Source organism: Schistocerca piceifrons, chromosome 1 (assembly GCF_021461385.2).
Source record: "Schistocerca piceifrons isolate TAMUIC-IGC-003096 chromosome 1, iqSchPice1.1, whole genome shotgun sequence".
NCBI lineage: Eukaryota > Metazoa > Arthropoda > Insecta > Orthoptera > Acrididae > Schistocerca > Schistocerca piceifrons.
In genome coordinates, this window is record NC_060138.1 from 346,188,875 (window position 1) to 346,260,963 (window position 72,089).

Below are 72,089 nucleotides of genomic sequence, written 5' to 3' on the forward strand. Positions count from 1 at the left end.
TATGTTCAAATGTTCAAATGTGTGTGAATTTGTAAGGGACCAAACTACTGAGGTCATCGGTTCCTAGACTTACACACTACTTAAACTAACTTATGCTAAGAACAACACACACACCCATGCCCGAGGGAGGACTCGAACCTCCGGTGGGAGGAGCCGCGCAGTCCGTGACATGGCGCCTCAGACCGCACGGCCACTCCGCACGGCCCGTTGATTATGAGCGGAATGATGTACACTGAGGTGCCAAGAGTCATGGGATACCTCCTAATATCGGACCTCCTTTTGCCCGGCATTGTGCAGTTCGCCACATTACACTTGTAAACGACCTGACAGGCAGTTTTTACCTCTCTGGGACTATTCGAAATCGAGCAGTCCTTCGTCACGGTATTTTTTTTGTTAACGCTAGAGCGTGACAATAATATTCAGCAAGACGTTGGAAGTCGCTGGAGAAATATTGAGCCATGCTACTGATGCGGCCGTCCATAATTGCGAAAGTGTTTCCAGCGCATGATTTTGTGCAGAAACTGGCCTCTCGATTATGTCCCGTAAATGTTCGAGCGAGTGACCAAATCACTCGCTCGAATCGTCCACAATGTTCTTCAAACCGCTCGTGAACAATTGTGACTCGGAGACATGGCGCATTAGCATTCATAAAAATTCCAACGTTGTTTGGGAACATGAAGTCCATGAGTGGCTGCAAGTGGTATCCCAAATAGCTGAATATAACCATTTCCAGTCGGCGTGAAACGTCCCCTTTGAACAATTATACGTGACTGTGCTTAAACTGACACACAATATATTTTTTTTTTAGCGCAACGCAATCTGACTTTCAAAAATCCCTACAAAACAATGGCCCTGACTAACATTAACCTATACCTTTCACAAATCACTTACCTCACAAAAATCTTCGTTACTCGAACTACTGCAATACAGCGAGCGCCACTACTGCCAGCTAAATAAAAGATTCGAACTACTGAAGGCACTAACTACTGATAGGCATAGTTAGCAAATCAAAGATTTTGATAGAGAACAAACAATGTATTTACCTTAATAGTCATAATATATATAGCAGTTCATGATATCCAGTATTACAAATTTCAAAACTCCCCACATCCACCACTGCTGGCGGCTCACCTCCAACTGCGCAACGCTACGCGCTGTTCACATCCAGCTGCCGCTGCCCAACACTACAATGACAGACAACAATGCAAACTAGCCACAGACTGCACACAGCACAGCCAGTGATTTTTCTTACTGAGCGCTACGTGGCGTTACCAATAAGAAAACCTAAACAGCCTACTTACAGACGATCGGTTCAATTAGACTAGAGGGTCCATACCATTCCCTGTAAACACAGCCAATATCATTATGAAGCCACCACCAGCTTGCACAGTGAGTTTTTGACAAGTTGGGTCCACGGCTTGGTGGGCTCTGCACCACACTCAAACCATACCATGAACTCTTACCAACTGAAATCGTGACTCATCTGACCAGGCCAATGTTTTCCTGTCGGCTAGGGTCCATCCAATATGGTCACGAGCCCAGAAAGGCGTTACAGGCGATGTCGTCGTGCGGTTTGCAAAGGTGAGAGGTTGCAGAGCACTCTCACTTCTGATTCGGTGTAGGGAATACGATCTACAGCGATTTGACTTCATACATTGTGATGAAATGGCGGGCAGCCGTTTATAGTCTTGTTTGCGTGCTCTTGGGAAAGAAATACGGTAAGCTTTACCTCCGTTCAAAGTAACAGGGTGCTGACTTAAACGACTGCAGTAAAAGCATGGCGTTGGTGGGGCGACAAAGCGCGTTTTTTCTGGAGAACGGTTGAGACATTTCCAGACGGTCCGTGCAGAAACACATTAAACTTGGCGCCACGGAGAGGGGCAGACGTCCAGGTATACGGCCTAACGCCGAAAAGCCGCCGAAAGCGCATTGTAAGCCTTTTTAGCGAGCAAGCCGCCAAAAGAAATGTACACGTTCTGCAAATGCCCGTGGGACAGGAAAACTGGCGCCCAGACGTGCAGACTCTGTTTCAAAACATGTTTTGTCAATGCTAGTTTATGGCCATTCTTTGCAAACTTTGAAATGGACACAACAGGGGAGATAACAAGCTGTTTACGGAGTACTGTGCTTCCACCCTGTATTGTGTTAGCAAAAGACACGGCGAACGTGTGGGAAAGAGGCCGCGAAGCTGAATTTTTTCTGCCAATTAAAAGTCTCTGATTGGTCAAATCGGTTTGCAGTGCAAAGACCATTCACTGAGCTTAGAATGCCGGGATCCAGCTCGTGATTGGCTTGTGCGAAATTGGGGGAAGTCAAAAAAGAGAAATGCTTCGCTAGTAAAGAACTGCAGGTCTCTACCTAAACGGTGAGACTTGTGTCTTTTGCTAGGGCGCGACTTAGAACCTGTGCCAGTCACCTTCTGAACCGTCAGAGGTACTGCTTATATCATCACGGTCACAACGAGTGACGTGTGGGTGTACTTATTTGTCTTGAGTCGACCGTCTAAACATTTGACGTATTCCGACACGCACAGTTGTGGCACGGAGTCAAATTGGTTTGGCAGACCAGCAAACGGTACCACCTGCACACTGGAATCCTGCGAGGTTTCAGAGGCTCTTAGGGAAGTACCTGCGTTCTGAATTAACCGAGCGCGAGACCGCATACTTGCATTTTTCGGGAACGCGCATCTAATAACAGATTTCCGCCGTCAATGGCTTCAGTCGCCGAACGCATCGTAGTGTGCCGCCTTGACCAGTAGGATGGTAAAGTATTCGCTGCTGCGACGTAGGGCTGTAATATCGATTTCTCAGCACCCTGTTCTTTCGTACCATATTTTTCCTTTTTTTTGTATGGTAGAATATAGATGCTTGGTGGTGGCGTAGTTTGATGCCATAACCTGGATTCACGGAAGTGAGATAAAGCGAGTAGTGTCTTGGTTAGTGTCGTGTGTCGATCCCCAGCACTTTGTCCACCATAGATTCCATCTTAGTAAGGCTTTTGTTAAATAAATATTTTTTTGTATGATGATTCTTTAATAATTTTGTTGTCTTGCCTTGTTTAAAATGAATAAATCGATTGTGAATTAGACTACAACTTCTCCCTGAGTTCTGATTAACAGTTCCTTCGCATTTTTATGGCAGTCTAGATCAGAAACATAAGGAGTAGCTTTTTCATTTGGTGTCCACTGCGTGGATCTTTTACTTCATTAACAGTAATTTTCTTTCAAAGGCACTCACGTCGGTCGTCTGCTGCCATTGCCCATTAACGCCAAATTACCCACACTTTCCTAACAGATACGTTCGTTGTACGTCCCACATTGATTCCTGCGGCTATTCCAAGTAGTGTTGCTTGTCTGTTAGCACTGGCAACCCTATGCAAACGCCGCTGCTCTCGGTCGTTAAGTGAAGGCTGTCAGCCACTGCGTTATCCACGGCGAGTGGCAATGCCTGAAACTTTGTATTCTCAGCACACTCTTGACACTGTGGATTTCGGAATATTGAATTCTCTAGGCCGTAATCACCTCGGAAACCTTCTCCCATGAATCACCAGATCACCTGAGTACAAATGACAGCTCCGCCAATGCACTGCCCTTTTATACCTTGTGTACGCGACACTACCACCGTCTTATATGTTCATTTCGTTATCCCATGAATTTTGTCACCTCACTGTACTGTAACTGACAGTAACTGTAGGCTAATAAAGGTATTGCTTTACCCCGCAATACTTATGGTTCCGTTGAACATGGGAAGCGTCTGTGGAAGTGGATATGGTGATACAGCTGCACGCTACGAAGTAATCCGGTGCCTAGTCGGGCACGTGTTCGTCTGGAGGGGAGGCTGGGCCCTGTCCTGTCCCCAGTCGGGGGGTATCGTGTTGCAGGCACGCCGCTCCATTGGCCACGTAAATGAGATTACTTGGGTTACGGCGCACAGCGGTTACGACTCGCGCGGAGACGTCTCTGGGGCCGCCGTCGAGGCCAGAGGTTGACCCCTTCCGTCATCACTCTTCCCGCAGCCTCATTTCAATTTCCTCTATTTAGCGCCATCGTATTCCGGACACTGACTCGGTCACTTACACACCGCCCTCTAGCAGGAATACCATTAGCATTGGGCGTTAGCCAAGTAGAGACGAGATACCGTGCCGCTGTAGTAATGGCAAAACACAGTTTGGAGTTGTGTTCTCCTTCCTCAGACAATGCGACGCTTGTTGCGTAGGGCCGATGAATGGAGCTCCCGCTCCCATACACATTACTACAAGCATGTGTAGATATTTTGCCGCCGCGCGGGGTAGCCGCGCGGTTTCGGGCGTCTTGTCACGGTCCGCGCGGCTCCCCACGTCGGAGGTTCGAGTTCTCCCTTGGGCATGGGTGTGTGTGTGTGTGTCGTCATTAGCGTAAGTTAGTTTAAGTTAGATTAAATAGTGTGTAAGCTTAGGGACCGATGACCTCAGCAGTTTGGTCCCATAAGACCTTACCACAAATTTCCAGAATACTATGCCCAAGTATAGTTGAGCGTATTTGGGGAAAGTCTGCGCAAGTATTACATCCACTCCAGCAGCTTGAAGCTTTAACATTTTTCAAGCACTTAAATATGATTTGCCAAGTATCCATGTAGATGTAGAACTCAAACCCTTGAGCGTGTATGTCATATTTTTCCGTGTTTGTACAAGTAAAGATCAGTTTGTAACGAATATTAGGGTCACTGGTAAAATTTAATTTCATAATAAACCCGGATTTGACCCCCATAAGCTAAACAGTGGGTTACAGTAAACGAAATTCCCACTTTAGAGATGTGCTATAATCACCTCGGAAACCTTCTCACATGAGTACAAATGACAGTTCCGCCAATGCACTGCCCTTTTATACCTTGTATACGCGTTACTACCGCCATCTTATATGATCATTTCGTTATCCCATGTATTTTGTCACCTCATTGTACTGTAACTGACAGTAACTGGAGGCTAATAAAGGTATTGCTTTACCCCGCAGTACTTTGGATCCGTTGAACATGGGAAGCCTCTGTGGAAGTGGATTAACAAAAAAATGGTTCAAATGGATCTGAGCACTATGGGACTTAACTTCTAAGGTCATGAGTCCCCTAGAACTACTTAAACCTAACTAACCTAAGGACAGCACACAACACCCAGCCATCACGAGGCAGAGAAAATCCCTGACCCCGCCGGGAATCGAACCCGGGCGTGGGAAGCGAGAACGCTACCGCACGACCACGAGATGCGGGCAATAATGTAACAGATGGGTAGGTTTCATTAATCAGTAAAACGATTCTATTCGTAACAAGATTGCCGGCCATTATTCATTAGTTCCCGAGCATTAAAAAAGTCATAAAAATGCTTCATACTAATTTAGAATCAACAACAGATCGCACAAATACGTTTTCTGAGGCAATTTTAGCAATTAATTCAGTCTTTATGAGGAGTCGCCATTCACACTCTAGTTCACGGGTTGCCATCTACAAAACTGATCGCAGACTGTCTTGAATTGACACAACATCGCACAAGTACGTCATCCGAAGCAATTTCTCAACAACAACAAAAATCATCTTTACACGAGATCAGGTTTCACAAACGGATTGCTTTCAGCAATTTGGCGCCTGCCTTATTAAGGCGCATTTCTGACTGATCCATCCTTTCCATCAATGACAACTGACAGTAACTAAAATTTGTAATTATAATTTCCTGATAAACTGAGTACTATTGGAATTATTTTCAGGAAGTCCTCGGGCTAAATAAAGTCAGCAGGAAGGTTTGAGCTGTTTATTAATATTTAAAGAGTAAACATAAATAGTAAAAGATTCCCTACTTGGCACCCAGCGTAGTAGATGAATCCCAACTATCTCTCTTCCAGCACGACACGGCTCTTGCTCGCCCGGCCGTTCTCACGCAATGTGACCGGCTGGCGCCTCGTTCGATGAGTCTGCCTTGTGATCCTACCTACTCGCCAATCTCCCGTAACGCCTTTCCATACTGCGTATTAAAACGTGGCAACAGAAATGTAAAAAAACGTGGGCAGTCATGTGGCATAAATGCTTCTTGTGATCGAGATTTTTCGTTCGGGTAGCATTTAAAGCGACCTCAAACAAATTAATGGTGTCCGATCCAGGATTTTATTCAGCCACATGCGAACCTGCCGTATCTGAGGCGAATAGGATCGCAAGAGTGGCGTGATGAGAGTAGAGTCGTTGCTAACGCCAGTTGTATTCTGTTGTGCAATTCGAAGTAGTCGATCCCACCCCCGGCAAAGGTGTCGTCAACAACAAAATCATCTTCGCAACAAATTTTAGGAGAGTAAAGGAAAAAAAGAAGAGATGTGTTGTGAAGTTCGTGAATGGCATAGATCTAGTGTATATACTCACAATCTGGTATTATTTTTTAAAACCTCTTACACCGCCGGCCGAAGTGGCCGAGCGGTTCTAAGCGCTTCAGTTTGGAACACCGCGACCGCTACGGTCGCACGTTCGAATCCTGCCTCGGGCATGATTGTGTGTGATGTCCTTAGCGCCTAGAACCGCTCGGCCACTCCGGCCGGCTGTTCACATACATCTACTTACGCTTTGACAGGAAGCCAATGTAGTGTTTGAATTTTCAGTTCACTGAATAAGTTAATACAGAAATACATTTTTCTTTCCAATAATTACTCTTTAGACTGCATATCATGTTTTCTCTACCGATTTTTTATTTCAAATGTAAATGTGGAATTTCTTGTGTAATTCAAATCAATGATATTAGACTATCGATTTCGGTCAATAATGAGTAGCTCTGTCAGCAAAAAGAAAAACAAGTAGTGCTGCTGGACGACATGAGCCTTGTAAACAATATGATATAAAACAATGAAAAGTTACTAACTTAATACAACCAGAAAACGTGTTAGGATATTATATGGCTACTTCGATTTTATTTCAGGTATGTTTCATAACATTCATAAGCTAATGTTTTCTATATGTATGAAATCAGTACCTTTTTCATTACTTTATAATCTTTGCTGTTTGCAAGGTGTGCATTGTTCAGCAATTTGGTTCCCATTTCCTGTGGCCCGCATCTCGTGGTCGTGCGGTAGCGTTCTCGCTTCCCACGCCCGGGTTCCCGGGTTCGATTCCCGGCGGGGTCAGGGATTTTCTCTGCCTCGTGATGGCTGGGTGTTGTGTGATGTCCTTAGGTTAGTTAGGTTTAGGTAGTTCTAAGTTCTAGGGGACTGATGACCATAGATGTTAAGTCCCATAGTGCTCAGAGCCATTTGAACCAACCCATTTCCTGTCAAATCTGAATATGCATGTTACGGCACGAATCGATAGTATGACGAGAATTTATTTGTAATTACTGACTAGAATTAAAGCTAGCGCTTCTGTACTTTCCTTGCCACTATCTTCAGCTACGGGTAAGTCGCGCCTTGTAAAAATATTTAATTTTCGCCGAAAAGATCGCGTCGTTGCCATAGGTCAATGCACTGACTATACAAAATGTATAAGCACGCTCGAGCTGTGTGAGATCGAGGATGATTTGGTCAGGCTTGCGCAAAATGCTTTTCAAGGCTGTAGTAAAAAGTGCGGATACGTCAAGGCAGCCCTGACGACTTTTACGAATCTCCTCTTCGCTGCACTGCCCGTATTGCAGCGTCCTCGCCTGGTACTGATGCTATTAAAAGGCGTTCGAGAAAAGGTGACAGATTCGTCAGGTCAGGTCAGGGTAAAGGGGCCCCCGGTACTGACCGATCACGATCGACTTTGCCCGCTGCCCCCCGCGTGCAGTGTACACCGAGTGCGAAATTGTGCTGGCGCAATACCCGCTCCAACTGCACCTCCGCACGCGAAGGCCGCGATATTACTGGCGAGCGAAGTGGGCGCTGCCTGGCCAGCCAATCTACGCAGCACACGCAACGAAATCGCTGCTGGCTGCCCATTGCCGAGTTGCACTAGTTACCTCCAAAACATCGTAGCACTGCACATACTGACTACTGAATAAATGAGGGTGCACTCATTCCAGTTGCTCTTCTCCAAATGCAATCGTTTCAAAAATGCCTCCAGCAATGCTAGTCACAGAGCAACGCACATTCGCAACGTGTGAAGGACAATAAATAACTTAGTCCTGCACATTGTAATTTATTGTGATTTTATTGTAGGAGTGTCAGACGTTTTTATTAAATGCAATGTCAAACCCCTAAACAACAAGAACGTCCGTAACATAAAGTGGCTGATCCGTGAAGCGTGTTACTGCACACGGAAGCAGATTAGGGCTGTAAAAGCAAGGACTCTATTTTATATCGCGTGTATTCGGATTTTCGAGACACATATCCGTTGAAATATATTCGTTACTCGCTACTTTCATTACTGAATGATTTTATTTTTCGGCTCATGTCTGTATAAAAAAGCACGTACTATTACCGTCTTTCCGCTACATGAAGACTGCTCTACACAAAAGGACAAATATACAACACTATCGTTAATTTAAGCTAACAGAATTAACCTGTCGATTCAGCACAAGTCACTCGCGTCATTTACTGCTCGAGGACGCCGTTTGATTTCGCAGCAGTCGTGAAACGAACCTGGGAGCAGGCACGGGAAAAAGGAAATGGAAGCTTACGAATACTGCCTATTCGGCCAGGTCCGGTCACGAATTGCATGTCGTAAAGAAAACAAGGCAAGTGACAAAATGTATTGAGTTCTCTGTGTCACAACAGACTTGGCCCGCTGAGAATGAGGGATTGGTGCAATGCGAAAACTGCAATCGTCACGAACTACAATCGGCACGAACTGGCTCTGAGCACTATGGGACTTAACATCTATGGTCATTAGTCATCGGCACGAACTGCATTCGAGGAAAAGATAAGCGGCCGTCAAAACAATTCTGTCACATCGAGTCCGCTGAGCAAACGATTTAGAGGCGTACGAAGAATACAGACTCGAACCGGATCGGCACGAACTGCTTGCGGCGAAGAGTTAATTCAAATAACGAAACATTTCAAGCAGTAACGAATAGGTATTTGCGAGTCTTACGACACACTGATTAATCGTTAATAAATACATATTATATCCAACAACTCTGATGTAGACCGGCTGTCTGTATCCGGCGCTGCTGCCTGTTGCATGGGCTGAGGGTGTTTTTCGTGATTAGTGTGTGGTTCCCTTAATGTGCTTAAGAAAACGCTAAATACTGAAGGATATGTATGCATTTTACAACACTGTGTGCTGCGTATCGTAGAGGAACAGTGCGGAGACGATGACCGTATCAGCATGAGAATGCGCCCTTCATAAATCAGCACCAAAGCAGGAATGATTTGTAGACAATAACGCTACTGAAGTGGACCAGTCTGTCCTGAGTCCCGACCTGAACATAATGGAACAGCTTTGGGATGAGTTGCAAAGTTGACCGCTCCAGACTCAGCGTCGCAGATCCCTACCCTCCCTGGCGTCGGCTCCAGAGGGAGAATGGTCAGCCACTCCCCCGCAAACATTCAGACACCAGAATGAAATGTTTGCTCTGCAGCGGAGTGTGAGCTGATATGAAACTTCCTGGCAGATTAAAGCTGTGTGCCGGACCGAGACTCGGAGACCTTTGCCTTTCGCGGGAAAGTGCTCTACCAACTGAGCTACCCAAGCATGACTCACGACCCATCCCCAGTACCTCGTCTCCTACCTCCCAAACTTCACAGAAGCTCTCCTGCGAAACTTGCAGGAAGGATATTGCCTTTCTTCCAGAAGTGCTAGTTCTGAAAGTTTCGGGGGACAATTTCTGTGAAATTCGGAAGGTAGGAGACGAGGTAATGGCAGAATTAGAGCTGTGGGAATGGATCGTGTGTCGTGCTTGGGTAGCTCAGCTGGCAGAACACTTCCCCGCGAAAGGCTTAAGTCCCGAGTTCGAGTCTCGGTCCGGCACACATTTTTAATGTGCCAGGAAGTTTCATTCAGACACCACGTAAAAAGTGTTCCCAGTAGAGTTCAAGCTGTCACACAGGCGAAGGGTGAACGCACCCTAACTAATGCCCTCTAATAGGTGTCTGGATGGCTTTGATGAGCTAATGTACCTTGCGATCAAATTATGCTCTTACTTCAAGCCAGCAAACGTTATTCGCCAATGACTTCACTGCAGTTACTGCAGATAAACAAAGTATTCAGTCATACGTGGCAAGGCAGGAGAAATTCCCCTCGACGGTGCTGGAGGGGCTCCATTCTTCCGGAATGTGGTGGGCCCTGTAGTCTCATAAATATTGGGCCAGCGCTCCGGCCCTTTTCTGCGGCGGCGTGACAGCGTCCAGAGCGCCGCTCGTGTGCGGAACAGAACAGCCGTGGCCAGGCCGGAGCCATTTGGTAGTCAAATGAGGCAGCCGTGCGAGACACGCCGTAACTCTGCCCGGCGCGCGACAACGGCAATCACCGGCCAACCACTGCTCAGCTCTATGGTCCTTGTCACATCCCATCCACTGTCGTGGACAGGATGATTGGGCGAGGTTGTTAAGATTCGGTTGATTATTTATTGTTTTTTCTTTCTTTCAGCCCGACGGAAAAAAATTGCAACACCAAGAAGTTGTGCGACATAAACGAAAGTTCGTAGGCGTGTTTCTACGTATGTAAGGTGGCTATAATTTCGCACCTTATAAGCACTCATCCACATACTTTGCCGTGATCTACAACCACATTAGGTATTATTTGATAGGTAGTACATCGTATATATGACTATTAAAAGGAGACTGAAATTGTCACGTACGCCTTGTAAATAATTGTTAACGCTTACTGCATGAAAGGTGACGGAGTGTCTTTATTGTCATACTAGTAGAGGTTGGACGGACAGTGGAAATGAAACGGCAGACGGAACTCAAGCCTTGGGTGGAAGTCCCACACAGGTGTGTTGGTCCTGATTAAATACAGGAAGTAGCACCACAACAGAGTCGCGACCGGCCGTTTCGTAGCCTAACCGGAAGGATTATACTTCGGAAACCACGGAAATCTTGGACGCAGGTGAGAGAAACGACGAAGCTGCACCTCGAAAACCACGCAGGCTGGGTTATTTCCAAGGATTTTTACTCTGAAGCGTACCATTGTATAAGTTTTTCCTCTTAAAATTTCCGCGCTGGACGACAAAACACTAAAATATGGTTGGTCGATGTCCGAAAGAATCTGTAGTGAGGGAAAATATTTCGTGGTACCGGGAAGATGGTTCATTTTCGGAATTACGATGGTGAGGAGGTGAGCGTTGCTGGGAGGCCAGCGCTGGAGAGAAGAGGTCTTCTGTTGTGAGCGTCCGTGTGTGACGGTCGCCCGATATCAGCTTTTGTTGGTAGAGACGGACTTGCTGTCTTTGCTCTCAGTAGAGTTTATGGTTAGAACAGTCAGGAACTGTACTGTTGCGAACCTATTCAATTCTGGACTTCACCTCCGGGTTGGAAGTCGTCGTTGAGTACGCAGCGTTCAGTAATTGAGAGAACTTCTGCTTATACTTACGTTGAGACGTTATGTGAACTCCGTCCTTGTGGTTGGGAGTTCGCGTTTCTCGTCTGTAGAACATAGAGAGGAGAAGGCAGTATTGGAGTATATTAGTCAGCCGTCCTACAGTTTGAAAGAGTTTATTTGTGGCTGGAGTTCTTCCAGAGGAGTACGAGAACCATCACTTCGATGCACAGGACGCAGTACATACGTTGATATCGCAAACTGCTTATTACGGTTATAAAAGCTAAACAGCTGTGGTCACGTTAGTTCATTTCCACTGAGGTTCCACACCACCGTAGATCATCTTTGAAAGTATTGTCTTCTAGTGTTTGGTACGTAGATGATGTCAGTCATTTCGCGTTATTGATATTAAAACGCGCAGTTATAGTAAGGGGCAGAGTTAGGCAATTGATCAGTAATTTAGTTAGGAAATGTTAACTTTGTAATAGAAAGTTTTTTTTTACTCTACAATAAATATATAAACAGGAATAACGTTTATCATTTAGAAGGTTTAGTGCCTTCATCATTCATTTATGTTTAGATTGTAATTTATAGAATTAACAGATGCTAAGATCTGCTTCAGGGGGTAGTCAGACAGGGCCAGATCTTCATTTTAGCGTTTATTATATTCCGTTGCGCACATTCATTTTACACCCGCCTGGAGTAGCATTTTGGACATATGAAAGATGACGTCTATTCAACTTTCACGCAACTCGGATGAGAATGGCGCTGGTAGGGCCACTACGAGGATACAAATCAGGTTAGATAGTGTGTCACGGTCGTGAGCTGCGGTTACCTTTGGCACTGGACGTGGTGAGCTGGTGCTAGTCAAGAATGCCTCTACTGACCACGAACCACCACGATATGCGACTTCAGTGGTGTCAAGCGAGAGCTCACTATAGGGCAACGTGGCTGTCTGTTATGTTTTCTGATGAAAGCTGGTTCTGCGTCTGTGCCAGTGATGGCCATATTTTGGGTAGAGGGCGGCAAGGTAATTGCCTGCAAACAACCTGTCCTCGAACTAGACACACTGGGCTTACACCTGGAGGTACGGTCGGTACGATTGGGCATGACAGCAGCAGCAACATTCTTCTGGTCATCCCAGACACTCTCGTTGCGAATTTGTGCGTCAATCTCGTGATTCGACCTGTTGTGTTACGATTCATCAACAGCGTTTAAGGGGGGGGGGGGAGGCTTGGGAATTGGAAATTTGTGGTAAGATCTTATTGGACCAAACTGCTGAGGCCATCGGTCCCTAAGCTTACGCACTACTTAACCTAACTTACGCTAAGGACAACACACACACACCCATGCCCAATGGAGGACTCGAACCTCCGACGACAGGGGGAGCCGCGCGGATCAACGGGGGGGGGGGGGGGGGGGAGGGGGGGTTGCGGGGGGGGAGGGGGTGAGTTTACAACAGAACAACACTCGCTCACATACCGCAGTTGTAAACTGACATCCTGTAGAGGGCGTCAACATGTTGCCTTAGCCTGCTCTATCGCCAGATCTGCCTCCAGACGAGCACAAAAGGCACATCATCGGACTTCAACTCCAGCGTTATCCCAAAACTGCATAATGGAACTGCTTACGTTGAGGTGTTTCAATTCTGGAGGGTACATAAAGCGTTTCGGGGGAAGCGGAAAACAGCGCACTCGATGTCGTAATGCGGGAACGGAGCGATTTATCTGACGCCGGAAAGGGCATGATCAATGGCTTTCGGGCCCGGGGTGGAAGCATTTCCGTAAAGGCTAAGTTTGAAACTTCGTGGCAGATTAAAACTGTGTGCCGTACCCAGACTCTAACTCGGGACCTTTGCCTTTAGCGGGCAAGTGCTCTATCAACTGAGCAACCCAAGCAGGACTCACGCCCCGTCCTCACAGCTTTACTTCCGCCAGTACCTCGTCTCCTACTTTCCAGATTTCACAGAAGCTCTCCTGCGAACCTTGCAAAGGTAGCACTCCTGGAAGAAATGATATTGCGGAGACATGGCTTAGCCACAGCCTGCGTATGTTTCCAGAGTAAGTAAAGCTGTGAGGACGGCACGTGATTCGTGCTTGGTAGAGCTGGTAGAGCACTTGCCCGCGGAAGGTAAAGGTCCCGAGTTCGAGTCTCGGTCCGGCACACACACGGCAGGCAGTTTCATATCAGCGCATACTCCGCTGCAGAGTGAAAATCTCATGCTGAAGGCTAAGTTTGTAAACTGTTCGCATGCCGCTATGGCTAAAGTACACCGTGCGTGACAAAGCCGCGCTACCGAAAACCGGTATCGAGGCAACTGTGGTGGGCCACCCACCATAGATGACACTGTTGGACGACAGCTGCAGCGTGCGAATATACGTGCAACTGTTGAGCATCTGACCACCCAGATGAACCAATGGGGCTACCAACAGCATCCTCTCAACGGCCGCTCAGTGAATGATGCTGCGTATGGACCTCAGCAGCAGGCGCGTGGTTCATGCAACCATTTTGATTGCTGTTCATCGGCGATGAAGGCTGGACATTCACTTCAATACCGCAACTGGATGTCTACTACGTGACGACAGGGTGCATTTCCCGACGAACTACATTTTATGCTCCATCGGACAGATAGCGTATACGGCGGGAAACATGTGAAAGCAACCTGCAACAATCGTCGGAACGATTTAGGTCGAATGAGGGAACGTTATGGCCTGGGCAGTGTTTACGTGGACTTGTCTGCGTCATATCGTCATTCTGCAAGGCGTAGTCGATCAAAACAAATATGTATGTATCACGCGGACCGCAGTTCGTGGTCTTGCGGTAGCGTGCTCACTTCCCGCGTACGGGGTCCCGGGTTAGATTCCCAGCGGGGTCAGAGATTTTTCATGCCTCGAGATGGGTGTTGTTGTGTCGTCTTCATCATCATCATTCATCACCATTACGGTTGGAGGAAGGCAATGGCAACCCACCTCCATTAGGACCTTGCCTAGTATAGCGGTGCGGGTCTCCCGCATCGTCCTCTACGCTCTTCGGAGTATGGGACCTCATCATCATGGGGACCATGTCCACCCCTACATAAAATTTGTGTACTTTCTCGGCAGAATGGCATCTACCAGCTCGCAGTGCACGTACGTGGTTCGAAGAGCGTCACAATGGGTTTACCCTAATCCTCCCACCCTGTCCGCCAAATCCCCCGGATTTAAACCCAGTCGAGAATCTTGTGGGACCATCTCGATTGGGATGTCGCGTCATGGACCCTCATTTGTGAAACCTAGCGCAGTTAGCAATGGCACTAGAATCAGCGTGGTTCCACTTTCCCGTCGGTATCTTCCGCAACGTCACTGACTCTCTTTCTGCACGTCCGCGCTGCAAAAGGTGATTCTTCAGGCTTTTGGCAGGTGGTCACATTAATGTCTCTGCTGGACCATATAAGGGGTGTCTATCCAAAGAGTAGTCGGGCGCATTTTGCCTGGTTTTACGACAGATAATTGCAATTTCGTTTTTGCAACGTGCCAGCCCAAACAAATACTGCTCATAAAGTCTTTCGTGCGACGCCCAGCGTCGATGGAAAGCGTCCGTTTGTTTCCTGTCAAGGAGAATGATTTTTGAAGTGGAATTTTACGTGTCAATTCAACAGAGCGGCCCTAGATTATTTTAGTGCGACATTCGTTTTACCGATCTGTATTAACAGGGGCAGTGAAAGACGAGGAATAGTCAATACTCCAGCAGCCACATTACCGCTCTGGCCCGCGCTGACTGCTACCGCCAAGCAAAAGAGCGTTGCTCAGAGTACTTGTTCTTTGTGTTTCACTGTTCCTGTTAATACGAGAGCGTACCGGTAAAACGAATACCGCACTAGACTAATCTGGTGGCGCTCTATCGAATAGGCTCGTAAAATTCCGGTTTAAAAATCACTTTGTTTGAAACGGGGTACAAACCGACGCATTCCGTCGACTCTTGGCGTCGCATGAAAGATGTGATGAGCAGTGTCTGGCATCAGCTATACGTTGCGAAAACGAAATTGGAACTGTCTGTCGAAACACCAGAGAAAATGCATCAGACGACTTTTAGGACAGATATCCTCCACTCACACACACATACACACACACACACACACACACACACACACAGACACGACTGGTTTGATGTGGCGATTTTCTCTCCCGCAGTAACCTCTTTGTCTTAGAATCCTCAGTTATTTGTTAGATGTATTTCAATCTCTGTCTTCGCCTACGGTTTTTATACTTCTCAGCTCCCTCTAGTACCGTGGGTATTCTCTCCTGACATCTTAACACATATCCTACTATCTTATCCCTTCTTCTTGTCAGTGTTTTCCATATGTTCCTCTCTTCGACAGTTCAGTACATTTCTTCCTTCCAGCAATGCCCTCTCTGCTTTTGCTAGTCTGCTTTTATGTCCTGCTCGCTTAGTCCGTTGTGGACGTTTCTGCTTCAAGATAGTATATTTCCTTCGTCTACTTCGTGATCAGTTTTGATGTTCAGTTTCTCGCCATTCTCATTTCTTCTACTTCGCATTGCCTCGTTTCTTCCCTAATTATTCTCAATCCCTTGTATGTACTCATTAGACTGTTTATATCATTCAACATATCCTGTAATTTTTCTTCACTTTCGTCGAGAATAGCGATGTCATCAGCAATTTTTTTACTGACATCACAATGACTCTTAGTACCATTCTTGAACCTCCCTTGTATTTTCGTCATTGCTTCTTCGATGTATACATTGAACAGTAGATGCGAAAAACTGCATCACTGCCTTAGACCACTCTTAATCCGAGCACATCGCTCTTGGTCTTCCAATTTATTGTTGCCTCTTGGTTTTTTTTTACAAACTGTGTGTGACTCGCCTTTCGCTATATCTTATTCTTATTTTTCTCAGAATTTCGAAAATATTGCCCCTTTAACAATTCTAGCTTTTTTCTAGGTCGACGAATTCTATGAGCCTGTCTTGATTTTCCTTCAGTCTTGCTTCCATTGTCAAGTGCAACGTCAGAACCGCCTCTGTGGTGCCTCTACATTGCCAAAACCAAGCTGATCGTCATCTAACAAATCCTCAATTTTCTCTTCTTTTTTGTTATGTAGTATATGTGCACTTATATATAAAATCCTAAACATGTGTACATACAACCCAAAAAAACAAAGATATGGCTTGTCCCTTTCGATTTTCAACTGTACGTTACAGAAGGTAATCAGAGAATGGAGAAATTCAATCCATGCTAAGTGTGTTCAACAACGACGAAATCCAAATAAAATAATCATACATTGTCAAAATTTTACAGACAACTTAGTGTTAATTACTGACTCACTGGCAAATGCCAAAGAGCCACACATCAAGCAGCTAAAGTAGGACTAAAAATATCAGCTGAAAAAACCCAGTCCGTGACAAATATCAGTGGCGCCCCTCCAAAATCTTAAAATTCATAAGAACACAAACTGTTTTAAATACCTAGCAGAACGATGAGCAATACGAAACAAAAGATAACCATACAACTTAGTGAATATAAAAATAAATACATAAAGAAGAACGTCCTGGAAGAAGAGACTAAGAAATTATCGAAGAATGGTAAGGTCGGAAACACTGTATGGGGCAAAAAAAAAACGTTTCCTAAGAAAAACTGGGAGCGTGAGAAACTGAAGAAAGTGAAAGAAGAATTTTACGGAAAAGCTGGGAACTTGTGGTTGTAGTAGTCTGAAGACAAATTAAGATCAACTGTGAGTTCTACTTGGAAAATGGAAAAATTCAATGAGGAAAAGAGACTACAGTTGCATTGGCACATTCGCCAAATGGATAGCAACAGATCAACCAGGCAGATCAAATTACTAAACAGCTACAATTCCAAACCCACATCCTTTTCTGAAATCAGTAAAGATTTGAGAACTAGAATTAGAACGAACACAATGCAGAACAAAATACGTTTTAGCGAAACAATACAAAAGGCAAGATTTTTCTAAAGAAAAGAAGTCAACAGATGGAAGGTAATGGACCCAGCAGGCAAAGGAGCGACACTCCCGAATGACGAAGGAAATTATGTGTGAGAATGGTGTGTGTGTGTGAGAGAGAGAGAGTTGTGTGTGTGTGTGTGTGTGTGTGTGTGTGTGTGTGTGTGTATGTGTGTAAGTTCTATCTCCCACGAAGGCCTTCTTGACCGAAAGCTGATTCTGACAGTCTTTTTGTTGTGCCTATCTGCGACTCAGCATCCCCGCTTCATGGTGAGTAGCAACTATTCTTTCCATGATACAGTTACATTCCATCCTGGATTTCCCATTGTTGACACACGAAGAAGGATAGCCGAAGTTGATTTCGAATAAATGAATAAAATAGTGTACACGTATATTTTCTGTTTTGTAAATAATATGCCCAAAGATATGCCCTGTGTGAAACAGGGAAAACGGACAGATGATGGAGAGAAACATAAAATGGCTTTTTTTGTATTACTTGGTAGTAGTACGCGCGAGAAACACAAAAAGTGATACTAAAGGACACTAAGAATTGATTAATGGTGAGTAAAATGGTTAAAGTGAGAGCAGAGTGTCGGAGGTCGAGTTATGATGTATAGAACTAAATGCTAAAGAGAATGTGTCTTGATGTATGCAACACCTTTAAGGTCACTGCTCAATCTGTGCGCTCAAACTGCAGTTCCTCATCATTCTGCCGAAAATCCGAAATGCGAACGACTGGCATACTTGATTTGTCATCTTGTGTAAAAATACCACGATTCACAGTCGACTAGGCGACACAAGGAAAGACTTCACTTGTATGCACAGTTTGGTACCGAACGTCCAGGTGCGCGACAGTATCAGTATTCCTTCTTATACTTCACTCGCATTACTAGCTCGTACAGAAGCTGTTGTAAAGTCGTCGAGGCCAATTTCGCAGAAGAGCTGCTTGTCAGAGTACGAACTGGCTCGCAAGTTACAGAATCCTTTGTTACAAGAGATGAAATTGTGGCGCAGCATCGGCGTTGCCTTCGGCGTGGCAGATGCTAAAAAGCGGTATTCATTTGGCAATGGAATTTAGCTCAGAGTGCAAATTAAAACTGTATGCTGAATCGAAAATCGAAGCGTATATCCCCCATCCTCCCCACCACAAAAAGCATCAGACGCCCAGCACAATAATGCTCGTTACCCGTTCGTCCATCAGAGCCTCATACATAACAACTAACTGCCATATACTTCTAGCTTCCAATTAATCTCTTCTTGAATATGCAAACAAAACGGCACACAGCGTGAGTAGGGGTGTAGGGCAGTTACGGCGTGTGTTCTGGGCGGCGGGGAAATGGAAAGAAATGAGCAGAAGCTCTTTGGCAGGAAGAGAGGACACGACAGATGGCGGGAGTGATACGAAACGTCTGCAGAAGTTCAGAACTGAGTTTTGGGTACCACTTTGTCTGGTAGTGAAGTGGTGTCACGACAAAAGGTGTACAACCTTTAGCTAAATAAATATATACAAATCCACTTCACTTTTTTTTCTTATTTTGGGTCAAAAGCATAATACACAATAATATGCCAGATAATGACACGATTATTAGGAAGACTCGCCTGGACAGCTGATTATAATACTTAAACTTAATTAACGACAGACTCTTTCGGCATTGATTGTGAATGTCAAGTACGACTAGAATAATGTCACGTCCATATTGCGTCGTTAGTGAACTGCCTTATAACTGTCAAGTTTTGATTACATGGTAAATGACGTAAATATATTGAAAATAATACATTTACGACGTAAGGATGCTTCACTTTCACCCTGCTATTTCGGTGAAAGCCCATAGTTTCAGGACCAGTAGGAAGTGTCGGCGAACATTTTGTTCCCCATGACGTGATCTATCATGCCTAGACGTTCGATACGAATAATTTGAAACAACATATACGAGGTGCGAAATAACGTATTGAGACTGATGTGAATAAAATGTTGCTTGCCGTTTTAGTCAAGTTTAGTGTTGTCTCCTAACAAGTAGTTCCCTTCTGAAACTTCCTGGTTAGATTAAAACTGTGTGCCGAACCGAGACTCGAACTCGGGACCTTTGCCTTTCGCGGGAAAAGGGCGAGAGTCGTTTTTGGGTAGCTCAGTTGGTAGAGCACTTGCCCGCGAAAGGCAAAGGTCCTGAGTTTGAGTCTCAGTCCGGCACACAGTTTTAATCTGCCAGGAAGTTTCATATCAGCGCACACTCTGCTGCAGAGTGAAAATCTCATTCTAGTTCCCTTCTGATTGCACACAGTTTTTCCAGAGCTTCTGCCATTGATGGTAACATTTCTGAAACTCATCTTCTGTAATATCCTCCAAGACCCTCGTCACAGGTTTTTGGACATCTTGTGTTGTTTGAAAATGGTGTCCCTTGACAGCTGTTTTGACTCCTCGAAATAGAAAAAAGTCGCACGGAGCGATATCAGGTGAATAAGGTGGCTGTGGTAGTACTGAAATTTGTTTTGGGGTTAAAAATTGCTGTATTGACAGAGCAGTATGGGATGACGCTTTATCGTGATGCAGAATCCAATTATCAGCAATGTTGGCACGGACACGAAGAACTCTTTTACAAAGTCTTTCTAAAATTTCTTTGTAGTAATATTGATTAACTGTTTGTCCAGGAGGCACCCACCCTTTCTGAACAATTCCCTTGGAATCAAAGAAGCACACAATGTCGCCCACTGCAGTCTTCATCATCAACATTCGTTCTGCCTTCATTAAACATTTTATGCCAATGACAAACTCAGCTCTTGACACAACCTCCTCTCCAAAAGCCTTCTGAAGCTTACTGTAAGTTGTCGTCGCGGTTTCACCCAATTTAACGCAAAAAGAAATGGCATAACGTTGCGCAATATTATCCGGTTCCATTTCCGTGACGAGAGACACAAACACGATCTAACTTATTACAGCACAACTCACGACTGAGCAGTTGCATCGATGTGCCTCTTGGACTAGAAGCAGCTTACAGACCAAGGTCAAAGATATTGTGCCTATGCAAGCCTGCAGGATTGACACATCTTGCAAAGAAAATCAGTCTCATTACTTTATATTGTCGCACCTCGTATAAACTTCACTTGCAGACTAACTGTTATAGCTGTTAGGAGTAGTATGTTTTAAGGTTGGTTAGTACCTCCAAGCGTGGACATACGTATGTAAACGGTTTGTCTATACTGACAGGCGTAGTCAACTTAGTGGCGCAGTTACTGCCGTGCAGAAAACATCAGGAGCTAAATTATATGACTTGATTGTGGGGAGACTTAGAGAAAAAACCGTTAACACACTGAAGTGGGTACATATTAAGGTACCAATGATCACAATCTCTGCACTCATTCCCCTAACTCATATACACTGATCAGCCAGAAAATTATGTCCACCTACGTAATAGTTGGTATGTGCACCTTTGGCACTGCTAACAGTGGCGACGCATCGTCGCATGGAAGCAATGAGGCCTTGATAGGTCGCTGGAAGGAGTTGGCACCACCTCTGGACACATAAGTCACCTAATTCCCGTAAATTCCGCGGAGGGGGCAATGGGCAGTCACATCCAAGATGTGTTCGATCGTGTTCAGATCTGACGAAGTGGAGGGCCAGCTCATCAACTGGAAGTCGCCACTGAGTTCCTTGAACGACTCCATCACACTCTTGGCCTTGTGATATGACGCATTATCTTGCTGAAAAAAGCCACTGCTGTTGGAAAACATGATCGTCAACATGATCAACAACCAGTGTACGTTACTTCTTGGCTGCCATGGTGACTTGCACGAACTCCATTGGTCCCAAGCATGCCTACGTGAATGTTCTCCAGAGCATAACAGAGCCGCCGCCAACTTGTCTTCGTCCCGCAGTACAGGTGTCATGGAGCTGTACCCGTGGAAGACGACGGATTCGCGCCCTTCCATCGGCATGATTAAAAAGGTATCACGGTTCATCAAACCATTCATCGCTCTGCCACTGCGCCAACGTTCAGCGCCGATGGTCACATGCCCATTTCAATCGTAGTTGCTGATGTCGCAGTACTATCATTGGTACATGCGTAGGTCGTCGGCCCCATTGTTAGGGTTGTTCTGTGTAGTGTTTGTTCAGACACACTTGCACTCTGCCTGGCATTAAAGTCTGATATTAGTTCCGCCACAGTTCGCCGCCTATCCTGTTTTACCAGTCTGCTCAGCCCAGGGCGTCCGACATGTGTAATGAAGTGTGGCCGCCCAACACCAGGACGTCTGGATTGGTTTCACCTTGGTTTCGCTACGTGTTGAAGACACTCATCACAGCATTCCTCGAACACCCGACAAGTTGTGCAGTTTCCGAAATGCTCGTACTGAGCCTCCGGGCCATCGCAATCTTCCCTCGGTTAACCTTTCAGATAGCGCGCCTTTCCCATTCTACACATGGACAGCAGGCTCACTGATACTACATGCACCTTGCGTGTATATGACTAGCAGTCATCCTCGCCAGGTGACGCTGCTAACACCTCGACGGGTTTATATCGATGCAGGTCGTTAGTCGTAATGCTCTGGCTGACCAGTGCGTATATTGCGTGTTGCAATTTTGCTTTGGAACATCTGAAGGATGTCTACATGTGACAGTTGGCGTTGAGTATCTGTAGAGTTGAACGTGGCAAAGTGGTTACATGTAAGCATAACTCTCTAGAGCCCAAAGAAATTTTAACCAAACTTGACACGTGTATAACGTATTACTTGGAGAAGTACGCTTTTCGGATCAGACACTCTAACTTACTGAGAGTTGGGCGGGGGAATGACATGTAAATATTAGTAGATACAGAACCATACTGGCGTATAATCTGTAGTTTTCGACATTTCTGTGATGATTCGTGACAGTCTCGATGTTATTTAACCCGTAGACTCGAGGTGCTGGTTGGCAGGGTTGACATGTAAGGTTTGGAGCATTTAACCGAAATTGGTACAGATATGGTTTCCTGTAGTACAATAACATCTGTAGCACTCATAGTTATGAAGTAAATGGGAGATGTGTGTGTGTGTGTGTGTTGGGGGAGGGGGGGGGGGGGAAGGGAGTGGGTGACATGAAAGCACAAATCTGGAAAACCAGAAGAAATTTCTCCCAAACTTTGCACACACATGGCTTACTAAGTAATACTAACAAGGGAACCTCCCCATCGCACCCCTCTCAGATTTAGTTATAAGTTGGCACATTGGATAGGCCTTGAAAAACTGAACACAAATCAATTGAGAAAACTGGAAGAAGTTGTGTGGAACTGTGAAAAAATAAGTAAAATATACAAACTGAATAGTCCATGGGCGACATAGGCAACATCAAGGAGCGCGTGAGCTGAGGAACGCCGTGGTCTCGTGGTAGCGTGAGCAGCTGCAGAAGGAGAGGTTCTTCGTTCAAGTCTTCGCACAAGTGAAAATCTTACTTTCTTTATTTTTGCATAGTTATTATCTGTCCGTTCGTTCATTGACGTCTCTGTTCACTGTAATAAGTTTAGTGTCTGTGTTTTGCGACCGCATCGCATACCCGTGCGATTAGTAGACGAAAGGACGTGCCTCTCCAATCGGAACCGAAAACATTTGATCGCAAGGTTATAGGTCAACCGATTCCTCCACAGGAAAACACATCTGATATATTCTATACGACACTGGTGACGGAATGTGCGCCACATGACAGGAATATGTTGTCGACCCACCTAACTCGTACACTTGGCGAATGGGTAAAAAGATTCTTCTACCTTGCCCGATTTAGGTTTTCTTGTGGATGTGATAAACACTCCCAAAAAGTGATGAAAACATAAGAGTTTGTCACATAAACTGAAAATAAAAAATTAATTAAAAATTGTTTTGACTCGATGGAAGATTTGAACCAAGGACCTTTCGTTCCGCAGCTGCTAACGTTACCACGAGACCACGGCGCTCCTACAATCCCAGTGTCCTTGATGTTGCATATCTTCCCATGGACTACTCAGTTTGTATATTTTGCTTATTTTTTCACAGTTCCACACAACTTCTTCCTGTTTTCTCAATTGATTTGTGTTCAGTTTTTCAAGGCCTATCCAATGTGCCAACTTATAACTAAATCTGAGGGGGGTGCGATGGGGAGGTTCCCTTGTCAATAATGTTGAGGTATGGCAGCCCCCTTTATCACAACTAATTGCATGCAAGGAACGTAAAGTACAAATATCGAATACAAGCTAGTTCTGTATTTAGCTAACATTAAATGAATTTGGGAAATATTTTACTTTTTAATTCGTCTTCTATATTTAATATTATAAGATGAAAATCAACAAAAGTAAAAAGAAGGATATGGAATGTGGTCAGGCGGTGCTGTGGGAATTAAAGTAGGAAACGAGACACTAAAAGTCCTAGAGTAGTTCTTGTTATTAGTGCTGCATGAGAACTGATGCTGATCGAAGTAGAGAGGACGTCAAATGCACACTGACAACAGAAACAAAAGTATTTCTGAAAAAGAAAAATTTATTAACGGCAAATAAAATTTAACGAGTAGGAAACATTTTATGACGGTATCTATCTGGAATGCAGCCTTGTACGGAAGTGAAACATGGACGACAAGCAATTCAGACAAGTAGAGAGTAGAAGGTTTTGAAATGTGGTGCTACAAAAGAATGCTGGAGATTAGATGGGTAGATCGAGCAGCTAATGAGGAGGTATTGAATGGAACGGAGGAGAAAAGAAATTTGCGGATTTGAGCCACAACTTGACTAAAAGAAGGGACTGGTTGATAGGACACATCCTGAGGCGTCACGGAATGCTAAAAATTGTAATGGAAAGAAGTGTGGGCAGTAAGAAAAGTTGAGGGAGACCAAAGGATGAATATACTAGGCATATGCAGAGGATAGACTAATGCGGAGAAATCAATAAAAATTGTCTTCGGACTGGAGACCTCTACAACTTACTGTAGTTATTCTTTCAAATACAAAAAAGAAAATAAATTTCTTTTGCTATCGGAGTGACAAAAGTCTCGTCACAGCTTTGTCGATAGTGTAATGTCTTCCTTTGCACGCCGGGAGGAAAAGATGCCGTTCATGAACAGAGAATTAAGATATTAATTTATTCTAGACGTGATATCAAGTAGCAAAAATAATACAGAACTTTGTTTCTGAAACTGCAGCGTTACTTGCTAACAGTAGATTTGAATGTAGAAATAAGTACAGATTCAAAACATTTAAAAATATGTCACTCGTTACTAAAATGTCGAACCCTGGCCACTGTGAAAGCTTGTAAATGTTATTCAGATGGCAAACACACAAACCAGTGTTCGAACTTAAGTAGATCCGCCGCTGGAGCTGCGGAGAGAAGGTACTTTCGTCTCGTCGGCAGCGACGGCTGTAGGAAATGCGGCGGCGTAGCTGGCAGCGAGCTTATATAAAAACCGCAGATACGAACTGAATGTTCACACGAAACAGCAGCTTTACTTAACCTGGGCACAGCAATTTGCAATTGCTATTGTCGTCCTAATTACTATAAAATTACGTAAGCGACTCTGAAGTCTATTAACGTAGACAAAATACTCGGACCGTTATATCTTCCCACTATATAAAAAGCGAGCTTTGGGAAGTTAGAACTTGTTGAGCAGTCTGTGTAGATGTACGTGGAACGTTCCTACGCACGCTGCTAGAATGTTCTCCTTTTCTGTTCCTGTCTGTCCAGTGTGCGTCAACAGAGCAGAAGCGGCTAAGTTTGGAATGCTTTGCTGACGATGCTGATAAATATGCATGAAGTTCTCTTCGTGTCGCGACGACAGAGCTGCCGCTCCTATTTCATCTATATCTCTGAGAGCTATCGTCGACCAAACAACCAGCAGGGAATTGCATGCCCTTAAGCGACGAGAGTCACAAGTATCGGTGTTTCCAAGCCGACAGCCTTCTCGCCCACAAACAACGAAAAAAAGGAAAAGAACGGAGGGGAAGGCAAAAAACAGATCTGTCGATAACTGTTCTTTTGTTACTCTTCTCCCCTTGATTCCCCACAGGAAAACGACGGTTATTGTACGCTTGAAGAGAGAACGATAAACGTAACAGACGTTTTATCTTCCGTCAAAAGTTTCTCCCTGCTAATGATTGAAGGGACACATGCTCAAAACACCACAGAAATAACTATACGCATCATATATACTGGCAATACAAAGCGGCGTAACACTGAAATAGGCACTGTTAATGCAATGTTGATTTCAGTGTGCTGTTTGTCCTGCGAAAATGAGGTTGTTGCTCGTGCTCCTCTCTCCCCTCCCCCCCCCCCCCTCTCTCTCTATACAAAAGCTACAAATGAGCTAGTTAGGCGGCAATCGTATATTTACGCTGCCAGCATCCTCCCTAATCGGGCCAAATTATATCGTGCATACAGTATCTCTCCGACAGAAAGGTCCAATGTCTATCCAAAAACGAAATCAGGTACGCTGTACAGTGACGTGAGTGTTAGGAAGTCGTTTCTGAAAGTATTTGTATGGAGTGTAGCCATGTATAGAAGTGAAACATGGACGATAAATAGTTTGGACAAGAAGAGAATGGAAGTTTTCGAAATGTGGTGCTACATAAGGATGCTGAAGATTAGATGGATAGATCACATAACTAATGAGGAGGTATTGAATAGAATTGCAGAGAAGAGGAGTTTGTGGCACAACTTGACTAGAAGAAGGGATCGGTTGGTAGGACATGTTCTGAGGCATCAAGGGATCACCAATTTAGTATTGGAGGGCAGCGTGGAGGGTAAAAATCGTAGAGAGAGACCAAGAGATCAATACACTAAGCAAATTCAGAAGGATATAGGCTGCAGCACGCACTGGGAGATGAAGCAGCTTGCACAGGATAGAGTAGCATGGAGAGCTGCATCAAACCAGTCTCAGGACTGAAGACCACAACAACAACCGGGTGTAACTAAATTCCCTTTACAGACTTTGCGGACAGGTTCCTTACACCGATACATGAAAAAAATGTGAAGTAAAAATGGGCACTAAAATGCATATCTTACGAGCTATGAGCACTTGCTCATTTTCGACACTGTGCAACACATCTCTTCTATTGCAATCTCTTCGCTTTCCATGTTTTGCGAGGAGGTAGTATGGACCAAAACAAGAAAAAAAGTCCCGTAAACATGGGGTCTAAAATGCACACTTTAAGAGCTATAAACATTTCCTCATCTTCGCTACTGTGAAATACTTCTATTGAACAAGTGCTCATGGTATGCATTTTAGAGCTCACGCTTACTGGATTTTTTTTTCTTGGTTTGGTCCATACTACCTTCTCCCAAAATATGGGAGGCAAAGAGCTTACAGTACACAAGGTGTGTTTCACAGTATCGATGACCAAGTGCACATAATTCTTAAGGTATCCATTTCCGATCCCATGACTACTAGACACTTTTTTCTTGGTTTGTTATATGGAAACTGTCCCCAAATCCAGTAAAGGGAATTTTGTTATACCCGTTATACTATTTTGTAGTTTGTTACTGCTGCAGCCGGCCGGTGTGGCTGCGCGGTTCTAGGCGCTTCAGTCTGGAACTGCGTGACGCTACGGTCGCAGGTTCGAATCCTGCCCTGGGCATGGATGTGTGTAATGTCCTTAGGTTAGTTAGGTTTAAGTAGTTCTAAGGTATAGGGGACTGATGACCTCAGAAGTTAAGTCCCATGGTAGTCAGAGTCATTTGAATCACTTGGTTACTGCTGCAGTTCTTAGTTTAGTTACTTTACGATAGACTAGCGAGCAGCCCCAGTTTTTCACTGGTATCAGTATGTATCTATGGCCTAGCAGTAACAGACTGTGGACACAAACCCACCTTGTGACTCAGGCTGTCAGGGAAAACCGCATCAGAGGCCCTGCAGCAGTACTTGAGATAGCCACCACATACAGACCGAAACATGCTGCGGTGGCTTATTTATGTGTATAGATACTTTAATCCCAGTATTATTAACTGATTTGTAAACTTAAGTCGCTTGGAATCACGGGTGTTTTTAGGAATTTACTAATTTCCCTTGACAATATTTTACACCTAAATACGACTGATGTCGCCACATATCCAATTTGATGTAGCCACCGTGCCGATTTGGAACAAATGTTTCTTATGCAACAGCGATTAAACTTCGTTCTCTAAATCGTAGTAAAAACTTTAGCTGTCGAAAAACATTGCTGACTTGGGGTCTACGGTTTCATTTATCCCATAGTGCTGACCTTCATCTAGGTTGTGTGTTTTCCCTCCTGTTTTTGTTCTAAATGTGACAAAGCTGAATGCCAGGATTTCATTTATGATACTCTTGCTCTTCATGCGTCGCGCGTTTTTCTAGTGTCTTCTAATCACCTTCAACGATGCTGTGTGACTTCAGCTGTATGAGTGGTACCTTATTTCCAACATGTCTGTTTGTAACTCTTATATTACGCCATACATAAGATTAATGTGCTGATCGGGTCCCTGAAAAGTAATCCATCGTAGGCTGAAAAAGACCAATGAGGTAATCGTTTCGAAACTACTCTCTTATGAAGACCATGTTCTGGATCAAACATCGGATCCCTCTCGCCTACTAGTAGTTGGTGCTACTCACAATGTAAAACACATCTGGCGCAGCCATAATGTAAACTTAAGATGATACATGCGTGGCGGTGGCTACTTCAGTTGCAACTTATGTCTCATTAACAGACATGAAAGTTTTTTGTAGTTAATCCACGGCACTTCAGATGACTGATGGTATTCCGCCTTAAACAAGGATACGACAGTGTTCCTCCAAGTCAGAGAGGTTCAACGTAATCTCACATCATAGACACTACTTTGTCTTTCCTAAGTACCTTCCTTCTTACTTACATCTACTTTGGCAAAAACTGAAGCAATGAACATTTGAAGTACGCTACGCATTTAATCTTCCGTAACACATAACAACGATTACGATAAATAACGGAAAACATGGCATACTTTATTAATGATGAAATACTTTCGAATAGAAAGCATTCCAAAGGTAATTTTGCATAACCTTATTGCGCTTCAGTAGAAAGCGTCAAGTATGAGCAGTCATAAACGATCTTTCGTGTAGTTCTTGCAAGACAAAAAAAAAAAAAAAAAAAAAAAAAACGGTAAACTGCAACTAGAACTCGTGAGTGCCGTAGAAACCTAATTATGCATATGCAGGGTGTTCGGAAACTCCTGTTACCGACTTCTAGGACTTGTAGAGGGCAGCGAGTATATAATATTGTGAAAGGGAACCCATGGCCGGAATTTTACCGTTTTCATTCTACGACGGTTTCTCTTCAGATATTCAACTCATCCACTTCTGCTTGAGGAACTGAGTTCGGCGTGACGCAACACATTTATAAGGTAACAATTTGAAACAAAACGCGATGAAACATTCATTTGGTACTTAAGCACATTTGTTTGTATTAACACTAATAAGTGCTTACATTATCCAAAAACAAAAAAAGAACCCAGCAGACTGTACGCGCAAAACAGATCTGATGCATTACAACAGCGGCGCGATGTGGCGACCTCCAACGTTGTTACAGACAGTGTACCTACGAAGGTTGTTCTGGTACGTACTCCATCCCAATCGATGTGTCTTCAATTTCTAGTGCAGTGGCCAGAAGTCGTGCCAAATATTCTTCCTCTGTCTCTAAAGGAGTCTTGCAAATTAAACATTACATCGAGCACGTCACGTTAACCTGTCTACCCTGCTGTATACCAGGACAAGCAACCCCTCTCTCGATTTGGACGCGTTACACATGTGAACTGAAACCGTTGTACAACGGAAACGGTACGTTTCCCAACATAGGTTCCCATTCTAAATACATGTACCCACTCCCCTCTATAAGTCCAAGAAGTTTGTAACGGGAATTATCAGAACATCCTGTAGACAGTTCATCTACAGGTTTCGGTGCGTGAGGTGGTGGGTATCAAAATACGTCACATGAACAGTCGTATCTTTTGATTGCATTGACTTTGAAGCTTAAATTTTTTATACCGCCACGGGACCGCAGACCTTAGTATTTGACATAAATTTCAACTTGATACGATTAACCGTTTCTGTGACAGGCAAAAAAGTGATCTTAGGGTTTCGTTTCTACCGACTGTGATACGAGACTCTTAAAACCTTTAAAAAGCTGTGATGTGGCTCCCAGGTTGCAAGATGACACCAGTTCGTCGCCTTGATCGTCAGTTTCGCTGCTTTTTCAGCCAAACAGCTTTTGTCAGTTAGCGTCACCATGTTGAGTGGGAACCGTTCTAGACTTTGCCACAGCATGAGAATACGAGATGTTTACTGAGAATTGAATCTCGAGCCTCCGACGTCAGATGCAGTGACGCTAACTAGTACACGTAGAAAACAGTCTCTTTCTTGCATTAAACTGACTCGCAAGTAATTTATGGCCTGGTGCAAGTTTTCACGTCGAAGTTAAGTGGTCGAATCGAATGTCACGTATTAAATGGGCTTAACAGCTCTCCATAATAAGTCACATTTTCTTGATCGCGAGTATTCTGCTACATTTTTATGAAGTTCTTTACAGGTAGGTCCACGATCAAGCAAGTAAACATGTCAAGCTCTGTTCATTTGGAAACTTCACGTCATAGTACTGATGGATGCAAACAGAAATGTGATATTTGTCGTTTTCATACAACTATCAATACGATTCAGTGCTTTAATTCCGTATAATTGCATTACAAAACACCATTTGCTTATATCGTGAGGTTCCCTGCTACTACATAAAGGGATAGACTTTCTGCTGTGCCACGAACAGTTTCATTCGACACAATGTGACAATGACCTTGGCTGCTGGGTAGATGTAAGGATGACGTCACGCCGGCAAGTTGTGAGCCGCGGATACGGTATTCGCATTAGCACTCAAGAGAGCAAGTGAAAGGTAGGCAGATTTGGGTTCAACGTCCCGTCGGCGATGAGGTCGTCAGTGCCGAAACAAGCCCTAGTTAGTGGGGAGAGAAACTGGCCGAGTTCTTTCAGAGAAACCATCCCAAAATCTTCTTAATCGTTTAGGGGAGTGTCGTAAAATGTAAATCTGGATGCCGAGATGAGTATCTGAACCGCAGTCGTGGCGAACAAAAGTGTTTTCCCAGTGCGTAACCTCGCTCGATAAGGGCAGAAACTACCGGCTATTAGCACAAAATAGATTTCAAGGTATCCGACGTGGAGTGTTTAAGAGAAGCTGCTACTGTTAGAGGTGTGTGCCCCGACTCGATTGAACTGCAAAAGGCTATTAACTACAGATGAAAGTTTCCACTTTCTCGGGAAGTTCCAAAGCGATTACGGGAACGGCTTTCAGCGATCTCGCGCTGGAGCGAAAGTGAAATTTCAGAAGAGTCTGTCTCTCCTGACAGCCATCTGTGCATAAAAGGAAGATTCTCAGTCGAATGCAGTGGTTGCAGCTGGTAGAGTGAACAGCGGGTGTGTACCTGCAGCGGAAGCCTTACGCACGGGACGGGTTAAGCCGGAGAGCCTCCCCCGCAGACGCGTCCTTTGTTTGGGGACCGGCCTAGCAACCGGCGGGCGCGATGCCCTCGCAGTGTAAACAACGCGCTACTGGCGTCGTGCGGCACCTTTCAAGCCACATAAAAAGGGGGAGGTTACCGATCGAGACTCTGTGGACTGCTGGAGCAGTCAAACATTACAAGTTCCATCACTGTAGCTCGTCGACAACCCAGCGCCCCATACAAGTGCTTTGGTTTATGACGCAAATAGATTCGCAATATCGTTAGGGCCCAAGATAAGTATTTAAGATACAGAATCAAAACGTAGGGGTTTCATTCGCAAACTAGAAAGGGAGATCCATAAGATTAGATTTTAATGATTCGCTGATGTTATCCGAGACGGAGCCGTAGTTCAACTGGACAAGGATGTGCGGTCTAGTTGAAGATAGCATTAGCATCTAGTAAGTTCAGGAAACTAATAAAAAGCTAGGACCAGGATGACCGCAGGGTAATCTGAAACCAACTCCCATCGAATATTAGTATTGCATCGCCGGAATTGTGCCACACTATCTGACAAGGACGTCTCCGTAAATTAGAGTACAAGCCATTCCTCCCAATTTCACTACAGAAATTTTCGCTGCCAAACGGCAACTTGAGGCGCTTTTGTACTGATGCGAAGTTCAATGTGTCTCGTCTTCTTGTAGCCAGCAAGGTAGTAAGTAGGAGTCTCGTAGCATCGAAGCAAACCTACTGCTCGATTAACACGCCGAAAATGTTCTGTCTAAAAATGGCTCTGAGCACTATGCGACTTAACTTCTGAGATCATCAGTCGCCTAGAACTTAGAACTAATTAAACCTAACTAACCTAAGGACATCACACACATCCATGCCCGAGGCAGGATTCGAACCTGCGACCGGAGCGGTCGCTCGCCTCCAGACTGTAGCGCCCAGAACCACACGGGCACTCCGGCCGGCTTGTTCTGTCTACTAAATCTTTTTACAGCAACATTTCTTTAACAACTCCAAGTATTCCAAACAGTAAAATGTCTATTATACTCGTCCTAGAAAACAAACATTCATTTTTTTTACTGTCTCACGATTTCTATGAGCTATCTGGTCAGTTCTTGACGAGGTACAACCAAGATGTAGAATGTAATGAATTGAAATAAACACACTGCAAACAGATGTTAAGACTGTTCCCTCATTTGTAACACGAGTCATTACTCCTAAAAGTTGGAGTTTCGCCTGCAGTGTTCTTTCTTGCAGTTCCTATCACACTGAGAATCGGAAAGAATTAGAAGTGCATTGCAGTAAATAGGATCACATGTATTTGATCAAAAGTGTAACCCAATGCACAATTTTTCAACTAAACTCTACCAATTTCAACATAATTAAATCCTCCTCAGACATTGTCCCTACGAAAAAGTAGATGGCCCATAAGAATGAGTACCCGGAGTACCACATATGTCCATAGCCTCTATCCAGAGCCTACAAAGATTTTGGGAGTAGGATGGTACTCAGCTAGGTTCACCTAGAACTAGGAGAGGAACAGTACGAAGCGAAAACAACGCATAGTAGAAAAACAGCTCTTGTTTCACATATGTTTGTCTGCAATGTAGTAGGCTGCTAGTGTTTATATTACAAATCAAAACGAAAACTATTTACTTAACAGTCACAAGTTTGAACAATAACCGTGACCGGCTAGCGATTCATCCCTACTTTCAGGTTAACACTGTAATTGGATGGTGAGGGATGTATATGATCGCAGGTGAACATCGTCAACCATTTAAAAATTTTATTACATCTACCTGAAGATGAGGTTGAAGGCCTTCAGATGGGTCGTGGATGCCATTAAAACTTACGTGATATAAGCAGACAACTGCTTTGATTTTCCGCAATCTTGAAATAAGGAAGGGACATCGGAGACGCGGTGACAACGAAGTAACTGCAGCGGCGCTTGCAGCACGCCCCAAGATTCTTCTATAGCCCCAAAACCACGCAGATGTAGCCGCCGTACGTTTCCTACCTGTTTTCCAGTGGCCTTCGTCAGCGTCTCCACGTTATTCCCGTTAACGACCGGAGCAGGAGCGCCGGGACGCTGCTCCTCCGTCGTAGCCGTCGTCTCTCCTGGCATCGCGGCCGTGAAGACAGACAAACCAACGGTCAATCTACCGACCGGGAGACTTGAATTCGCAAGCAAGAATGTGGCAAGTACAGCGTTGTCACTTCAGTATCAACATAATAAAGCTCCGGAGCGGAGCGGATCCAGAAGGAGAAAACGAAAACACGCAAAGTATCCTGCAAGTAAGCAGACTGTTCCGCCTTATGGAAATCTACGACCGCGGACACACTTCACTCTTTACTACGCGTCCCAAGCCGTCACTGGCGCGAACTGCGCGCCGCGTCGCCCCACCACTGGCGCCCTGTGCCTCCCCTACTTCTCCCCCACTCTTTGTCGCAGTCTCCCACCCGAATCGCCGCGCGTAACCGAATCTACAGATACGGCCACAGCTAGATGTTGCAGACTTCTCTTTCCGACACCTTGGAGCTGCAGTTCCACCGAAGAAATATCTTTCAGCATTAATTCGAAGCGTCGGAGGTATCGCTAAGGTGGAGATCTGAAAATGCATCAACAAAAAGGTAATGAACGCCTCTCCTGCAGGTTCGCTTTGTCCCCTGCTGGTAGCGACAGTATGGCAGAGCGCTCTGTCGGTGGCTTGGTGAAGCTCGTGATCAATACGGCGTCCGGGGCGCCAGCTTCAAACGGCGTTGTAGCGACAGACGCGCGGGAAGTAGGTCGGCGGACGCAGCGTCCACGCCCTCCATCGATTTTCGCAGCAGCACCAGCAGCAGCTTCGCCGCTGCCGCCTCTGGCTTCGCCCATTCTGAGGCTCAGCTGACTGTCACACATTCTGGCACCTGCACAACTACGCGCACCACTAGGGCATGCTTGCTTTATAACTTGCAGGGTGTCTTACTATACATTGTACTGCTCTAGTTGGTGCCGTGTTTTGTCTACCGGAGACACTTTGATATAGCTCCATGTTGCAGTCTATTTCCAAGTTCATAGTGGCATGAACACGAAGAAGGAGAAGGCGGCTAAAGTAACAGATCTTAGCCGCTGGAGAGGAGCAAGGCACTGGATGATAGAAGAAATGAGACAATTTACATCATCTACACCTACAGTTACAATTAAGTACCTGGCAGAGGGTTCATCGAACAACCTTAAGCTATTTCTCTACCTTTCCACTCTCGAACAGCGGGCGGGAAAAACTGTACTGGCTGTGATTTCTCTCTACGCAGATGGACGCCGCAAAATATTTTCGCATTCGGAGGAGAAAGTTGGTAAGAAATCATTTTCACGCATTACAGTTGGCGTACAACTGTAAGTATTTGCTCATGAGTAAACAGTCATAAACACATTTATGGGCAGACCAACGAACTTTAAATTAAAGTGTTTTAAACGGGCTACGCCCAAGGCATTAGAGTTGGCCAACATTAGATCCTCTTCGGTGCATGATGACGGGCAGCTGCAGTTGCGCAGGTGAGACATGCGACAAGGTCTGTTCCTCCCGACACTCACAGGTTGAGGGTCCACTAGCGCACTCTCACTTCTCAAGATTTACTTTACACCGACCAACACCAGTTCGCAACCTGTTGAGGGACTACTAGGCATACCAGTTCTCACTGTGGCCAGGAGGTAGGTTTTCTCCAGCTTAGAGATACATTCTCTGCTCCCTTTTTCCCACATATGTAGCCTTTAAGTTGTATTGTTGTTGCTAACATAGAGTTTACAAAACTTTTCGTGGGCTTCAGACGTTTGGTGCTGGCAGGGGGCCAAACAGCGGGTGTGCCCGGGGACTGGGTGTTTGTGTTGTCCTCATCATTTCATCACCATCATCATTCGTGACAGTAGCTAGATTGGACTGTGTGAGGAATTGGACTGTGTAAGAAGTTGAGACTTTGTACGGGCACTGATGACCGCACAGTTGAGCGCCCCACAAACCAAACATCATCATCATCAAACGGTGGGTGAATGTGGTCAAACCTCTACGTCCTCCTGCCTCAGCAGTTGTTTCACGCCTGATGTCAGACGGAGCTATGCCTGCTAGCACAAGTAGCTGCTACACTTTAGCTGGTCTCGAGCATCCAGTAATTATGCGACAGATATCATAAATTTCGTAAAAGATTCCACCGCAAAGAAGAACGCCTTTGCATTAATGACTGCCACCCCAACTCGCGTTTGGAAGTAAGATCGCAAAAGGGGAGAGAGAGTAGGCAGAATACAGCAGACTGAAATTGCATTTGATACAAGAATGATCTCAATTAGTAGCAAGAACACCAGTCTGGAAATAACGAAACGAGTAATGAGAGGACTTGCCTGATATTGGTCCAGCAAGAAGCAAAAGAAGGACTGAAGCCACAGATGTTACAGAAGGATATTGAAAATCAACTGTAAAGATAAAAAGGTGCCAAGAAGACTGCAGGAAACCAGTTTTGTTGGGACCCGCTTCTAAACAAAATGGTTCAAACGGCTCTGAGCACTATGGGACTTAACTTCTGAGGTCATCAGTCCCCTAGAACTTAGAACTACTTAAACCTAACTAACCTAAGGACATCACACACATCCATGCCCGATGCAGGATTCGAACCTGCGACCGTAGGCTTCTAAACATGGAGTGATTTACTCGTCAGACACATTTCAAAACATAACAATGACAGAAGGGGCCGTTAAGGGAATTAATGGCTGTAGACGACTAAGGATCTTATACGTACTGAAAACTGTGATGTGGGGTGAGTTAAATACGCAGAAATGTAAAGGAAGCAAGACAGAAGAGTGTGGAGGCGTCCCCTGCAAATCATCCTCCTCGTGGTTGAACGCGCGCGCGAGAGAGAGAGTAAATAAATACCTGTTTATGGAATGTCAGACATGGGAGAACATATAATGTTCTCACCATAGCATTATAGTGCCGCTACGACGTCTGTATACAGCTCGAGTAGTGAGTTACTCAAATAGGTCGTCGATCACCACTAACTTTCATGTAGACACTATCCAGTCACACTTGTGTTTAGGCCGTAATTAAGCCGATAGTAAAATCGCGGAAGTCGGGCTCACAGCAATTATGTGGATGGACCCGATTTACCTAACTAGAATTTGTGTACTGAATGAGCAGACTGTGAATATAAAGTTTATAGGAGCAGCGGTTTGTAGAAAGAGCTGATTAGTTACAAGCTGGCACAATACTGAATAAAACACTATCAAGTGCAAGTATATGTGGAATGAGCGCAATTTCTTTGCACAAAATGAAATCAATTTGCAATCTTTTATTATTTTAACTTTCCACGAAAAGCTTGGTACATTTGTATGTCTACGGATAGTCCAAGGTGTTTGCACTCTCGTCCACACACAACGTCGCTGACAATGAGGTAACATTTCTTCCTTAGAAGAATTTTTAACTAAACACCCTGTTAAAAAGACCTGAATTCTCTACAATGAAAAGTAGCAATTGTATCTACTAGCTCGAATAAAATCCTCACTGCATTTGACAAGCTACTGTCGTTGTTGCCTCGAAGCCTGTTTCATTTTGGGCAGAGCTAGTAGACAGCGGGTTGCTAACTACAGTTATGTTAAAATGTAACTGACGACTCTTGACAGTAACAAGCCAAGCTGCACGAACAAGGCCTTCATATTCACAACGTGTATACATGGTTTAACAGAGAATAACGATTGTTCTCTGAGGATATTTGTAGGCTATGTCGTTATATATGGAGACATACAGATCAAAAAGTTTTAGAAATTGCAGGGATACTTACAGACAGTTAACGCTTGGTAAAAAGGTTGACAACTGACTTTCAACACACGTAAATGAAATGCAATGTAACGCATGGAACGATGTAAAAACTTTGTTGTGGGCGATAAATAACTGTAGTTCGCATCTTTCATTTTAAATGGAACCTCAAAACAAATGTAGTTGGGGAGGCCACGAGAGGCTAGGAATGGTTAGATCAAATATTTAAAATAAAAACATACATGAAATATATTCGCAGATGCGAATATGGACAATCATCAGTTGTGTAGGGGATTGTCGACAATGACAATTTGTGCCAGACCGGGCCTCGAACCTGGATTTTCTGCTTATCGCGAGCGGTCACCCCACCATTAGGCTATCCGAGCACAACTCACAGCTGGACGCAGACGTCCATAAGTCGTTAGGCTTGTGTCTACAACCTGTACTCGTACGTCCATTATGTATGTCCCCGTACGGGGAAGACGTTTGACTTGAAAGTCGCTTGTGCGGAATCGGCCTGTGTTATTCCAAATTAAGATGCGATGTACCTTCGGACTTGCATGAATGGCTGAAGGAACAGGCATTGCGACGACTACAGCCGTTAAGAAATACTTGAAATGTATTAGCAGTTGCGAAAATGGACTACAGTCGGCTGTATAATGGAACGACGACAACGAGAATTTGTGCCGGACCGGTACTCGAACCCGGAGTTCCCGCTTATCGCGAACAGTCGCCTTACCATTGAGCTATCCGAGCACGACTACAGGCCAGACCCAAACTTCCTATCTGTCGTCAACCATGTGTCTACATCCAATATGTAAATCCCGGAGAGGGTAGACATTTTACTTGAATGCCGCTTGCCCAGTGTCGGCGGACAAATCATGGACGTAAAAATAAGAGGAGTTGTTATGACGTCACAAACTTGAAGCCGACCCAAGTGAAGATCCGCCATGTTAGCTACCCCCAAAACATTCGCTTCTGGTGGTTTGTTTCCATGTAGTCGTGAAGTGTTTTGATAAAAAATTGCCGGCTTGCGTCGCTTAAGGGTGTACTAATCGTTCTGATTTCATTCGTAAACTGACTTATTTAAACGCTATTTTCTTATACATACTTGAAATTCTGATGCACTGTAAAGTTTTACAGTATGGTTTTATTTCTGTGATTTGACTTTAGATTTCCTATCAATGCAACGCGAAGAGCTCTCTGGAGGTGAGCAATACACTTGGGTTTCATTGTTTGGTTATTCCCAAGTAACTGAAAAGTCCTGGCAAGAAATATCCTGGAAATGGGGACTAATGTTTTAAAATGCAATAATTTAATATAAAAGTAATGTAGCTACATGTAGTTAATTAAATCTTCACTAATATGTGTGGAACCCCTGTTACAGTGGTTAAATTATAAGTACTTAAAAGGTTACATAATATTAAAGCAAAGTTCCCTATCTAAGTCCAGGCTATTTAGATCATTACGTTAATCACTGTGTTGTGCTGTTATTTGCCACACTGAATGTCACTTGGTAGGTACAATTTAAAAACAAAGCAGATGTGTAAACTACAGTGGGCCCGCAATCTTAAATTCAGTTCTTTTTCCTTCGTAATTTAACGAATCTTTCACTTTGTTGAAATGACAGCTGGCTTGTTTATATCATCCCTGCATACATCTATAGGACACTAAAGGAAATAAAGTAAGTTCCTTGCAAACTTGAACATTTAAAATTTGGATTTGACTTGAAAATGCAATGAATACAAATCGGCGCGTCTAAATTATCAATAATTGCTTTTGGAGTTCTGGTTTTATCAATTATCGACACAAACACAATGAAAGTGAATAGAAATGGATTAGGAAAGCACGCTTTTCATAGCACATACTTCTCTTCTCGGTTATTCGAAGTGTATAAACAAAAAGGAATTACAGTACTGAGGCCAGAAGCGTCATATTTTCTTGTCGTTTCGAATATGCATTTAAGACCAGAAAAACGTTTGAAGTTGCGCTCCTTATGCTGTATTGTTCACTAAAACAGTGTGACATTTAACTATATAAAACAAATATCACGTCCACACGACAGAAATAACGAACAAGAAACAATTGTAAACACTCGTCTACTAATGTTTTGGGGGATCCAAGATGGCGGCAGGCCCCGCCCACTGGCTTCAAAACAACGTACAGCGTAAGTCTGTAGCGGCATCTCCCCTTCTTCTGCCTCCATGGGACAAATACATTATAACAGTGCCTGTATTATTCCGAATTACGATGCAATGTTCCTTCGGACACTTTCCACGGGCACTGCAATATCACATTACGAAGGTCATTTACGAAACTCTCCTCGGATGTACTCTCAGATGTACAAGTATATCACGTTTTCTCCGACAGCTGTCAAGGGGTACACTACAACAGAGTCTTCTTAATATTTCTGGCTTTACAGCCATCGTAGTCAGGTACAAGAAGTTCTTTTTAGAGCAGCTGGCAAGGCAGCAGTGGCAAGATGACGTAATGTGGTGTGGGGTACTGATGCCAGATGGTTTGCTCGGTACTGGTACACTAAGTAGGCCAGATTTTGCCGGCCGCTGTGGCCGAGCGGTTCTAGGCGTTTCAGTCTGGAACCGCGCGACCTGCCTCGGGCGTGGATGTGTGTGATGTCCTTAGGTTAGTGAGGTTTAAGTAGTTCTAAGTTCTACGGGACTCATGACCTCAGATGTTGCGTCCCATACGCTCAGAGCCATTTTCTTCAGGTTTTTATGTTGGTAACGCCACGTAGCGCTCTGTGCTGTGTGCAGTCTGTGGCTGGTTGGACTCATTTTTGGAACATTCGCTTCTGTAGTGTTGGGCAGTTGGATGTGAACAGCGCGTAGCGTTGCGCGGTTGGAGGTGAGCCGCCAGCAGTGGTGGATGTGGGGACAGAGATCCCAGAGTTTTGAGCGGACGACCTGGACGTATGTCCGCCAGAAAAAGGTAATTTGTAAAGATGGATGTCATGAATTGATATATATATATATATATATATATATATATATATATATATATATATATAATGACTTTTGAACGCTATTAAGGTAAATACATTATTTGTTCTCTATCAAAATCTTTCATTTGCTAAGTATGCCTATCAGTAGTTAATGCCTTCAGTAGTTAGAATCTTTTATTTAGCTGGCAGTATTGATTCAAAATGGTTCAAATGGCTCTGAACACTATGGGACTTAACATCTGAGGTCATCAGTCCCCTAGAACTTAGAACTACTTAAACCTAACTAACCTAAGGACATCACAACATCCATGCCCGAGGCCGGATTCGCACCTGCGACTGTAGCGGTCGCGCGGTTCCAGACTGAAGCGCCTAGAACCACTCGGTCACAGCGGCCGGCCAGCTGGCAGTATTGGCGCTCGCTGTATTGCAGTAGTTCGAGTAACGAAGATTTTTGTGAGGTAAGTGATTCATGAAAGGTATAGGTTATTGTTAGTCATGACCATTCTTTTGTAGGGATTTTTGAAAGTCAGATTGCGTTGTGCTAAAAATATTGTGTGTCAGTTTAATGATGATCAGAATAAGTAGAGAGAAAACTGTTTGAGTACGTTGAGTTTTGCTCAGCTGTTTGAAAATCAAATAACGTAGAAGTTTACCAGCACAGTGATTTATAATTTTTCAAAGGGGACGTTTCAGTACTGTGAGAAAGACTGCCTAAATTGTGGTCATTCTTCGCGATTGGCTGCTACGTTCAGAAGACGCGCGCCAAAATGATAATCTTCTGTTATTAATATTAGACAAACTAAACAGCCTGTTTACTTGCATTTCGAAGTAAAACATCTCTGAATATCGTGCTATCATTCCAGTATTTCAGAAATATTAATAACCAGCAGAATAAAAACAAATGCTAAACGAAAAGGCAGGCGAAGCACTTCAGAGATCGGATTGCACCAAACTTGGATGGCGGGCGAAGTGGTTCGGCTGTAAGATCATAGCTGGTTCGGCAGTGTCGGAGGACAGACATATTGTATACTGCAATATCAGTTAAGACTTAATTTGCGATGTGTAGTTCGTAAATGTAAGAGCAGTAATTTCGGAAATACGCAGTTCATTAATGTGTTGAAGAATAGAAATTATTTGTGAGTCTAAAGTGGAATGTAATTGTGCAGTTTCTGGTGTTCTGCCGATAAAAAGCGCGTGGCATCCCGTATAAGCAAACTGATTCGAAATTTAATTAATTCCGTTGTGGTTGCACCTACGGTACGGCTATCTGTATCGCTGAGGCACGCAAGCCTCCCCACCAACGGGAGGGTCCATGGTTCATGGGGGGGGGGGGGGGGGGGGGCTACATTGTTATATCACAAATTTGTAATTTATACGAGGGTTGGAACTTTAATAGTGGCAACTATCTATTTACAGCTCGTAAAAAATAGGTACGTGTTTCAAAGTTTTTGTGACATCAAAGTAGTCACCAGCATTGTGTTAATTCTAAAATAACAGTTTCTTGCTAAGTGTTTTTACAGCTTCGATAAGGGATTCCCTACTTATATGCTCCTTTCTGCACAGGGAATAACAACTGTAGAAGGCTGCAGGTTGGTGAATATACATTAGAACTTAAGCTTTCCGCTCAGGGCTATGGAAGTAAATAGCCACCTCGGATGTACTGCAGTCTTAGTACTAATCAGATCAGCGACACGTCATCTGTGGTAACACAGGGGAGGTATGAAGGAGAGAAATACTTTGAAGGAAGGGGTTCGTCATTCGCCCCTAGCTCTCTCCTAATCTCTCTTTTTCAATTTGCCGTACTTTCCATATCAAAGATGGACGTCTGCTTCGAATGCAGTTTTTTAGGTGTCAATTTATTGTTTCATATACATCGTGTCAATATCTTTCAGAAACTTTCACACCTAAATTAGCTTTCCCCATGCAGAATCATAACCTAACATACCCTAACCTCAGATTGAACAGTCCCCCGCTGACATGCAGGGTCTGTGGATTCATGAGGTTGTCTCCATACCTGTACACGTCAATCACTCGATTCAATCTGAAACGACACTCTTCCGACGAGGCCACATGTTTCCAGTTATCAACAGTCCAATGTCGGTGTTGGCAGGCCCAAGCGAGGCGTAAAGGTTTGCGTCGTGCAGTCATCAAGGGTACACGAGTGGCCCTTCGGCTCCGAAAGCCCATATCTATTATGTTTCGTTGAAAGGTTCGCACGCTGACACTTGTCGATGGAGCAGCAGTGAAATCTGCAGCAATTTGCTGAAGAGTTGCTCTTCTGTCACGCTGAACGATTCTCTTCAGTCGTCGTTGGTCCCGTTCTCGTAGGATCTTTTTCCGGCCGCAGCGATTTCGGAGAGTTGATGTTTTTACCGGATTCCTGATAGTCACGGTACACTCGTGAAATGGTCGTACCCGAAAGTCTCCACTTCATCGCTACCTCGGAGATGCTGTGTCCTATCGCTCGTATGCAACTACTACACACCTTCAGACTCATTTAAATCTTGATAGCTTGTCATTGTAGCAGCAGTACCCGATCTAATAACTGCGGCAGACACTTGTCTTATATTGGCTTTGCCGATGGCAGCGGCGTATTCTGCCTCTTTATACAGGGTGAAGCGAAATTCGCGCACTCGAGCTTTGCAGCGCGACTCCTCACATGCCAGTGATAAAAAAAGTCTGTCACAAAATTTCGTCCAGCGAGTACATCTGGCAGAGAAAGGACGTTAGAGTGGCAATATTGCAACACTGTAACCACACGTGCGGTAGCTACCTATGTCAGCAAGGGTTAGTAGTATTGTACTGTTGGTGCAGTGAATAGAGTTTTGGGTTAGCATGCGGGAGGTCGATGGTTCGATCCTGCGCTGAGGCATATGTATTTTATTTGGTAAGTGTAGTCCAGCTGGTACGGCATCTGCCATCTTAATCGTGGACAGCGATTGCAGCGGGTCCTCTAGAAAACATTTCCACCTACATATTACAATCTTAGAAATGGAAGATTGGTTAGCTTTGAAAAAGCCCTTTCCACGTCGTGGGCATGAATTTATTTGCACCACTTCATCTACTAGCTGCGAAACCTGTTTTCTTTCTACCCTCCTCCAGTGGTCCCATAGATCAGTAACAACAATTATTCTTGCTTCATTCAGGTCCATTACGTTTCGTTGGGGCCTTATGTTACCTTTAGGACTGGCAATGTGCTTTGCGAATAATATCCAAACTCGGTTACTATATGTATGTGTTATCATCATGGTCCCACTAATTATGCCTTTCAACATTGACTCTGGTAACTCCCTGCTGTTTAATGTGTATCTCAATGCATAATAATAATAATATGTGTGCAGAGAATTGATACGAATCCGCAAATGAATAATAATTTCGATAACAGGAATGCAGCAATAACTCGACAAAGCAAGCCGTAGCGGGAACTATTTTGGTCACGTTACTACGTAAAACCTCGTTCTCGTTCAAAATAGTGCGCGTTATTACCTCACAGTTCAAGCATGGTAAAGGTTCGCAGAAATGCCGTTTGTGGGAAGCTGTGATGACTTGCTGTTGACAAAATTAAATTTATTGAAGAAGAGAAGCAGAAAGGAATGACAGTGTTGAGGGAAGGACATGGGATTCAAGTGTGCAGAAGTAAGGTGCACACAATAAAAGTCGCATTGACGATGTGGATGAATGCGTTGTTAGGCAGTAAGTTCTGCAATATTATGAAGAGTGCAAAGAAATACGAACTTTGGGATAAGTTCATAGTTTGTGATGCAAAAACTGGACTTTAAGCCTAGCAAAGAACGACTGAGAAAAAGTTTTCTGTGTTTGAGACTTAGTTTTAAAAGATATCAAAACAACAGAGACATCACGCATGGGGTAAACAACGAGGTAGTTTCAAAAATGGTATACTAAATTACATTTTTTGTGAAATAAATGGAGCATCAAAGAATCAGAATTATGACGCCCAGGCCTGAAATCAGACTGTATTATAATTCATACACATTAAACTGTGAATAAATGCTATCAAAATCTGTGAAGAGTATTGTCGAGCAAAGGTTTCGGTCAATATTTACTTGTGCACTGCAGGTCACGGGTGTATGAACGTGAGCGTGTCCATTTGAGAGAATATTGTAGCGTGTACGCTATTATTTCCTGTCCTCCGTGTTCCCCTAGTCTAAACAGGACGTCGTTGTCATCCTGGCCAGGTTTTCAGCTCACTTTGGTGGGTAACAATCCGCGTAGCGGGATCGCGTGCACTGCTGAGTCCAGAGACCATGAACGAAGAGACGTGCTTCTGTGATATAATACGTTTGAAGGTATGTCCGCACGATCCCTCTTTCTTTGTGCGCAGTAGCAGATGCACGGGAATTAAAGAGCATGTACAAAAATTTGTGAAAAGAACGAAAGTTCACATGGGCGTTCTCGGGTCCACACGTTGCCTCAAAGCGCAAGCAGTCTGCTGTGGATCCACTTCTTGTTTGGGAGCTTGTACTGGGTTTATTGTTGAAAAGGCGAGAGAAAAAAAAACGCAAAAGCGACAGTAGGTAACGAAGTATCTAAATAGGGTGTAGGAAAATTTTTCTACACCCTATAAAGGAACAGTGATGGAGTTCAACAGCATCCACCATAGATAAAATTCACTTAAGTATCTAAATAACTGAGGTACTAGAAACACGAAATGACAACATTTTGTTTCGGGAGGCCATAGCGAGATTTTAAATTTTCTGCTTGGGAAACTGTTGTGATAAGGTTGGAAATAACAAAGTGGTTCAAATGGCTCTGAGCACTTTGGGACTTAACATCTGAGGTCATCAGTCCCCTAGAACTTAGAACTACTTAAACCTAACTAACCTAAGGACATCACACCATCCATGCCTGGAAATAACATTTCGTTAGCTGGTAACCGATGACTTATATACCAGTTTGAGCTATTTATTTCGCATTTCAAAACAAAGCTTTCCAGTGATTATTCTTGAAACTGTGAAATACTTAAGGTAGGTTCATAGTCGTTAAGTGAAGTTTAATTATGTTTCACCGCGTCGCTTGTATTTTATTTTATAAAAAAATATTCACACAACATTAATCGTGAAAGATTATATGTAGATTAACATTGTTGGACTCGACGAATTTGGAAATTTGACAGACGCCAAAATCCACCAGTCGGAGGTTGTCTTTCCAATTTGTAATTTTGGCATCATGAATGTCCTTCATTTCTGTTTTTAGTAGTTTGTTGAGAAGCATTTCTTTTCTTCAGATGACTGGCTCCACAGTTGTTGTGCTATAGGTCACCATACCATGAATACTCGTTCACGGCTTTCATAAAAACTTTTCATAAATTTTAGGCTTGTTTTTCTGTTTTCCTTCTTAGAAGTTTATGGAATCTTATTTTTACAGTAATGTGAACGGAGACATTTTATCTCCTACTTGGGGCTCAGGACATCACATGTCAAATTTTTATTCAAATAATCTCTCTATGCGGCTTTTATTTGTTCGTAATCATCTATTAATTTAGGCATGTTTCCTTTGGAGCCGGCGGCTGTGACCGAGCTATTCTAGGCGCTTCAGTCCGGAACCGCGCTGCTGCTACCGTCGCAGGTTCGAATCCTGCCTTGTGCGTGGATGTGTGTGCTGTCCTTAGGTTAGTTAGATTTAAGTAGTTCTAAGTCTAGGGGACTGATGACCTCAGATGTTAAGTCCTATACTGCTTAGAGCCATTTGCACCATTTTTTTCCTTTGGAGTCAACAAAATGGCTCTGAGCACTATGCGACTTAACTTCTGAGGTCATCAGTCGCCTAGAACTTAGAACTAATTAAACCTAACTAACCTAAGGACATCACACAGATCCATGCCCGAGGCAGGATTCGAACCTGCGACCGTAGCGGTCGCTCTGCTCCAGACTGTAGCGCCTAGAACCGCACGGGCACTCCGGCCGGTTGGAGTCAATGTGAACGGAGACATTTTATCTCCTACTTGGGGCTCAGGACATCACATTTCAAATTTTTATTCAAATAAATTTCAAAAAATTTCAATTTTTCGGTAAATATTTGAAATTGTAGTAGAACATAATTCTACTTCCATTGCGTCAAGGAGTCTTAATATTTTTTGAGCTTTCATCATGTCCAGTCTTTCTCTTTGACTTTGTGAAGCAATTGTAGGTGGCACAAAGAAGAAATTAAACACACATGGGTCCTAGCTGCATATTGTCAGCCAAAAAGTGCAAAGTTCCCCACTGACGGCTGGTAGCAGTGTGCTTAACGCGTGGTGTCTGCTTCCCGGAAATTACTGACGCATAAACGCGCATGCGTACTAACGCTGTTGGCAATTAATGCGTATGCGCACAGTTCAACGGAAAAAAACATCGTCTGGACGCACCTTTAAGCTAATATGTCCGCAGCGCCACTGCGAAGCCAGCACCATATGTTTGAGGGCCGTGGTTGTCTGCTGGCTGTGTTTTTGTGTAGGGGCGCCAGCGCAGCGGTGGTGTGTGGGGCAGATGCGGAAGCGGCCAGCCACAACACAGCTGCAGGGAGAGGGGGAGCGATCGTGGCAGAGTGCCGCAGCTAACGGAAGCTGCACAGCTGTGCAAGGACGCAGGCAGTGCCTTCTGTCCTTACAATATTCAGTCGGCTGGACTAGCCGAGAAGTGCTGCATAGGTGCTTAATAATTGAGGATATCTCTGACTGCCGTAACTAGTGCTTCAGGCGTAGAAAGAGAGGGAGTATGATCCACCTACATACTGTATCGGTGCAACACGTTATGCCACAAAGTAACTTAATTTGGGCTGGTATTGTTTATACTGTATGTGAGACCTAGAAAAGCGAACTGAAGACCTGTCCAAGGTGACAGAACTGTCGAGCTAGCACCCTCGTTGATAAAATACCAATGCATTTCCAAACATTATCGCTATGAATCGGCAATATTTTTTCCGACGACATATCGATATATCGAAATCGAAACGGCAATATCGAGGGCCGTTATTTTTATTTTATGTTATATTTTTTCGCAATTTTCGGTAAATATTTGAAATTGTGGTAGAACATAATTTTACTTCCATTGCGCCAAGGAGTCTTAATACTTTTTGAGCTTTCATCACGTCCAGTCTTTCTCTTTGACTTCGTGAAGCAATTGTAGGTGGCACAAAGAAGAAATCCGAACGAACAGGGGGAGGGCGGTGTGAATGGAACATCAAGATTCCCGATGTGAAGAAATGACAGTTTCTAACGCAGCTAGTGTGCTATTTCTTCACACCAGGGTTCTTCAAAAACCATTGCTGAAAAATATGAGCAAAAATCTAAATGACGAGATTGGTATTTGCGGTCGGCGGAGACGTGTGAGCGGTAAAGTTGATATAATCGGCGCTCGGCGCTACCAACAGAAACGGCAACGTTTAACTTCACCACGCAGTTTTGACACTACAATTGCTAGGTCTCTATGGATTCGGCAGAAATGAAAAAAAGGGGGGAGGGAAGTCAACACGAAATCGTCCGGACAAATCCGATATGTGAAGAAACCAAACGACGGACACCTTTCATTGTGCCACTTACATGTAATTACCATTGTCAGTAAAGTAGTTATCGCCAAGCATGAATGTGCATCGTTTCCCGTTCAATTCTTGCTCTAAGGGGAATAGGCAGGCTACGAGCTTGTTGATGCGCAGAGTAGGTAATAATAAATTAGTACTTAAATATACAGCTCTAAAACTGGTATGATATTTACAATTTGCAGCCGATATTTTTATAGTCCGGTACCTAGATACTTTTTTCTTCGATATATCAACATATGAGTCATTTTTCCATATATCGGCGTCCAATAATTATATTTCTTTTAATTTTCGATATATCGGATACCCGGTATTTTTAAAAATATCAGAAGTGCTAACTTGCACCCGAGAAACACGGAGCGGAAGTAGTGATAGCGTACAATCCAGTGCTCTTACGAGAAGAGCTACGGTAACGTCTGTACTCCAATGGCCACACAGCACAGCAATTAAACGTGGACCAGTACTTTTATTTGTCGATACTCCTCGCACACTTGGACAACAATTTTTTTTGTCATGTATGAATCAATGTTTCGTCTGGATAAACCACTGGCCACTTTAATTCTGTTGATATTTTTTTCTCCTTCTCTGATCCCCAACCAAAGGCCACGTGCGTGCCAATTTCAATTCCTTATTGAATGTTCTTTTCTTCCAGTACTCTTTCATCTATTCATTCGCTTCGGCTTTTTCTTCCTGTCTTCTGCGCACTTCAGCTCATTTTTTCTACTCTCCCACCCTGAAAGCCTCCCATATTCAAAATTTTATCCGTAAACACTTCTCTGTCACTTGTTTCTTCAATTTTATATCTTTTTTTTTCTAAATCCTCTTTTATTTCTTCGACTCATCTTGTTGACTTGTTATCCGACAAATATTCAAATACCTTTTTGGTTAATCTACTGATTTGCTTTCGATATCAATGTCGAAAAAACACCTGACTTCTTTTACTCATTACTTCTGATATGTTTTATATGTTCCTACAAATTTTAACGTTTAAACGTTAATTTCCAATTTCCTCAAATTTTTCGTACGCCTCATATTTTCCTAATAATTCGCCTTTCTAGTATTTCAACTTATCTTAATTATTTTAGTTCGTACATACAACGACTCGTTTATTCTGGCCTCATTTAAAACGAAATCCCATAGACAGAACAACTTTTCTCGAAGCTTATTTGCTGGACTTCAAACTCAAACCTGTGCTACAAGAGCTCCAAAGTTTCGCAAATTTGATAGTTAATTTCACTGTACATATATCACTTAAATTGCTACTTAATAACACATTTCTCCGTATCGTCATCGGGAAATACGCTGGTGAGAAAAAACGTTCTGAGCACCTACTTAATAGTCTGTTGGTCGACCTTCACATTCGAATACAACAGCGATTCTGCTTGACATAGATACGACACGTTTCCGGAGGAATGTTTTACCAGATGTCACACAATTCACGTAAACTACGGGCGTATTCTGGGCGTGGTGTCGGCGCCCAATGGTGTCCCTGATGTGTTCCATCGGGTACAAAAATGGCTCTGAGCACTATGGGACTTAACAACAGAGGTCATCGGTCCCATAGAACTTAGAACTACTTAAACCTAACTAACCTAAGGACATCACACACATCCATGCCCGAGTCAGGATTAGAACCTGCGACCTTAGCGGTCCCGGGGTTCCAGACTGAAGCGCCTAGAACCGCTCGGCCACTTCGGCCGGCTCATCGGGTACAGGCCGGGGAATCTGGTGACCAACACGACAGCTTCATTTCACTAGCGTGATCCCCAAAGCGCCGTAGCACAAGCTTGGCATATGCAAATTGACAATTAACAAGCTGGAAGGTGTCATTGCCGTCGGGGAATACATCAAAGATGAAAGGATGCAGGTGGTCCGTGTATCACTTATTCCACAGTTGTCAGTCTGCCTACAGTTACTACCGCAGGTCCTAAGGAAACCAAGGTGCATTTTCCGCATAGCAAAATACTACGCCCACCGGCCTACATCCGAGGCATAGCGCATTTTTCGATGACCTGTTCTGCTGGATTACGCCTTACCTGGACAGGATCATAGGGCTAGTGAAGAAAGGAACGTGATTCATCTGACCAGGTGACACTTTTCTATTAATACATAGTACAATCTCGATAATCCCGTGCTCTCTGCAACTGTAAATGATGTTGGCCTTGGGTCAACATCAGAATACGTAAGAGACATCTTTTGCTGAGCCCCATGTTGAAAATTGAGTGCGCTGAATGGTGGCCTCAGAATTACTTGTGCCTATATCACTATTGAACTCTGTCGTCATATCTGCCATAGATCGCTGCCTATTCTGCTTTGAAAACCGAGAAAGCCTACGACATCCACGTTCTGCTAGGAGGTGTTGGCGTTCAACATTTGTCACACAGTAGTGACTCGCCGTCCTTTAACTGTTACCCATATATGCTCACGGCAGTAGCAAGTGAACCTTCGACAAGCTTCGCCGTTTCCGTGATGCTCGTTGCCAGGCTCCGGTTCATAATACTCTTCCCGTTGGTTGGTTGGTTGTTTCGGTGGAGGAGGCCAAATAGCGAGGTCATCGATCCCATTGAATTAGGAAATGTTAGGGAAGGAAGTCGGCCGTGCCCTTTCAAAGGAACCATCCCAGCATTGGCCTGAAGCGATTTAGGGAAATCACGGGAAACCTAAATCAGGAAGGCCGGACGCGGGTTAGAACCGTCGTCCTCCCGAATAGAGTCCAGTGCGGTAACCACTGCGCCACCTCACTCTGTCTGTCCGTTGTCAGGGTCGCATGTGTCGGTTGATTTTTTGGCTGTCTGGAGCCCACATCATCGCTAGAATGTTGCCCCATTCGTCTCTGCTCCCCTATACAACTCTCCTTATCGCGTCACGTTCCCGCAGCGAAACCACGCGGTATTCAGCCTCGCGGTGGGCAACGGTCTTAATGTTTTAGCTCATCAGTGTTTGTGTCCACTTTTTATTCTTCTATTCATTTGTATTATTCTTCGGATAAATACTAGAATCTCTCTGCTCCCAGAGTCCCTCCTGTCATAATTTGCTCGTCATCCACTTGTTCAACTCTAATATTTTTCTTTTGCCTTCCGTCACCTTTCCCCTCAGCGCAAAATCTTAAGAGTTAATATGCGTGAATACCCGAAATTGGGAAATTACATGTAGATACAAACAACAAGAAATAAACACCTTGATTTTTATGATCCTTTACAGCGGAAAAAGTATTGATGACAGTGTACGCCGGACGCATGTTTCCAGATCTGTCCTTTCCAATTCACCTTTGGGAAGGTGCGCTAGCGGGAGACTTCAATAATATTTGTTCTTAAAAATAAGAGCATTCATGGTGGTACCCAGCGAGGGGTAGGGAGGGGGGGGGGCAGCTGCCCCCCCCCCCCCCCAGAAGATATTCGCAGTTTTTCACTAGTTTACTGTTTTATTTAATAAGAAATGCTGCATGTTTTCTCGGATTGTACAAGTGCATTCTTGTATTTAAAATGTTTATTAAAATCAGTTTTTCACTGGTTTACTGTTTTATTTAATAAGAAGTGCTGTATGTCGTCTCGAGTCCTTGTTTTCTGAGACTAGTATGACCTGCCCCCCCCCCCCCCCCCCCCCCAGTTCAGATCCTGGGTACGCCCTTGAGAGCATTCCTTGGACTACGCAAACAGCCTTAGGAACTGTTTGTCTGTGAAATGTAAAATCGTGACAGTGTACTCGCAGTATACATATATCGCTTCTATGTCAGCGAAAGACAGTGAGATATTAATTACCACATGCAGGCGTTGGGCAAAAATGTGGAAACTCCACGAGAAATGCACTCTTGGACATAAATGTAGATGCTAGCGAAGCCTACAGGTTGCGCTAACATATCTGACCACGAACGGTACCCTACAATGTGCTCCTTAATACTTGCAAGTGTCAGCGGCCGGCTACCGTGGGTGTCTCCGTAACCAAGGTAACGGAAGTGTTTGGTGTTTCAAAATGCGCGCTGTATCGAAGATTTATTCTACATACAGGGAAAGCGGAAAAATGTACGTTAAGCCACAAAGCGGACGAAAGTGTGCGTTGAGTGATCATGACAGACGCCATTGAAGAGGAGTGTGAAGAAAAATAAGAGGACAACAGCAGCAAAAGTCACTGCAGAAATGAATGTCACACTAGAGAAACCAATCAGCACCAAAAAACACGAAGGGAGCTCCATAATCTGGGAGCTACTGGGCGTACAGGAATTGACTCATCAGTAATACAAATGCCTGCAACAGGAAAATGTAATGCTGAAGCCATAAAACCTGGAGCATGTACGAAAGGAAGAAAGTGATTTGGTCGGACGGTCTTGTTTCACATTGATTCCAACTTCTGGCAGAGGTCACGTCTTAAGAGGGAAACGTGGCGAGGGTTCTGTGATGATTTGGGCTGCCATATGGTGGTAGTCCTTCCCACGTTTGCTCAGCAAGGTCGCATTACTGCCAAGGATTATGTGACCATTTTGTCTGATCGGGTCCATCCCATGGTACAATATTTGTTCCCCAAGGCAACATGGCCCCAGTCGACACAGCTCACACCGTCCAGGTCTGGTTTTGTGAGCACGAGGACGAACTGTCGCATCTCCCTGGTCACCGGTCGCCAGGTCTCAGTGTTACTGAACCTCTGTGGTATGCTTTGAAGAGAAGGCTCTGTGATCGCTATTCACCTCCATCATCATTACTGAACTTGCAACTGTTTTGCCAAAGAATAGTATACGATTCCCTTGAAAACCGCGTATTACCTGTATTTATCCGTTCTGAGACAACTGAAAGGTCTTTTGAAAGCCTACGGGTTTCCTATACCGCATTAGACACGATAGTGTGTTGGGTTTTGATGTTTCCGTATTTTTGTTCCTGCCCCCGCCGCCTCAGCCTCCCCCGCCCCCGCCCTGTGGCTGACCATGCAACGCGAGCAACGGAGAATTACTGTATGAGTCAACGAATCGTCAGACTGCGAATGGAACTCTTGAATAATCTAGCCGAAGAGTACTCAACCAAACATTCAACGTATTAGGAATACAAGTTGTGTACAGTAAGAGTGATTTTTAAGATAACGCTTTATATACATTAGCTGTAAATGTAGCTCCTTAATATTACTCTGAATGTACTTTGTATTCATAGAAATTAACCCTCCAAGTAATGCAACTTGAAAAATTTAGCAAAGCTGAATACAGGACGTAAATATTCAACTCAACAAATCCTAAGCATGGGACACGCACAGCATTCACAGCTGAAAATTATCAGTGAGTCACGGGCAAACAACAAACAATAAATTCACTAGGACTAACTGAATATTCTTGATCTGACAGCGAATTTGTACTAGCTAGAAATGTACTTATATCAGTTATAGCCCACTTCTATGTCAATTCACTTTGGCCAGACGTCTCCAGTGAACAGAGCCATCCGTCCATTGCAATTCAGGAACGTTAGCAAAAAATCCATCTTTACATCTACATCTCCATATGTACTCCACTAGCCACCAAGCGGTGTGTGGCGGAGGGCACTATTCGCGCCAAAGTCATATTTCCCCCCTCTGTTCCACTCGCGAGTCGCGCTGGGGAAAACGGCTGTCTAAACACCTCAGTACGAGTTCCAATTTCCCTTATCTTTGAATGGTGATCATTGCGTTATTTGAAATTTGGCGGTAATAATATAAGCTTTACATCATCGGCGAAGATCAGATTTTGGAATTTAGTGAGCAGCCCCTTCCGTTTAGGGCGTCGTCTGTCTGCAAGTGTATCGCTTCAGAATTCTACCAATAAACAGCAATCTAGAGTTCGCCTTACCCATTACTTGTGTAATCTGATCGTTCCATTTGAGATGATTTCGAATAGTCACAACCAGATACTTGACGGATGATACAGCTTCTAAAGACTGGGCATTTATTTCGTACTCGTACATTAATGGGTATTTTCGCTCTGTTATATGCAGTAGGTTACACTTACTAATATTGAGAGATAACTGCCAGTCATTACACCACGCATTTATTTTCTGCAAATTCTCATTTATTTATTCGCAACTTTCGTGTGATACTACATTCCTGTAAACTACAGCATCATCGGCAAACAGTCTAAGGCCGCTGTCAATACCATCAACCAGATCGTTTATGTAAATCGTAAAAAGCAGCGGACCTATTACGCTGCCCTGGGGCACACCTGATGTTATGCTTGTTTCCCCGTTCAGGACGACGTACTGATCTCTGTCTGTTACAAAACTTCCTATCCAACCGCATATGTCATCGGACAGACCGTAAGCGCGCACTTTTGGCGCAAGCGACAGTGCGGAACTGAGTCGAAGGCCTTTCGAAAGTCGAGGAATATGTCATCGACCTGGGAGATGGTATCTAGAGCATGTTGTATATCATGCACAAAGAGGGCAAGCTGTGTCTCGCATGACCGCTGTTTCATAAAACCGTGCTGGTCTCTGCAGATGAGCTTCTCAGAGTCTAGAAAGGTCATTATGTCTGAACACAAAATACGTTCCATGATTGTACAACAAATCGATGTCAGTGAAATTGGCCGGTAATTATGTGCATCCGAATTTCAACCCTTTTTATAGATTGCTGGGACCTGGGCCTTCTTCCAGTCCCGTGGAACTTTACATTGTTCCAGTGATCTCTGATAGATGATGGATAAGAATTTGGTATGTGTGTTGAACCAAGGTGGATCCTTTCCTTCCCCTATATATTTGCTAGGCATATATTTCTTTACATTGTTCCAGTGATCTCTGATAGATGATGGATGAGAATTTGGTATGGTTGTTGAACCAAGGTGGATCCTTTCCTTCCCCTATATATTTGCTATGCATATATTTCTCTAGCATGTGTTGGGCAATACCTTTATACTCAGCAATTTGGGCTATTTTTAGAATCTGAAGATAAAATATTGCTTTCAAATTCGTTAAAAGAATCTCTCATTGACCTTTTGCCAGCTGCTTTCATTTCCCATAGTTTCTGTTTGCCAGTGGGCAGAGATTACGTTTAAAACGACTGTGCAAAATTCTTTGTTTACTCAGCAACTTCCTAAAATGTTTGTTGAACCAAGGTGGATCCTCTCCTTCCCCTATATATTTGCTAGGCATATATTTCTCTAGCACGTGTTGGGCAATACCTTTAAATTCCGACCAAAGATGCTCAATATCTTTGTGTCCAACGGTGAATGCTTGGAGCTGACTATGAACTATTCTTTTAACTGCCATATTCTGTTGATATATCCATCATGTATACCAACTGCAAATTTCTTTGAATGTGATGGCAAGTATTACGCAGAGGATTCCATATCTGATGAACAGAGTGGATCGTGCATTGGTTCGTACTTCATATCTTTAAGTTTCCCTTCTGCAAAGTACTTTAGAGTGTAGGAGTTGTGTTCTGATGAAATATTTTTGTTTGTCTTGCTGCAAGTTTATCTTTTCATGCGGTTTTTCATCCAGCTGGTTCTGCAGACTAGCGTACAATTCACGTTTACTGTTTTACTCGTTGTAAGATAATTAACAGAAGAATGACTTTTGTATTCCGGGAAATACTGGCCATAAACTTCCCATCCACAGCAAATCGCATTTCCCAGTCTAAGTTCATGGCCTCTGGCTTCTATCGACCGATTTGTTTGTTATTTCCTTGCTGGCGCGAATTATCGGACTTACCTCTCATCTTACCTGCCAAGTACGTTGCTGCACTGATATGACACTGGACTGGCATCCGAAAGCATAGCGGTTCACTACAGATCCGGTCATAGAGATATAGAATTTCACGCCGGTAGCATTGAATAAATGTTCTCAACTTCCAGCGGCATCGAGTTGTGAAAATACCACGAGCTTTCGACCAAGTACTCCTTGGCCATTGTTAAGTGGAGTGACTGTTGATGGGCCGCTGGTACGTTCTTGCATACTGTAACTGCCGGATGTGACGTCACTGGTGCCAACGATATCGCCATATATGGGCATAAGTTGACTCCGCGTTCGATGCGCCCTCTTCAACCTCGCGACTGCTGGATCTCTAGCAGCGCTTAAGTGTAGGCCGCCGTCTGTGTTAAAGAGTGGTTTTTATTCGAATACCTTATTTAACTACACTCTCGCAGAAGCCGTCCGTGCGACCCACACCAGAGTTGTCGTCAAAGAAGCCACTGAAATAAAAATCTCTTAACGGCAGCCTATAGCTCACTTCGGCGTAGGATCTTGCGATAGCGTGGTCGAAGCGGTGCATCGAACACGGAGTCAACCTGTGCCCATATAACGTAATATTACTGGCACCAGTGACATCGTTTCCGGTAGGTACAGTATGTAGGGACGTACCATCACCTGATCAACAGTCATTCCTCTTGACATTGCCAAGTAGTATTTCGTCGAAAGCTTGTAACATTTTAACAAATTAACGCCGCTGGAAGCCCGAGCACATTTTATTAAGGTTTTTCGGGGTTTCCCGAAATCGCTTAACGTAAAATGTTTCACCACCCGTACCTTGAAACGCGCTTGGGTTCTGTTTAGCGTGCTGTCCAAGTGGTGGTCGAGATAGCGATCATCAACTGTTGTTATTCATGTAGATAACAACTGCGACGCAGATGTTTAATGTTTAGTGTCTCAAGATATTAGCTGAATGTTTGAACGACGTCGCTTTCATGCACGGGAATCTGGCGGGAATCTCCCCATGCTATCAACCCTTACTTCCTTAGAGTGACGACCCTCTCGCGTTCAGAGCTTGAAATGACCTTCTCAGGCTCGCTGAAAGATTAAACAAACCGCTCTCATCTGTTAATTACTGAAGACACAGGGTGCTCTGCTAAACTGCACATTTTCTCTTTTCCATAGCGTTCATCCCGTCTAATATGGGGTCCATCTTTCCAGGATTTGGCAAATTTTATTTCATTATACAGGGTTTAAAAATGTACGAAACATTCCTACAGAAGATGGTATTGGTCAAAACTGGGAGAAAAATTCCTTTACCCGTTGAGGTGTATGCAGTATTCGCAGCCTGCATTTTATTTGCGAATGAGACAGGATTCACAGGAGGCGGCATAGTAAAATACCACAGTACGCACGTCTGGGTGGATGCAAATCCTCAAGGAGCTGAGGCACGGGGATCGCTTCAGTATCAATATACGGACAGGATTAGTCGGTGACAGACTCATAGGACCATACAGTTCACCAAACTGTTTAACAGGCGCTGTGTATCAACGATTTCCGCGTCATAAATTACTAGCTGTATTGGAGAACGCTACCCGTGCAGAAAGATGACTGTGGTTATTCGCAACTGGGCACCACCCCATTTTCTACGGATCTTGCGACGCTACCTCGCCGCTATGTTTAGTGAGTGATGGGTTGATCGTGGAGATCCGGTAGCATGATTTCCCTTTTCACCGAATCTGAATCCGTCGGATTTCTAGCAGTGGGGACATTTAAAAGCGTTGGTGTATGCCCAACCGATCGATAGTGGGCAGATGTTATAAGAGCGTGTGGCCAGTGCATGCGACACAACTCGAATGGAGACAGGTGTATTTGTAAGAGTGTGCCGGCCGGTGTGGCCGTGCGGTTCTAAGCGCGTCAGTTTGGAACCGCGTGACCGCTACGGTCGCAGGTTCGAATCCTGCCTCGGGCATGGATGTGTGTGATGTCCTTAGGTTAGTTAGGTTTAAGTAGTTCTAAGTTCTAGGGGACTGATGACCTCAGTAGTTAAGTCCCACAGTGCTCAGAGCCATTTGAACCATTTTGAAAGAGTGCATGAGTCACAGCGAACAAGGACTGAAGGATGTGTTAGGACGTGTGGTAACCGCAGGCAGCACTTCCTATAGTATCTACTTATACAGAGTTTTCAATTTAAAAGAGGGCCCATCTCTCAGTAGTTTATACTAAATGACTGTTGTTGTTGAAATGCGTACATTGTTGTGAGACGGGTGAAATAACGTATACCAGGTGTAGCAGTAAGAAGCCGGAGTTTACCTATAGGTGGTGCTAACCGTCTGTGTAGGGCCGTGAGACCGTGTCTGCAGCGCCATCTGCTTCCTTTAAGGGCTGACGACGTGTGTCAGCACACAGTAACACAAGTCCCATACATCGGTATCTGTTACAAACTCGTAAACATGCTAACTTTCGTGCCTGCGAATAGCGTTGGTTTCCTGTTATCATTTGAAGAAAACTGCTGCAGAATCGCATCGAATGCTTGCAGAAGCTTTTGCCGAACATGCTCTTGGGAAAACACAGTGTTTCGAGTGGTTCAAAAAATTCAAAAGCGGTGATTTTGACGTGAGAAACGACGAGCGCGGGGAACTACCGAAAAAGTTCGAAGACAACGATTTGCGGGTCTCAATGGATGATGATACTCAAACTCAATAGGAACTAGCGAAACAATTGGATGTGACGCAGAAAGCCGTTTCTCTTCGGTTGAAAACTAGGGGAAAGGTGCAGAAAGTGGAAAAAAAATGGGTACCGCACGAACTGAATGAAAGACAGCAAGCAAATCGAAAGATCGCTTGTGAAATGCTGCTCGTCATATACAAAGGAAAGTCGTTTCACCATAGTGACAGGTGACGAAAAATGGATAAATTTTGAGAATCCTAAGCGTCGTAAATCATGAATGAATCCAGGCAGACCATTGACATCCACTGCAAGACCAAATCGCTTTGGAAAGAAGACAATGCTCTGCTTTTGGTGGGATCAGAAGGGTGTCATCTATTATGAGCTGCTTACACCCGGTGTAACCGTTAACACTGATCGCTACCAACAACAAATGATCGATTTAAATCGAGCATTACGTGAAAAACGACCGGAATATGGAAAAAGGCAACACAAAGTCATTTGCTCCATGATAACGCCCCATCACACACGGGAAAACGGATCGAGGCGTTCAGTTGGGAAATACTAGGACATGCGGCTTATTCTCCAGACTTGGCTCCGTCCGATGATCATCTATTTGCATCATAGGGACACACTCTCGCTGAACAACAGTTCGTATGAAAATGTACGAAAATGGCTCGCTGACTGGTTCGCTTCAAAAGAAGAACTGTGTTTTTAGTGTGGCATTCCTAGTCTGTCGGAGAGGTGGGAGAAATGTATAAATAGCAATGGAGATTATATTTTGAATAGAGTATATTTTATCAGTTTCAAACAACAGACGTGTAATTCTTTTCTTTCTTTCACTTGCGCCTTTGTCCTGCAATGGTCGCAGGGTCGGCGTGGTTACAACGGATTTGGTAAGGATAATTTAAAGGGGTGGCCGGAAGCCCTTCCTGCCGCCACCCCATGCCCCCCAGGACGGAATCTGTGTACCCCAGCTGTCTGCGTCTAGTGTAAACCATGAAGTAGTGCGGAAGTGTTACAAATGTCTGTGTGTCGTGTATCGGAGGCGGGATGTGGGGACCAGCCCAGTATTCACCTAGTGGGAAGTGGAAAACCACCTAAAAACCACAGCCAGACTGGTCGACACACTGGCCCACGTCATTAATCCGCCGGGCGGATTCGATCCGGGGCTGGCGCGCCTATCCGAGTCCAGGAAGCAGCGCGTTAGCGCTCTCGGCTAACCTGGCGGGTTAAACAACAGCGGTGTAATTATTGCAACCAAATTCCAGTTTCATACATCTATACCTGGTATGTTGTTGGTATGATTGTAGCCGGAGTGGGAGGGGTGTTTCTTGCCTGCACACTTAAATTGTGACAGTCACTGTTGACCTTTGGCTATTGGGCAACGTTGCGTAATCGTGCCTTCTGCCTGTTAAAACGTATTTGTGATTGAAACTTATTTTGTGATGAAATCTCACGATGTGAAAGTTCAAGTCAAAATTTGATAAGGAAGCACCAGTGAAAATTTTACTGAGAAGTTAGTCAAAAAATTTCGTGACAGAGTTCAGTCTTAGACAAGAAACGTGCCAGATAAAGGTCAGTTTTAACGACGCGGGTCAATCAGGATATGGAAGCAGCTGTTGCAAAATCTCCTCATAATCTTTGCGTAGGTTAAGACGAGAAAAGAACATTTCACTTAGTTCAGCGCACACTGCAGTGAGAAGCAAACGAAAATGTTATCCGAGCTGCACGCAGTTTCTCTATGAGCTCAGTAATGCTAATTATGTCAGAACTGTTCGCTACTGTCAATTGTTCAAGACCCTTATTCTAATAATACTTGGCATTTTAGATGAAGTGTTTTTTATAGATGAAGCTTAGTTTCATCTTGGTAGGTATGTTAATAGCCAGAGCTACCAAACGAAACCCGCACACTTTCACTGAGTCAGTCATGCACTCACAAAAAACAGGCGTATAGTGTGCGGCTTCAAGGCCACGAATAATAAGACGTTTGTTCTTTGAAAGAATCGTGGCTGCTGCCGTCTACCATGACAGTACCCAACAGTTTATAACCTTACTGCAAGAGGATGGGCCGGCCGGGGTGGCCGAGTGGTTCTAGGCGCTTCAGTCTGGAACCGCGCGACCGCTACGGTCGCAGGTTCGAATCCTGCCTCGGGCATGGATGTGTGTGATGTCCTTAGGTTAGCTAGGTTTAAGTAGTTCTAGGTTCTAGGGGACTGATGACCTCAGATGTTCAGTCCCATAGTGCTCAGAGCCATTTGAACCATTTGCAAGAGGATGAGCGCTACAGCTGGTTGCAATAGGATGATGCCACTTGCTATACAGCCCGCTGTACCAAGGATATGCTATAGAATTTTTTTAGTGTAAGAATCATTTCTACAGGATTCTGGCCACTGCGATCCCATGATATTAGTAGTCCAGAGTCTTTCTATGGGTTAACTTAAGAGTTGTAGTTTACAGGAGCAGTCCACAGGCCCTGGAGGAATTGAAGACAAACGTCCGTAGCTAGTGGTCTAGTGCCTAGCGTTGGGTCCCGGGTTCGATTCCCGGACGGGTCGTGGATTTTCTCCGCCCGGGGACGGTGTGTTTGTGTTGTCCCCATCATTTCATCATCATTAGTGAAAGTGGTTGAGCTGTGGCGCCATATTTTACTTCGTTGCGTCTTGTCTGACGCCACTGGCTCGACTTTACTAATTGTTTCAAATGTCTCTGAGCACTATGGGACTTAACTTCTAAGGTCATGTCCCCTAGAACTTAGAACTACTTAAACCTAACTAACCTAAGGACATCACACACATCCATACCCGAGGCATGATTCGAACCTGCGACCGTAGCGGTTGCGCGGTTCCAGACTGTAGCGCCTAGAACCGCTCGGCCACCCCGGCCGGCGACTTTACTATCGATTTATTGTTTGTTCAGAAAGCATATTGGGTCGAAGCCGGTCTACGCGCAATTACTGGCTGTGTGGTGTGTCTCTGGGTGGGAAGGCAGTTGGTCTGGAACAGAGGAGTTGCACGGTTAGAGCCGAGTTGTTAATGACATCGGGTTCCTATGTGAGAACTGAGTTGGGCTGTTTACGCCAAGTTGGTCGAGGAAGCCGCGTCCATCCGACACAGGAAATTGGCTGTAGGACGAGTGGTGTGTGGGGGGCGTGTCGCTCAGTTGGTGGGGTCTGCCTCCGTCGCGTCCGCTAGCTAGCGCGGGCCTCCGGCTGTGGGAAGGGGCAACTTTGTGGCTGTCCGATCGTTGGTTAGTGACACCACAATTCATCGGGTTGTGCGGACTGTCGATTAACGTTGCTCGCTGCGTAGTTCGTCTGCTTCACCCTGGTCCGATCTGCCGGATACGCCATCCGACTGCTTGTTTAAAAATTACCAGCACAAGGCACCTTACACAAAATGAGTTTTAAGTGTGGCTTCGTTCGACTGTAGTAGCCAGAAAAGAGTAATCTTGTGGTTATATTTCTCCAAACTGTAGCCTTAAGATTTAAACTGCAAATTTCACCTGAACTTTTACGTAGCTGGCCCTTTTCTTCGTCTTCTTCCTATTATTATTATTATTATTATTAAAAGCATGTTGTATTTCCCCAAACTATGGCCTATGGATTTAAATTGCAAATTTCACCTGAACTTTTGCGGAGTTGGCCCTTTTATTCTTATTTTTATTAAAGACATGTTATATTTCTTTAAAATGTGACCTTAAGATTTAAATTGCAGGATTTATTTCTTTCATTTTAAGACAAATTTTAACTTATCAATAAATTGTTATTTGCATGAAATAATAACCAGTTGATTTGTGAGCCCGGTCCTTCCCGTCTTCCTTAACTCCCGATTGTGTAAGGACGGGGAATTTGTACGGGCGCTGATAACCGCGCAGTAGAGCGCCCCGTAAACCAAATATCATCATTGTCATCATAGCAGACACACATTACGAGAGCCATCAACGAAGCAGTGTAAATCTGACAAGAATAGCCGGGAACATGGTCAGCCGTGTCGAAAAGTGCATAGAAATAGATGGAAACATTTCCAATACCTGCTGTAATTTACAATAACTTATGATGTAAATTTGCCAACAAAACACTACTTATAAAAGAAAGTAAGTTGTGTGATGTGTGCCGGCCGAAGTGGCCGTGCGGTTAAAGGCACTGCAGTCTGGAACCGCAAGACCGCTACGGTCGCAGGTTCGAATCCTGCCTCGGGCATGGATGTTTGTGATGTCCTTAGGTTAGTTAGGTTTAACTAGTTCTAAGTTCTAGGGGACTAATGACCTCAGAAGTTGAGTCCCATAGTGCTCAGAGCCATTTGAACCATTTTGTGTGATCTGTTTTGAGTTGAACACCGTGTGAATGTAACATACACATGGGAAGAGAGGATAGAGTGTCCTATATCTCAACAGGTATTGGTATCCGGACACATCCTTAGAGGAACTTCGCTATTAGTTTCACCAACACTTCCTCCTGTTGAAGTATGTGGCACTTCTTTTAAGACACCCTGTATAACTTTGTAGATGAAGCCCTCCCTGACGGCACACTCGTGAAGGTTACCTAAGGGAGGGAAATCGCGCTGCCATCGATCTGTGAATCGTGTAAAATTTGGCCTGTTTCTTGTCTATTTTAATTGTTTGTGTATTCTATTAGCTGAGACGAAATTTCGGAAACAGTCCAGGATTTACCAAGATGAGCGTAAGAAACATCCTAAAAGCCTCACATAGGCTGGCTCCTGGACCAGCCAACCGACGTTAATCTGTCCCTCTGGCTCACTTGCCCATTTCACAAGCTAGCGCGATGTGCTTTTCACCTTACTATAGGTTCTAGGCGCTCAGTCCGGAACCGCGCGACTGCTACGGTCGCAGGTTCGAATTCTGCCTCGGGCATGGATGTGTGTGATGTCCTTAGGTTAGTTTGGTTTAAGTAGTTCTAAGTTCTAGGGGACTGATGACCGCAGATGTTAAGTCCCATAGTGCTCAGAGCCATTTATACTATAGGAACCGGTGTCTAGCAATCTGCACTGAGTGCTGGTTTACTTTTACCTCTTTTAGAAAGGTGATGTACTTAGCGATTTCCTGTGGTCAAAAGCGTACCAAGAAAGAATTTTCCGTTCAATAATAGACAAAACTGTGCAAGTCATACAGGTAGGGTAAAAACCACTTCTTGAACAGTTTATGTCATAACCCGTCATTTAATCGTTGAGCATTCAATGTCACAGGGTGTTCTTTCTCTCTGTTTTTATTTGTTGTTAAAGTCTTCAGAAGTCTTTTAGACGGACCGCCACTCAGAGAAAAAGCAGTATGACAGCGTATCAAAAATATTATTCTTTCGTTATCAAATAAAATTTTTCTTTATTTTTATGTCAGTCCCTCGCCTATTAGGGTGACGGTAAGCGGCCAGAAGTGCATTGCTGCTCCCCTACAGAAAAAAGTACCAAAACAGTTTCTAAAAAATTAAAAAATGAATAATATGTACATGATTTTAAAATTTTCAAAACAAGTGTTTGTTCAGCTAAAATTTCAAGTAAAATATTATTATATTCTTTAAAATACAATCATTCACTCACTGGACAACAGAGCGCTTTCCTTTAGGTGCAGGAACAGTAAGGGAAATGGATTGTTGAAGAAAGTATTTTGAAAATGGGTCGGAGAGATGGGTCTCGAGCAAGCGTTTGCAAGAGGAGGTAGAAAAGGGAGGAGGTGAGAAAAAAAGCACTGTTATGGGTTGGAGTATTGTATTAAATTTGGAAGAATGGGCAGTAAGTACTCCAGGCATTGAACAATCAGTTTCAGGACACGGAACATATTTTTTACTTGCATGTAGCGTAACATTTGACTGTGGCATTCTGATTTTGTCAGAGACAGCACAAGACTCGGAGGAGCAGTTAAACAAAATGGTTAGTGTATTGAAAAGAAGTTAAAACATCAACAAAAGCGAAACAGGGGTAATGGAATGTAATCGAATAAAGTGAGGAGGTGTTAAAGAAATAAGGTTAGGAAGTTAGATACTAAAAGTAGATGAGTTTTGATATATGTGCAGCAAGATAATTGACAATGGCTTGAGTAGACAGGATATGAAATACGCTCTGGCAACAGCAAGAAAAGCATTTGTGAAAAAGAGGAATTTGTTGACATCTCATTTAAATATAACTGTCAAGAGGATATTTGTGTAGAGTGTAGCCTTCTACGGCAGTGGAACGTGGACTACAAAGACTTCAGACAAGAAGAGAACACCTGCTTTTGAAATACGATGCTACAGAAGAATGATGAAGATTACATGAGTAGATCGCGTAAATAATGTGCAGGTGCCGAGTCGACTAAAGGGAGGGATCGATCGAGATAGGACATATCCTGGGGCATCAAAGAACAGTCAATTTCCTAGCGAAGGGAAGTGTGGGCTGTGAAAACTATAGAGGGAGACCAAAGGATGGATACAGTGAGCGGGTTCAAATGGATGTAGATTGCAGTAATTATGCGAAATTGAAGAGGCGTGCACATGATAGAGCAGCGTGGGGAGATGCACCAAACCATTCTTCAGACTGATGACCTCAATAACAAATACGGTATATGAAAAAGTGTGTAGTGGGTGCGTTGACGGAATGTAAATGCAAGCCGGCCATTGTGGCCGAGCGGTTCTAGGCGCTTCAGTCTGGAACCGCGCGACCGCTACGGTCGCAGGTTCGAATCCTGTCTCGGGCATGGATGTGTGTGATGTCCTTAGGTTAGTTAGGTTTAAGTAGTTCTATGTCCTAGGGGACTGATGACCTGTTAAGTCCCATAGTGCTTAGAGCCAATTTTTTTAACCATTTTGTAAATGCAAGAATGTGCTAACTGTGGACAGCATAAGACAATGTCCATATTAGTGTACTACTGATATCAGCCGCTTCTGAGATCAAGCGGAATGTTCAGTTATCGCTCATTACGAACGACTAATTCCGGAGGTATTTTAAACACCAGGCGATGGCGGTAGCGCAACTGGCACACCGACCCTATTCCTTAATTAAGTTTTCACCGCTGCGGATCGATTCTCGAAGCGAGGCGTGTCCCTGCTAGACGTATGACACGGTGCGGACGCGATTAATTAAAACTGTGGGAGTTCACCTGTAGTTGTATCTGCGTAACTATGCTTCTCTATGCAACGTCGACGCTGCGGCAGCGGACAGGAAATAGAGCTACCGTGGTGCTAACGCACGTAATTACCCTTCGGCTCGTCCTTCCAGCTCTAATTGCGCTCTGAATGTCACATCCAGGCAAGTCTTTTCAGTGGAACTCTGCCACGGATCGGTTTCTAAGAATAACTAAATGAGTGCTTAGATAGAGCGTGGTGGGACGTGTACAGGCTAAAATATTGCCGAATGATTCTCAGTTAAGAAGAGCTAAATGGATTCATATGTTTGTAGCTTCGTTAGTATTCACGTAACCATTAGGACGCACACATCGCTAATGAAAAATCTGGAGCACTGACTGCATAGTTAGTTTCATGTCCTATGGGTCATTTACGCTAGAAATCAAAGTGATGTGGAACGAGTCATTTTACATACACGTCACAACTTAATTTTAAAATATGGATACATGCTGAACTTTCATAAAGCAGTCTTTTTTTAGTATCCACAGATGTGAGTCAGTAATTCCTACCCACCACTTTTTACACATTACAGTAATAGAGACTCTTCTACAGAATAGGAGGAGTTGTCAAGGAGAAACATTTTTAGTTTGTTTTTAAATATTACTTTGCTGTCTGTCAGACTTACCTGAGGAAGTTATCAAAACCTTTTTTTGCAGTACTGTGCATTCCATTTTGTGCTAAAGGCAACCTTAGTGTGGCGTAATAAATGTTATTTTCACTTCTGGTATTGTAATTATGTACATCATTGTTCCTTTTGAACTGCAGTGGATTATTTACAGCAAACTTCATGAGGGAATAAATGTATTGTGAAGCAGTAGTCAGAATGCCCTTAAACGGATGTCTACAAGGTGATCATGCATGTGCAGCGCATATTATTCTTGCAGCACGTTTTTGAGCAATGGAGACTTTCTTTCTTAAAAATGGGTTACCCCAGAACATTATTCCATATGACGTTACTGATGTAAAACTTACCGACTTAACTGATTTGCCTCTTCCCAATATTTTCTGTGATTCTCAGTGCAAATGCGGGTAAACTAAATTGTTGTTAGGAGTCCCAAAACATACGTTTTCCCGTTTAAATTCTCAGCAAGACATCTAAGAATTTTGAAGTTTCCACCCTATTTATTATTTCCTCACATGTGTTACACCTTAAACTGGAAATTTGGTCTGTATGTTGGACTTAACACAGATAAAGTGAAGGAATCCGAAACTGCAGTTCATTTCATTATTTGGCCTCCGATGTTGGATTTCTTTGTCATGATGACTACAACACACACCCTGTCAGTTCACAAAGTTACAAGACTGGATCAATAGCGCGCTCAACGCCAAGGTGATCAGCGCCGTACTAACTTTCGTACTTCACTTGAATACAACACACAGCACGCTCGTAGAACTATGTGATACTGTCAGAAGAGTTTTTCTTTGGGATGTTGATCAACTCACACATCACATTGGCTTCAATATCAATTAAATTGTCAAGGCATTGAATGTGAATTTTTCCACTTTGTTTTGTGATAGGTTCGTATTGGAAAAGCCAAATCTCATCTCCCGTGTTGATTCTTTTTTCAGAAAATGTTTTTCCGAATTTTGCATTTCAACCAAGTCGCGGAAGGCGTCCATGTTTAGTAGTTTTTGTGCGGTAGTCAAGAAACGCGGGACAAACTTTGTAGACACTTTTCTCTTCTTCAGAACACTCTGGAGAATGTCTTCAATACTTGATTTAGATATGTTGCACCACTACGATTTAAGGCACAGCGTACGTTGACGTTACAGTTGCACCTCTACTACTTAACCCTTGCTGCTCACAGTTGATTGGTCGAATACACATATATTGTTTACAGTTATTTAAAGCTGCCACCGTAGTTATTGCGCTGAGTCGCTTATACGCCAGGAATAAAACGAGTCTCGGAAGTTTCTGGGCGGACGGTGTACAAATTGTATGACATGGAAAAGCAGTGATTTTGCAGAGAAAAAGATCAGTGGCGGCTGGTAAGAGGTCTTCCTGCGACAACTTCACACACTCTGTACATCCTGTTTCTTCTATTCCGTGTGTACTTAAACTTATCATATTTAATCGCAAATTTGAATTTCGATGAAAATTAAAAAGAGCCAAAAATTTTGAACAGTTGTGGAGCCGAACTGATATATCATTTAAAATATTCGAGGAACTGACGGTCAGTGGTCTTGCCGCAGTGGTAACACCGGTTCCCCTTAGACCACCGAAGTTACGTGTTGTTGGGCTTGGCTAGCATTTGGACGGGTGACTGTCTAGGTGTGTCGAGCGCTGTTGGCAAGCGGGGTGCACTCAGCTCCTGCGAGGCCAATTGAGTAGCGACTTGACTGAAGTAGCGGCTCCGGTCACGATAGCTAACAACGGCCAGGAGAGCAGTGTGCTGACCCCGTGCCCAACCGTATACGCATCCTGCGACCCTCAACGGCTGAAGGAGACGCGGCGGTCGGTCAGTACTGTTGGGCCTTCCGTGGTCTGCTTGGACGGAGAGGAACTGATAATTTATTTTCGGGTGAATAGAGCACAATTCAATATCATTAACGATTTTATAACAACCCAAACTCATTCTGTCCATTTCAGCGTGGAGATGACTTTTAGACTATGTCTCAGAACGAATTGCTACTATTAGCGGAATGTAAACTTGACGTAGTATGTAGCGTCGATAGCTGTTTAGGCTATTGCCAGACTAAGCTAACCATGCTGAATTCAACAATATGTACCCCACACAAGCCGCAAGTGCAGGCAATGGTGACTTATCGTCATTGCCGACCACTTTACGTAATTCACGCTATTACATCAGCGGTGAGCACCTAACAGTGTCACAAAACTGCTGACATTCATACATCTACTTCTTTGGCAATCACAGGTAACGTCAAATTCTCCTACGTTTGTAATGCAGCCCAGTTAGTTAAAATACTTCTTATATTAATGCACAGTGAGTTTTAAATACGTAATTTAATTTTTAGAATGACTGATTCTGGAATGCTGTTTTTTTTTTTTTTTTTCTTTTTCTTCAGACGTGGTATGAGAGAGCTGCTGAAGTTCGTCCGCTACGCCTCAGAAACAACGCCGGCCAAAGTTGGTTAGAAGAACCAGCCCGTAGCACAGGCGATGCTCTTTACTTCTTAAATAGAACTTTTATTAATGTATTTTCGCCTCGTTGAGAAATGTTCGAAGAAAGAAAAACCAACGTGTTAGTTATCTTGGTTGAGCGGATTTTATTAATGAAAGAAGAAATATATCTTCAAAAAAAATGGTTCAAATGGCTCTGAGCACTATGGGACTCAACTGCTGTGGTCATAAGTCCCCTAGAACTTAGAACTACTTAAACCTAACTAACCTAAGGACAGCACACAACACCCAGCCATCACGAGGCAGAGAAAATCCCTGACCCCGCCGGGAATCGAACCCGGGAACCCGGGCGTGGGAAGCGAGAACGCTACCGCACGACCACGAGATGCAGGCAAATATATCTTCATCTTAGCTAAAATTACGCGAAGTGTATTTTATGTTACAGTGTTAAAAAAAACTTATAATTTATTTTTTCCAAGTTAGCAACCCCGTTTTCTTTCTTTCTTTCTTTCTTTTTAAAAAAAGGATGCACGTTGACGTCATCGTTTGAAGCAAAAAATCAATACTAGTGGAATAAATTATATCATTAAACGATGGATCAAACCAGTAACAGTGTGACATTATGCAGCGCACAAATATTTTTGAAAATATACAATGAGGAGACAGAAGTCATGGAATAGCGATTTGTACGTATACAGACGCCGACGGTATTGCATACACAAGGTATAACAGGGAAGTGGGGGACACGTCATTTCTACTCGTGTGATTCATGTGAAAATGTGTCCGACGTGATTACGGCCGCACGATTGGAATTAAGAATCAACAGCCGAGAATACCAGATTTCAGGCATTACTTCTCACCACGGACAACGCAGTGGCCGACGACCTTCATTAGCGAACGAGAGCAGTGGCGTCTGCGTAGAGTTGTCAGTGCTAACAGACGAGCAACACTGCTTGAGATAATCAATATGGAACGTACGATGAAAGTATCCGTTAACGACAATGCGGTGAAATTTGGCGTAGAGCAGACGACCAACGCAAGAGCCTTTGCCAGCAGCACGTGGACATCGGTTGCAGCCCTCTCCTTGGCTCGTGACCATATCGGTTGGACCCTAGACGATTGGAAAACTGTGACCTGGTCAGATGAGTCCCGATTTCAGTTGGTGAGAGCTGATGATACGCTTCAAGTGTGGCGCAGACCTCACGAACCCATGGATCCAAGTCGTCAGATGGGTGGTGACTCCATAATGGTGTGGGCTGTGTTTATGTGGAATGTACTGCATCCACTGCCCCAACTGAACCGATCACTGACTGGAAATGGTTATATACAGCTACTTGGAGACCATTTGCAGCCATTCATATTCCCAAACAACGATGGAATTTTTATGGATGAGAATGCTCCGTCTCACTGGGCAACAATTGTTCATGATTGGTTTGAAGAACATTCTGGCCAATTCGAGCGAAAGATTTGGCCACTCAGATCGACCGAGATGAATCCCATCGAATATTTATGGGACATAATCGAGATGTCAGTTCGTGTACAAAATCCTGCACCGGTAAAACATTAGCAATTATGGACGGCTATAGAGGTAGCGTGGCTCAATATTTCTGCAGGGGACCTCCAACGACTTGATTAGACCATGCCTCATCGAGTTACTGCACTGCACTGCACTGGACAGGAGGAGGTCCGACACGATATTAGGACGTACCCCATGACTTGTCATCTCAGCTTAGAGTGGTGTACTAATTGTAGTGTGATGCTAAGAATGTTACTGTGGTCTTCAGTTCTAAGACCGGTTTGACACCGCTCTCCATGTTAGTCCATCCTATACAATTTTCACCTGCTTACTGCGTTCATGCCTCCCTCTTTAATTTCTACCACGCATACTTCTCTCCATTACTACACTGACTACTCGTTGATGCCTCAGAATGTGTCCAACCAACCGAGTCCTTCCTTTAGCCAAATTGTGCCACAGTTTTTCGCCAATTCGATTCATTACCTGCTCATAAGCTATACCCTAATTCCCGCTATCCATCTAATCGTCATTCTTCTGCAGAACTACATTTCAAAAACTTATATTATTTTCTTGTTTGAATTGTTTATCATTCACGTTTCACTTCCGTACAAGCTGGGAGTTTGTGTTTTTGTAGCCCTTGCTTATCGAGTTAGTGGAGTTCATTAATTGTAATCTTTAACTAAATAGATTGTTTTGGGTCTGTAATATCAGACACAAGTAAATCATCACCCATCAGATCAATGATAAAAGAATTAATCTGACTACGAAATTAAACAAAGGTCTCAATTAATTCAATTCAAACAAAGATCTCAATTAGCTCAATTCATGACACATATGTAATCAGTTCACAACATACAGGTTTAACAACCATTGACATCAATAAACTGATGCTTTGGCACTTGTGTGGGAGATGTGGAAATATTACGCAAATGAACGCATATCTGGACAAAACATTTGCATTCGCAGGTGTCACACTGTGATTGTAGTAGGTTAGTGCATAGAGATAGAAAATGCTGGAGAAACATATGCATGTGCATCTGTTATCGGAGCCGAAAGCATGCTGGAGTTCTAACTGCAAATAAACCTTCGAAATAAAGATGGTAATTACTGAGCATTATGAATGACTCGCCATTCTCTACAGTTAACTTAATTTCGTGGCTATATCTCAGAATATTCATAATCTGCAAGCGACGACTGAAGTGGCTGCAAAATCAGTCATTGACTAAGAAGCCTGCCTGGGAAGTAACTTGCCTGAGAAAAAACTGTCGGTAGAGCGGTTCCACCAAGGAAAACTTTGAGCTCTGTGTTTTTTGGTGACACGTAATTTTCATTGGCTAAATATTAATTCTTATGAATACCAACCAGTAAGACGTTATTTTACAAGACATTGGTCTCCCTCTCTTACTCTTATTTCAGGTGGTTAACCAGCTAAAAGACATGTTACTTATGGTGCTCCGGCCGGCCGATGTGGCCGAGCGGTTCTAGGAGCTTCAGTCTGGAACCGCGCGACCGCTACGGTCGCAGGTTCCAATCCTGCCTCGGGCATGGATGACTGATGACCTCAGAAGTTAAGTCCCATACTGCTCAGAGCCATTTTGAGTATTGGTGCTCCAAAATGTGTCTGACCTACGTCCTCTGCATGCTACTTTCGTGTGATAGCCAATGTGGTAGGACCTCTGTAAACATAGTCGCACTCCTACTTCTAAATTAGATTGCCGGAAAAAATTATTATGCACTTTTAGAAATTTTCAATTCACTCAAGATTTATTATTGCAACACTGGATATGGAGAACATGAAATGATTACATTTACAGATCAATAGAACAAGCGGTTTTTAGGTACCAGGCATTGACCCACGCTGAAACACCAATATTAGTTCGTGGTTTAGCTTGCAAGGGCGACAATGCAAGGGCTGACTCTGGCACCCAATCGATCGTACAGATAACAAACACCGGCCTGGGATAAGTTAGGCCACGTCTGCTCGACCTGTTCACGTAGTACTGTAGGAGTTGTAAGTTGACGAGCCACACGAGTCACTTCTCGTCCCATCACATCCCACAAATGCTCGATTGGAGACAAGTCTGCAGCGAGTGCTGGCCAGGGAAGTTGCTGCACATGTTGCAGAGTACGTTGAGTTTCACTGGCAGTGTGTGCCTGAGTAGTACCCTGTTGGAATAACACATCACCTTCTGTTGCAACTATGGCAAAAAAGCGGATCTGACGAACCGAGTCCTGATTACCGTCCCCTCCAGAAACACCAAAGGTGAACGAGAGTTGTAGCTTATCGCGTCCGAGACCATAAGGCCTGGGGTGGTGCCAATGTGTCTTGCAAGAATGCACTCTACGATACAGTGCTCACCAGGTCTGCGTCGTTCGCGCCAACGACCGACCATCACTTGCGTGCGGGCAGAATTGCGTTCCTCGCTGAAGATCACAGCGCGCCATTCCATCTTCCAGGTGATCCTCTGACGGCACGATTGGAAGATGGGCTAGAGGTGTGTGTATGTCCATAGTCCCATTGTTAATAACGGGTTAGCAACAGTTGGTGCTGACGTCTGGGCAAATAAGCCCTTCTCTCTGCACTGTGGTAGCTGTAGGACCTTCCACCGCTGTCCTTATAATACGACGATCCTGGTGAGCGTCTGTGCTGCGTGGACGTCCAGAATCACATCTACGGGTGTGAGCATGTTCACGTGAACACTGATGCCATCATTAATGCACAACTGACGCAGCACGTCCAACTCGTGTGGCAATTCTCCGAAAGGACCATCCCCAACACTCAAAAGGCCACAATTTGGCCCCTTTCAAACTCGCTCAGTTGGCTGTAGGAAGCCCGAGTGCGTCTCCGGGGGCATGGTTGACTGCTTGCTTCACCCGTTTGCAACAAATTCTGTCTGGCGCTCTGGTAGCTAGCTATACCACTACACTTTCTGTTGGGAGGCGATGTTGAAACTATTATCAGTATATCTACACTCCTGGAAATGGAAAAAAGAACACATTGACACCGGTGTGTCAGACCCACCATACTTGCTCCGGACACTG